General features: G+C 40.2%; 3 protein-coding genes across 3 annotated transcripts; 1 reads left to right on the top strand and 2 right to left on the bottom strand.

The window, feature by feature from the left end:
• Nucleotides 1–37,658: 37,658 nt before the first annotated feature.
• On the top strand, nt 37,659–56,941 carry LOC118566249 (stathmin-4-like). Its single transcript, XM_036147706.1, has 6 exons — nt 37,659–37,767; nt 44,547–44,609; nt 44,814–44,909; nt 45,016–45,221; nt 52,691–52,882; nt 55,628–56,941. Exons 2-6 carry the CDS (start codon nt 44,597–44,599, stop codon nt 55,685–55,687), a joined length of 567 nt encoding a protein of 188 aa, XP_036003599.1. The 5' UTR covers nt 37,659–37,767; nt 44,547–44,596; the 3' UTR covers nt 55,688–56,941.
• Nucleotides 47,632–49,317, bottom strand: LOC118566248. Its single transcript, XM_036147705.1, has 2 exons — nt 49,212–49,317; nt 47,632–49,127 (listed from the first exon to the last, which is right to left on the bottom strand). The coding sequence occupies exon 2, from the start codon at nt 49,119–49,121 to the stop codon at nt 47,778–47,780; it is 1,344 nt and encodes a 447-aa protein (XP_036003598.1). The 5' UTR covers nt 49,122–49,127; nt 49,212–49,317; the 3' UTR covers nt 47,632–47,777.
• Nucleotides 56,942–61,006: 4,065 nt separating the features above from the next.
• LOC118566247 (interleukin-17F-like) lies at nt 61,007–65,184 on the bottom strand. Its single transcript, XM_036147704.1, has 4 exons — nt 64,992–65,184; nt 64,461–64,666; nt 62,597–62,740; nt 61,007–61,464 (listed from the first exon to the last, which is right to left on the bottom strand). The coding sequence occupies exons 1-4, from the start codon at nt 64,998–65,000 to the stop codon at nt 61,335–61,337; spliced, it is 489 nt and encodes a 162-aa protein (XP_036003597.1). The 5' UTR covers nt 65,001–65,184; the 3' UTR covers nt 61,007–61,334.
• Between the last annotated feature and the right edge of the window lie 6,905 nt (nt 65,185–72,089).

The following is a 72,089-nucleotide window of genomic DNA, read 5'->3' as shown; positions in this document are numbered from 1 at the left end:
TTGGTAAATACTTGCTTCACGTTGTTTTTGTTGGCAGACCAACATCCAAGAGCATCATCTAACTCCAAAAGATACAATGCTTACAGATACAAGTTGCTCAGGATTGGATTTTGGAAGTTGGCCTGGACAAAAAGCTTTGGTTCTGTCTGGACATTGCTATGCCAAAGGTTTGAACAGACTTTGTGCTGTTGTCTACTAACAGCCAAGCTGGTGGTTGCTGTAGAAGAGGGTGTTGAGGAACCACCAGAGAGAGAAAAAAACACCAGACGGTGAGAACAGGAAGGAGAAGCACTGTGGAATGGCTGAAGGATAAAGTTGTTCCTTGAAGAAGCGTGATAGAGATGTGGTTAATGGATTAGCCACCTACTTCACAAGATGAGAGTTAGAGACCGCTTCCTTCAACCGTAACATCACGTCTTTGCTCAATGCAGAGAAAAGAAGCGGCAGAGGGCCGTTGGATTAAGAAAAAGGGACAATGCATGGGCTGTAACATGAAACCAGAGGGTATGAAGCACAAAGGGGGGATGTTCAGTGGATGTCAAGTATCACTGAGCCCTCTGGAGATGTTCTGGATTCATCAACGAGACATCAGTGAAACAGGGTTTAGTGACCAACCTGCCCTCCTGTACATCAATCTTGTTTACGAGGCTGATTTATTAAAGTGATTAAAACACCAAATCCACTCAAGGATCCTGCTGTTTTGCTAACTCAATGGACTTCAGCTGCTAAAACATCCCAGAACTGATTATCTGAGTCTAACACACACAAGAAAAACATGTTCTATCTCTCTAAAATATAGCACATATGGATATCATCTTCTTTCTCAGAAAAATATATGTTTCTGTCTTTTCTGAGGCGGGTGTGACTACGTGTGCTGAAGTTGACAGCATGTGCAGTTGTGGGTGGCACTGGCAGCCCAGATGATTGGTTATAAAAAGAGTCGCCAGATAAATATTTGTCTAACTAATGAAGTGTAAAATTAACAAAATAAAGTGTTCTCACAAACAGGCAGAAAATGTTGAGTTTAACTTGTTTGAAATGGAATAAATGTGCTTTTGAATTAGCAATGCTATTGGAATGCACAGTTAAGATGATACATCTACACAAAATACCACTCTGAAAATCTCAACCATTCCTTTTAGAGGAGAATTTTTCATTGCAGCACCGTGGGTCTGATGTTATGTTTCACCATAACATCAGATCCTAACGCTTTTCTGATGCTTGTGTTCGTATCACACAATCACCCAGGGATGAAGGCTGGGATAAAGACGGACCAATTAAAGCAACATTGATTCACACAGCCATCACTTCAGGAAAAACAGACAGCGTTCCAGACCGTCGGACAGTTGTTGAGCTTTCACTTGAACCCATCAAATGAGTTTATTTGAAATGGTACCAGTGTTTAGTGATTCGGGGGTGGGGTGATGTCATGGCACAGCATGAGAGCAGTCTTACGTTGAAGCTCTCCGTCTGCTAGCTCTCAGAGATAAAAGGAATCTTGTTCACAGATCCGTGAGCCCTCCCTTTCTCTGGTTTGTTGCTTGTGTCAAGGTGGCTGCTCTTCCCACGCAGCTGGCATCCACAGCCAAAGTTCCTGGCAAGTACATTAAAGACGATCCTGCTGGTGTTTTGATGCACAGATCTCAGGGCATACTGGCAGCAACGTTTGAGGGGAAGAATCATTTTGTAACCGTTGACATGCTGCAATATGTTGCCTCCATGAGAAAAGGCTACATATTGTTAAAACGATAGGTTCACTTCCATCAAGGAACGATTTAAAGGGGAAAGTATCTTTTAAGCTTGGGTTGTTTTATGAGGACCTCTCCCTGATTCTCCTAAATGACATCTCTCGGATCTCTGTATACTCAACGCTCATATCAATTAAAGTCTACAACAAACTAAAAAAGACCAAGCTAGTCTCTAGAATAATAAGACAGCCACCATTGTCCTGGCAGAGTAACAGCTAATGGACAATATGTCTTCAACTGAGATCCAAGTTTGTCAAACAGGAATGCATGGCAAAATGGCACCAAAGTGATTCAAACTCAAAGCAGATAAAAACTAAACAGTGAATGCAGGTTATAAGGCAGAGGTACAAATAAAAAGATTAAATCCCGCCTGCTTGTGCTACAGAACTGTTGCTTATCTTTGAAACCTTTGATCAAAGTCAAGTTAAAAACAAGGGGGAGCATAATTATGGTCAATTGTGTCAGATTTGTTTGGCACAGCGGTGCAGCGGCTAGTGCTGATCACCTTCAGCAAGGTGATCCTCGGTTACCATGTTCTTTTGTTTTTATTGCTTTAGTAAAAGAAAATTTAGATGTACTTGAGACTATTCTATGAATTTTGACCTTCATTTGATATATATTTTTTTTACTGGCCACTTCTTTATGAATTTAGAGGGGGTAGTGGTGCGGGATGATTAGTCAAACTTCTGTTTGCGACATAAGCCAATAGCAGTGTAGTTCTCTCTGTCTGATGCATTAAAATAGTAAAAGAGCATGCTTGCAACAAATAAAGGCTGTACTGAACTTTGTGTGGGATGGGTTTATGTGATACATTTGGGTCTGCACAATAGCAGTTTTATTATTGGAATTTTGTTGTTTAAGGGTGCAATAGCGATTTCAGTATTTAAAACCTACATTTCGCTCATTATTCTCTCTTTTTTCCATCATTAGAATTTTGCTGCCACTTTCCATAAGCTTAAAGATGTATAGCCATGTTATTTGACATTTTTTTAATTTATGCGTCAGCAACTAACTCTGGTTGCATTCAAAGTTTTTATGAAACATTATCCCATCCTGCTGGTACATTAGTTATTATTTTGGTGGTTTTGCTTTGTTTTTACTCAGTTTGTTAGTACATAAAGCCCTTCTTGTTTATTTATAATAAAAAACGGAAGTACAACATTGCGCGTGCACAGTAGGAGATAGACCAGGAAGCAGCTAACAGCTATTAGCATCTCCAAGCGAACAGTGGAAACTAAGAAGACTGGTCCAAGACCCGGGGGGGAGGGGGGGGGGGTCACAAAAAAATAAATTAATTTGATTCCAAGAATGAAAACACTGAAGCGGAAGGTAAAGCTGATTGAAGTGAGTAAATACTAGCAATAGCAATGCTCTTCTTAGCCTCTACAGTCTTAAGTACAAACAACAGTAATTGATTGATTGATTGATTGATTGATTGATTGATTGATTGATTGATTGGTTGGTTGGTTGGTTGGTTGGTTGATTGATTGATTGATTGATTGATTGCTGTGTCTCGGTTTCCGTTTATGAACGGGGAAGGAATTGTTCTGTCATGTTCTGATAATAAGCTCTTATGGTTGCTGTGCATTGGTTCATTTAATTTATAACGGTTGGTCTTCGATCACGCTGAGCCACGACTGTTTAAATCTGCTCATCTTGCCCAGTGCTGGGGTTCTATTTAGGGTCAAAAAAGACTATCAACACATTCAGGGCCGGATTTAGGAGGATGGGGGCCCCTGGGCTGGAGTCAGGATGGGGGCCCCTGGGCTAGAGTCTATATATATATATATATATATATATATATATATATATATATATATATATATATATATATATATATATATATGCCCTCTGAAGGATTTTTTACAGCCCCCGGTTCTCAATAAAAGCAGAGGTGGGTGCAAATAAACAATTTTCATCTTCTAGACCAAGGTTTTTACAGCGAACATCTTGAAAAATATGAAGAACAAAATACAGATTTCCATTTATTAATGACACTTTTGCATTCAACTTCTTTGTAGGAACTCGAACCACAAACACGACCTAAATTTACTCAAACGCAAACCAAATAAAAAAACAATACTCAACCCTGAAAAGTTTGAAACTTTGAGCCTGTCTTATAATGCAGACATGAACAATCTTTGTTTTGTATCTACACTCATTTAAATTTTTACTTTCATTTAGCCGATAAACTTTAAAAAAGACCAAGTTTGTTTCCAAAATTATTTTACAGCCCCAAAGTTGTTTTAACATAACATTAACCCTCATGTCAAAAAGTTTGGACACCACTGCCCTAACCAGTAACACCAAGCCCTTTCAGTAATGAGTGAAAGGGTTATCAGACATTTAAGCCTTAGTCTGATATGAAATTTGAAAAGTTGCCCACTTTTCTGGATTTTTTTGCTGGAGGTTTCCCTTGAAGCTCCTCCTTCCCTTGACGTTTGCCAGAACAAATGGCGTTCCGCGAGCGAGTTATTTTTAGAACGTGACGTCATATCACATACAGGGCAAATATGCGTTTTCCTCCACTCTTTCGCTGTACGTTACCCTTGGTTTTACTCAGTAAAACTACTGCTTTTTCTAAGTCTAAGACATCTCCTAACCATAGTTTTTAAACATTGTTGTTATGGAACGTGCAACAGCGACTCGAGGCACGCTGATAGGCCGCATATGAAGGATGTTAAAGCCGCAAGCGGCGTCGATCGGCCCTCGCAGCCAAGCGCCGCTGCGGTGCCGGCCGGTGGGCGGGGTTTGCGCACCGCCGGCCGACCGGCAAGGATCGCACACCGCCGGCCGGCACCGCAGCGGCGCTTGGCTGCTCAAAGCCCGCCCACCGGCCCGGCACTATCCATTCACAAAAATAGAAAACATCCTTCGGGGCCCCCGAAATGCCGGGGCCCCGGTCTGCAGCCCCGGTAAGCCCCTGCTAAAATCCGGCCCAGAACACATTATTTGGATGGACACTTGATGTATATAACCTTATTTTTATCATAATCAACTGGATTTTTTTTTTTTTTTATAAGCATATAATGTGGCTATACACCGTTAAGCTTTTCAGCCGGCAGTGTGAGTCAATCCAACTGTCACAAGCAATTATTTACATGCAGAGTGTTACTTGATGCTATGTTAAACAAATATTGCAGGATGCAGTTCTTGCAGCTGCAATATTGCACACACTGACAATGTGAAGAGGATAGTGATGAGCTTTGCCTCTCTAGATACAACCCGTCAATAGGACAAATAGACAGTTTATTTCAGCAAATGTCACAATGCTTTATATGTGCAGCGGCCATATTGAATCTGGATTTGGGGTTGATCGAGGATTTTTGGGTTTCCCAGGGAATTTGGACTTGTTCAACTAGATATTCCACAGCAGTAACTTGGACATCCCCCCTTCCCAGTAGACAGAACGTCAATTTTTACCAGCAATTTCTTTGACCACATCCACAGAACTGTAAGGTTTAAATGTATCCTGTATGATCAGTTTCCATACTGTATCAACTCAAGAGTTTCTGCCACTTTCAGATGATCCTCAGCACAGGTCTCACCAATGACTGACAATTACAAGTCTCTTTATTGCACAAGCCTCCAAACCTCCAAGAGCACACTAAAAGTCCTCCTCAGTGTAATGCAACAAAAAAAATATCTGAGAACCCGATATTGCGTTTTAAAATGTTTATTTAAACAATAATCAGTCCATGGTGCAGGCAGACAAAAACCTCAGCAGGAGTCTAGCAGGGTTGAGAGTGGACAGGCTGACAGGGCTGAGGCTTGAAACAGGTCCGCAGGTTTGTGGTCATTAAAACAGTCCAGGCTGTGTCCAGAAAACAGAGTGCCGATGAGGGGTCCAGTGAGAGCGAGGCGAGACAGAGAAATCCAGAACATTCAGTACTAGGGCAGGAACTAGGCAAGGCTGGCAAGGGACACTGGATGTTAGCTCCCACTTGGCTTTCAATCTTCTGGTAACTGCTGGAAGGAGAAACCTGGTATATAAAGGCAGAAGAACAGGTGAAAATAATGAGGCTGATTGTGTAACTACTGGAGGAGTGCAGGTCCCACTGATCATTCTGATAAACTGAAGCCCCTGTGGGCTTCTTCCATTTTCATTGCAAAATGTGCCACACAGCAATCCAAACCAGATCCATGTAGGATCATCCAGACAGCCCCATCCCCTTCCCTCCTTTATTCTGAAATAATACCAGATCCTCTTTACACTTCCTGCATCTGACATCCTGTCTGGCTCATTCGGCTTTCAGAAATTGATGCGTTTTGCTCGGTCGTCAGTCACAAATAGGCTCCATCCGTATTTCTGACTATGGAGGAGGGCTCCTGTGGGGAATTGACTAGAATGGCTTTTGTTTGTGGCGTAACGGAGAAGGGTCAGAGCAGAGACAACGCTTAGATTTAGGTGATGCTTCTGGCTGATTGATACCATGAGCCCAACTCACACCTCTATCAGTATCGAAAACCAATATTAAAATAGGCTGTGGAAACTTTAAAAAGTTTTTTTTAATTTTTTAAATATGTCTATGTACACCAAGCTGCCAAAACTCTAAACTACCCCTTTAAGTAGGTGCGGGCACAGAAAAGCAATCTGTCTCTGGGGGCTTTTCTAGCAACACCTTTCCTTGTGCGGGTAACTCTGTTATGTCTACGTTTCCTGCTTGTAACGTCTCTGCTGTTACAGCTGTGGACATTTTTTTTCTCTCTCAGCCAATGTGATCATTTGTTGTCATAGGGGTAATCTGAGAGTCTGCCTTCATCCCGACTCTGCAGGACTCATTTAGAAACTGAACGTGACGCTTAGTGCTACCGTCAGACTGGCTGTGTTTTTGTGGGAGCAGAGCCATCGGTTCCAGCTTAGTTTTGGGGGCTTTTTCACTGACTCACAGGATCAGGATCACAGGCAGGAAGTTATGGGGGAGGACAGCTGCAGATAGTGGATGGTCTCAGGTGATTGCTGAACTGAATAGAGAGAGATAGAATCGGTAAGGAAGACTAAATAAAATGGCGACAAGAGAAAAGGATGAAGGGCTCATTGAATGTTCTTTTGTGTTTCAGAGTTCAAAGAAAAATGAGTCTCTATCAAAGGTACAACAGGATTACAGAACTGAGGGCCTATTAGCCACCCTGTCGTCAAACTCTTTTCTCTCTATCAGATTTTAATGAGTTAGAGAACTTGATCCCTCTCTTCCATCAAAGTTCCACAATTTTCTTAAACCTTTAATATTGTACCCGACAGATTAAACACACATCGCAAACCAATGAAGAACTACCTAACAGCAATCTGTTCATCACATGTTTTAAAGTCCTTATTTGTCCTCTTCGTGTCTGTTTATGCAGGGTTTGAGAGCAGTTGTGCCGAAGTGACCCAGGTTACTAAATGCTCCACTGTGGACACAAATGCTAAGTCATATACAGACCACCCATGGTCTAGCTCCAGTAAATGCATCACTTGCACTCATGCTTTCTTCCTCCAATATAAGTTTTATTAATCATCCCCTCATTTTGGGCTTAAATGTCATATTATTTTGAGTTGTAAGGATGCATCTAAACCATTGTTTTATTCCAGAATTGAATGGGCATACAAAACAAAGTATGTTTAAAAAGACACAACATTGTTTACAGGTTTGAAATTGTGGATTTATCCAAAATATATAAATCCATCCTCCTGTAGAATTTCCTTAAACATCTCTTAGCAAGTTGCAAACTGTGCATTCACTTTTTGTAACCATCAACAGGCTTCTGGGATAATTTGGCCTGAATATTCGACCATTCTTTTTATTCTAATTGATCGAGTTCATTCAAACCACTTTTTGCCCATTTGATCCAAAGTGTTGAGGTGGTGTGGCCATCAGATTAGGATGCCTCCTGGGCATCTCCATCTTGGAGGTTCTGAGGGCACATCTCACTGGGAGGAGACCACAGAGGACTCACCGGAGGGAATGTGTAACCCGGCTAGCATGGGAACTGTTTGGAATCCGGCAGAGTGTAGATGATGGATGGATGGATGGATGGATGGATGGATGGATGGATGGATGGATGGATGGATGGATGGATGGATGGATGGATGGATGGATGGATGGATGGATGGAGACTGCTACAACACCAGCGTCACCTTCCACTGTGGCGCTGATTTAATGTCAACATGGACTGAAATGGTGCCAAACAAGACAGAAATGCCCTCTAAGCTCGACTGATACTGATATTGGTTGATTACCACATGGACAAGTCCAATGTCTTCTAGGGAAAAACAGTATGGTCAGAGGAGTCACTGAGGTGTTTGGTCAGAATGCTTGAAGGAGTCAAGGTGAGGCTTCCAAACCTGGCAACACTGTCCCAGAAGCCCAGCATCATGCTGCGGGTCTACACATTTTGCTGCAGATGGTACTTGTTCTTTGCATAAAGCTGAGTGGATAATGAAAAAGAATGATGAACTACCTCCAATGCTTCACCTCAAATCAAATACTGCGCCTGCAACTGGAAACAAACCAGTTTAAATGAAATCTGCTATATCTGCCAAGATGTCAAATATCCAGCCAGAACTTGACTATAACTTTTGTATGCGAATTTCCACAAAGAGAGTGACATTTCTCTCATAATACTTATCTTCTAAAAAAGCAAGTACTACGTAAGTTTAAGTGAACTATATTTGAGCCAGCATGTATAATTTTAACCATGTGTGGATCTGAGAAAATTTACAATAAATTCAAACTTTCGCGGCAAACTCTTGTTTTCAGATTTCATTCAAGTTATTTTGTTTTATAATAATCCCAACCTGGGGGAAGAAACCTCTTCAAATCCATAATGAAAATCCTCCAGTCATTGCGGCAGCTTTAGACTGCAGCCTTTTTCCAAGCAGTTATTGTGAAGTAGTTGGGAATAATTTGAATCCCTGTCAGAAAATCATAAGCGTCTGAAATGCTGAAAAGACTGGGTTGCAATAAACACCAATGCAGGTTAAATAAACACATCTTGCAACAGAGAAGCAGCCCCTCATTCTTTTTTTTACACTTACAGTACAGGTTGACATGAAAAAAGTAAGACCCAGCCGTTCAGTCATGAACTCACGAGAAGCTGAAAAACTCCATGTGGACAACAAAATTAGAGTAAAAGCATGAAGGCAGAGGTGAAATTACGCCCCCCCCCCCCCCCCCCCCCCACACACACACACACACACATACACATACAAACACTAACACACACTACCAGCAGCAGCAGTAGTCATTATAGAGTATTGTTTCCCCCTCAGCTGCAGTAATAGACCTTACAGACACCGTAACACACATCAAACACTCCCACACAGACCAGCACATTTCACGCTGGGCCCTCCCAGCTATCCCCCTCCCCCCCCCAAGCCTGAATCCCACTCCCTTCAGTGCAATATAACCATTCCCCACTTCCTCTAAGCTGCCGCTGTGACAGTTTGAAAAACAGCCGCTTTCCTGTTTGGGAGGGTAATGGTCACTGGATAGTTATGATCTCTGTCAGGTGAAAACCCTGAATCCTCAACATGGCAATTTGTCGGGGTGACGGACCAGTAGCAGTGGTCCAGATGGTGTAATGTGTGTTTCGAATTAACTTTACATAAAAATGTCATTCGTACTTTTGGTCGGCTGGTCTAATAATTTTCAGGTTTGTGCAGGTATGTTCTCTGTCTTAATGCCCAAACACATTCTTCCAGCCAAGTGATGACTTACTGATTGCAGCGTAGTTTGAGTTCTACACCAGACCAAAGCAGCTCAAACAGACTCTGTCCATCATTAGTACAATGCAAGTGGACCAGAATTCTACAGATTCTGATTGGCTGATTTCTGGGCCCATGTCCAGGTCAAAAGGGGCTGGTGTCTGTCAGTCCATCACCGAGCTGACACAGAGGCACACAAACAGTGCTCACAGTACATTATGAAAGTATTCACTCTCCCCTACTGGTCAACCTTTTGTCTTGTTCCAACTACAAACTTCAGATCAACATAATACTGCTTGTTTTTAAAGTGAATAGAAAACGACACTGTTTTCAGAACGTATACAAATGAAAATCTGAAAAAAAGATATGCCTTGCATATGCGTTCAGTGCCCTTGACCCTGAAAGCCCTAAGTAAACCCCTGTGCAATCACAAGACTTCAAAGGTCCCTTAATCAGTAAAATAAGCCCTCCTTTGTGTAATTTCAAAAGTTACGTTTTCAGTGCAGTGACAGCCACTGTATAAATCTTTTGGGGTAAGTCTTTACCAGCTTTGCACATCTAGACAGTGAAACGTTTACTTGTTGTTGTTTTTTTTGTAAAGCAACTCAAGCTCAGTAAGATTGAGTGGAAAACATCTGTGATCACACATATTCAAGTCTTGCTACTGATTTAATTGAGGTCAGGACTTTGAAATGAAGCTGAAGGCGCAAGTTCAATTGAAGAAACTCATCGCCTGCCTCCATTCAATCAGAGTCCGATCCGCCTCTGATGTGAGCCAATCAGCTACGAACCGCACCTCCATGAAGCCAATCAGCATCCCACGCTCATCTTAAAAGCAACTTCAAATCCACGTCTCAGCCTGCTAACCAGCAAGCGCAAACGGATTGCATGTCGGATTTCGAATCAGATGTCCGATTCAACCCACCCCCAACCCCTTCTCCTCCATTGTAGCTGAGTTCATCTAGCTTCCAAGACGTTCCTCCATCCTCAACCATCAGAGTGTTTTCTCCCTTCAGTCTTCATCACTCCCTATCGCCTGTTATTGGTCCGGCAGAAGACCACCATGTTGGGCCCGGTTCTGCCAGAGGTTTCTTCCCAAAGGGGAGTTTTTCCTCTCCACAGTCGCTTCAAGCTTGCTCATCATGGACAGTTCATGCAAACCTGTGTTTATCAAGTTGGACATCTATCTTAAACAGATCACCATATGGACTGAACAAACTTCTTCTATCTCCACTCCACCACCAGTTTCAGACCTGGGGGGAACATCCCTGTTCTCATACATCTACTTATGCATATTAAAGTATAATTCAGCATTAATGTTCCTGCCGAGGTCTGAGCGCCAAAGACTTAAAATATTGTATCAATAAAATCCTTCTAATTGCCATTTCTTTCTCTGTGAGTTTTTCAGATTGAATTGGCCTTTCAGATACATGAATATCCTTTGACCAAAACCTTTCCTTTGCTGCTCTAGCTGGTTGTTTGTGGCCGTCGTCCTGTTGGCGGGTGAACCTCCGCCCCAGTCTCATGTGTTTTAAAACTTGAAAAGTATGTTCTTCCAGGATTTTCCTGTATATTGCTCCATTCATCTTCCACTTAAGCCTGACCAGCTCCTCTGAATCTATTGAATAAAGACATCCCCACAGCATAGGGCCCCCACCACCATGTAACACAGCACAGGTTATGTGCTGTGTTAGAGCCCCCCACACTACCTATAAGAAACTGCAATCAGAACTTGTTATGGCAATCTCTCAACCATGTATCGTTCTTCCACTTTATTATGCACTACTTTGTGTTTGTCCAACTATACCACAGGAGTCAAACCCAAGGCCTCATGAGCTGCTGCAACTCTTAAGGTACGTTCACACCGAACGCGAACAAGACACATTTTTCCCGCTGATTGCCTGCCGTTGGACGCTTGACATTTTGCCTCTCTATCCCAAACACTATGAGATAACAACGCGCTGACAGTGCAGTCAATTTCCATCCAGCTCGCTTCACCGCGTCATCAAATAAGAGGAGCATCTATCCGCTTGCTGGTTTCTCCTGTCTGTTCAACTCCCCATGGCTGACATGGATTTCACTGAGCCAGTCACAGTGCTGTATATAATGTGGAAAGCAGAGCGTTGGTGCTCCTAGGTCCAACAGAGACGCACCCGGTTTAGTGAGTACCACCACCTGTTGCTGCGTCTGGATGACGGTCGCTTCCAGCGGCACTTCTGTCTTTCCAGGACCCAGCATGAGGAGCTGCTGGGATGGTTCAGCCTCCGGGACATGAACTACAGTAAATCCATCATTGTTCAATAGAAGTATAGCCTAATTGTACTGTCTAAACATATAACACATTAAAAAAATGTGTGCGTAAATAAATGGATGAGAACCACACTTGACGCAATATGAATTGAGAGAAAAGGTCAGATTCTTGAACTCCAGGGAAAACTCACTCTCTATATGCAGTTTTAATTTTTTCTATTTGCGCCACTCGCATCACTTGAAACGTATCGTAGACCTTTAATTTGCTCCTGAACGGGCCTTTACATAGGGATAAAACGTAAAGCACTTGCTGTATTCGCCTTGGTCACGATTGGTGTGAACGTACATTTAGACATGTCTCTGCATCAACACACCTGAATCACATAATTAGGTTCTCTAACAAATCCCTAAGTTCCCAAGTCTTTAAGGTTGGAAGGCCTCCTTGCCACCTCCCTAATCTTTCCCCGCCTCCACAGATTCTCGGTCAGATTCCAGCGTGGACTCTTTTTGAGTCGCTCTAAAATGTTGTCTCCAGTCCATACAAAGGTTTTGGTAAAATCTGCCAGAGGTATGAGTATATTTGGGCTGAACAGTATTTTTTATTTTATTGTTTTGTATTATGGGGCTTCAAAATTCAGTTGGTTTCACTGAATTTCATTTTGGTGTATCGGAATAAAGCGGGCGTAATGTAAATGGAGGCCACACTTTTCAGATTTTGATTTGTGAAAAGTTTTGCAAACCATGCACCATTTTTATTATGCACTACTTGATGTTGGATTATCACGTAAAATCCAAAAAAAAACTCATAGGGATTTGAGACAGTAACATAAAAACATGTATAAGTTTAAGATGAATAAAAACAGAAAACACACATGGAAACTACACCCATAAACCATATGGGATATAAACCAGTCCATAGTGCTGGAGGCGGGAGTCCAAACCACCACAAACATACACAGTTATCAAAATTCTTACTAAACGTCATCTGTACATTTTCTTTTAATTTGGTCACTTTTATGACTGTTTCATTCAGCTGTGAGACATGTGGTCTGCATTGTTCAAACACTTTGAAATGAGAAACACACGTGCAATTTTTTTTTACTTCCTACCTTTTATTCAGAATTCCTAGGGAGCGTTGTGCAAAGTTAGCTCAGGTCGATTACTGCAAGGCTTCAACTGTGAGTCAAGCTTAAAACAATAACAGACTACTAGAGACCATCATTCCACACTCTTCAAAGCTGTAAATCTGGCTGAGAATCTGCTTTTTTTCTTACTCTCTGTCAAGTTTTTCCTCGATTTTAACCGACATATACTGTATTTTGTGTCCACCAAGCCGCCATCTTATCCTAAAACTGAAATGATCAGTTTGTTTAAAGATCCAAACGAATTAAACATTGCCTTATCTGACTTAAAGCAACTGTCTGCCTGGTTAAAGGAGGTATCAAGTGGATAAATGAAATTCACTGCCTTTAAAAACCAACGCAGGAAGGTTTGACAGCGCGTAGGGGAGCCATTGTGGTGTGTTGTATTGTTTAACAGCTGTTTGAGGCAGACCTGCTCTTGGTTAGAGAGTGTTTCTCTGGATATCATCAAGAACCAGATGGTGTGGCCCAGAAGAGCAATCTGGATCTGATCACTTCAAACATTTATACACTTCAAATGTTTTTATAAGCTTGAATAAATTCCACCACCACTACTCGAAAATATTTGATTTCACATGAAAAATGTAAGATATTTGCTGAGCTTACATAGACCACTGTGTTAGTGAAAGGGAAAACTGCTACCCAGACCAACTTTATGAAAAGTAAATGGCAAAAAAGTGTTTTCGATGACTGGCAATGAGTGTTTTACATCACTGTGGAGGAAATTTGACCCACTGTTCTTTCTAATTCAGCCATACTGGATGGTTTCAGATCACGTTTTAAGTCATGTCACAGCATCGCCATTAGATTTTAGTCTGGACTTTGACTGGACCATTCCAAAACCTTTCATTCTGCATATCCCAATTGTGCTCAATACTTCAAGTCAAACTGATGGATATTTTCCTGCAGCATTTCCTGGTAGAGAGCAGAATTCATCAGGTACGGCAAGTATCAGCAGAGCAGCCCCAGATCATGACACTACCACCATAATGTTTGATTCTTTCTGTTTTTCTGAAATGATATGTTAGTTTTAGACCAGAAGTAACTTTTGAAAAAGTTTCACTGTTTTCCCCCCTAAAGGTTTTAGAGAACATCAAGATTTTTGAGGGGAAATTGACTGACTGACTATGGTTGAATCATGACCACTGACATCAGTTGAGGGAACTGAAGCCTGAAGCGCTTTAACTGTGTTTCTGGGTTATTTTGCAACATCGTACATGAGTCGTCATTTCACTGTAGCAATTCATTTTGATCGGCCGGCCCCTCCTGGGAAGGTTCACCACTTTCTATGCTTTTTTTTCCGTGTGGATAGTAACTCTCAGTGGTTCACTCCATAGTGTGTCTTTGCAACCCTTTTAGATAATCTATTTCTAATTTGTACTTAAATTTGTTTAGATCAGAGCCTACTATTCGTAACCAGACAGGCAGTAGTAACCCCGTGTGGCAAGTCAAATTTAACAAGTTTTTAAAAACCAAATGTGGTAAATCACATTTGATTATGTTGAATCAATTTATGATTCAACATAAACAGGGTTTACTTTTCAGGTTGGTTTAGATAGCTGTTTCCCCTGATAAAGTAAAAATGCATTTACTCAGGTTACTTTTATCAGACATTAAAATTTGTCAAATGATCTAAAACACCCAAGTGTGATAAAAAAAAAAGAAACTGAAGAAATCTATGTTCCCAAATAGTTTTTCACAGCACTCTTTCCCTCCAACTGTATCTGTGCTGAAACCTTACAGGTACTGTATATTTCAACCATTTAACCGTTAAAATTGTGTATTGATAAACAAATGGCTTCACATGTGAACCTTTACCCCAGCACGTGTCTAAGTCCACACGCTTGTATCCATTCATCCCTCACCTGTCTGTCCATCTAAAGCCCGTACTCCTGCCCCAGCGTCCCGCAGCACTCCTGCACCAAGCAGCAATGTCACGGTCTTTCATGCATGTCAGGGCTGCATATTTTATGTTCCCCTCTGCCCCCTGCAGGCCCGGCAGCTGTGATTTACAGAACAAGGAGAAAAGAGCCAACCGCAGGAGGCTCAGCTTCCTGCTTTTAAAGGCTGCCGCAGGGGGAGACCTGAAATATTTGGAAGCACACACAGTGGATTCTGAGCTGGATGAAGAAGGGTCCTCTTCAAAGAAATTATCTCATTCTAGGAATCTCACAAATAATATATGCAATATGATTATCTGCTCTCTGGCAGTTATTTCAGTCATGAATTATTATTACTTTTCATATGCCTGTTTTTTTTTATCATGCAAAACAGCTAAAGTATTTATCACATCCAAATGAATGCAGCTAGCCTACTTATACAATAAATGTTATTAATGTAATTCTAGTGTAGCATCAGACTGAGATTAATATTGGGTCACAGTACAACATCTAGGGCTTGCTCCTGTCCCAGTGATGGATATGTCTGGTATATGTTAAATCTCAACAATGTGAAGCTCATGCCACTGAACCTTTTGGCATGTCAAAAATCACTGAGGAAGATGGTTTGAGCTGGAGATGTCATAATTAAAAAGCTAAGGCCATCCACACGAGTGAACCAATGACTGTTGGACAGAATCCAAGCAGAACGCCGCATTGAGAGAGGGTTGTACGCCATTTTGCAGCAGTCTAGTTGGCCAGGTAGTTCTGTTGTGTTTGTCAAGAAGCAGACTCATCTGCTGGAAGCTATTCAGGACATAAATGTAAAGTTTGAAAGGTTTGTTGAACAAATGTACAAGTAGATGTTTTTTTCTGGATTAACAGTGAGATTATTTCAGAGTTGTAGCCTGAAGAAGGGAGGAATGTTGGAGGGTGGGAACCAAGGGACTAAGAATGGCATGGAAAAATGGTTTCTGTAGAAAGAAAGACGACATTTTAAACATCTGATTACCATCCATGAGAGCACAACAATCTGGCATCTGCCTCAGGGAATCCACTCCTCTTTATGCTCCTCCTGATTAGTCCTTACTGTCTACAGCTGTAAGGACACACCTGCAGGAGGTGAGGAGAAACAGACATGCTTACACCAACCTGCACACAGCTCTGTGGATATGACAAAACATATTAAGGCCTTAAAATACCCTTCCACGTCTGTGAACACAAGCCACTTTGTCCGTGCCAACATGAATATTTATCATATTTAAACTATTTTTTTAGCTTAGTTGAACCACAGCATTTCACGTAGAGATACAGTTTTCATTGCACCCTCTTAGTGAAGGTTTATATACCGTCCACTCTGAAGTGGACAAGAAGAAAATGACAAAAGGTGTTATCTCCAGGAAATCCATGCAGTTATGTTTTGTTGTTGTTGCCTGAGAGTTAAGTGGCTTAGTGTTTGTGCAAACAGTAGAGTGGACTGGGAAGTGTGGGTTTAGCCAACAGATGCATAGGAAGGTCAGGTTGGACTGTTATGCCTCTAAAGCAGTAAAAGAATCTGTGTTTCTGAAATATGCAATAGTGGGAGGGGCTGTGTCACTGTTTGATAAACTATTGGTTGTGCTCTGTAGGAGGGTAAAGACATCAGGAGTCAGAGCATTTCTGGCTGTGGCCCCAAGTGGAACCCCCTCCCCCTGGGTCTGAAAACTGAGCAGCTCAAAACGCATCGTTTTAAACTGGCCTGGAGTTTCTTTTTCTGGTTTGTAAAGCTGTATGTTTGTTTTTGTTTTTTTCGCATAACAGAACACATACATCTCTTACCCATTAAATGATTCATTTTAAACTATTTTTCTATAAAAAAAAAATTAAAAAAATTGTTTATTTTGTTTTTAATGTTTTATGTACATTTCTGCTCTATTTTCTGCTGTACAGTGAACCACTTTACACAGATGCTTTTATCTGCAAAAAGAGCTATATAAATAAAAATGATTTGCCATTTTACATGTTTCTGACCGTTAAAGCCTTTCAAACCATCTATTCAAAGCTCGCTTTAGTTGGTTCTTGTGTTTGTTTGGCATGAAAAACAAAAGCGCACCAACCCGTTGACACTAAAATTCTTCATGTGAAGCACTGGAAGAATGCGGCACATCATCAGATCTCAGAACTCCCTTTAAAAAAAAAAGAAGAAAAAAAAAAGCAGTGATAAATGGTCAGCTTCAAGATCTGAGGCGATCAAAGGCGTTGCAAAGGTCTGGCCTTGGTTTACAAGAGTGTGGCCAGCAGCCGTCGGGCCTGGAGATCAGAGGCAGAATTCACTTTTCCACATGCACGCACGTGTGCTCGCCCCCCCCCGACGGAGCAGAACTAATGTCAAAAGGTCTGTTCAGCCGTCCTACAGGTCCTTTGAAAGATGGTCGTCTGTGTTTCTCTTTTGGATTTCACTTATTACTGACGGCCTCAGTTTGTTACTGTGGATTCAAGAAATTCATGTTTGACCAGAACATTGACGGGTCAATTTCTCATTACAAAATGCATCATTTAGCACACGCTTTATTCCTCCTTCATACCATCTACCTTTTAAATCGAATGCCTGCACATATCACATTTCTTGAGTTTAATGTTGAGAAGAAATAAGTTCACACAGACTTTGAGAAACAAGGGTGCTATTAAACGACATCTGATATGTTATTTTACCCTGACATTATAGACTGACATAGTCTGTATTGCCACTGGCTACAGAACCATGATTCATTAGAACCACATGGCTGAAGTGATATAAAATACATTTGCCCTTAACGAAAAGGAGATCAAGTTGATCTAGTATCGCTTAAAGGTTTTTATTGTTATAAAACCAGTAAAACAGTGGCAATATGATCCCTTCAAAATAAGAAAGAATCTTGGTCGGCACAGTTTAGGAAGGCATGTGGTCCAAATTCCCAGCATTCCCAGCTGGACCACCCCAGAGAACAACAACAAATTCAGCAGACACTGAATGAATGGCTGAAGGCAGGAAACAAACACGTAGGAACTGTTGTCTGGTACACTGCAAGCAGAATCATATCAGAGCACACTGAGGAATGTTATGCCTTAAACATTTTCCAAGCTTACTTGCCATATTTGTTGCCACATATCTTCTCCATCTCAGCATGTCATTCACAAAGCAAATAGAGCTAATGGCATGCAGGTGCAACATTGGCATCTCAAGAAAATGTAAGCAAGTTGCAGTCATTTCCTGTTGGATCTCAATAGACCTTAATACATAATGTAAAAAAAGACTTTTGCAACACGCAGCTGGCACAAAAGTAACACAGAGAAAGAGAAACCACATTATTTTCTAAACCCTCTTCAGGTCCTTCCAAACTCCTAAATCCTGCAAAAACAAAGGAATTGCTTTTTGTAATCATGTTTCTAAATCATAAGCAGATGTAGATCTTTTAATGCACTGCTGAAAATGCATTCTTTGAACTGATTCCCTCTAAGGTAATAAAAAATGACTGTGTTTACAAAATTACTTCCACTGTACAATAAGTTTATGTAGTTTTTAAAATTATTATTGCAATAATCAATGTTGTTTCGTAAGAGTGAAAACAATCATTTGTGCTTTTATTTTGACAATCATTAGATCCAATCATTTCCCATTATTAAATTAAAACATTGTTCCTTGGTTCCTCCAAAGGCAGCTAAATGGTCTCTCTTTACTCACAGGAAGTATTGGGCCCACTTTATGCATTCAGCAGGATATCTGGCCTGTCCGGAGCTGTGCTGGACAGAAACGACAAAGCCAATATCTTTCAGTTATGTCTAATAACCTTTGAACGCGGAGTAATATCTGCTAAAACAGAACCAAAAACATTTTCAGTAATGTATTCAAGGGTGACATTTATTGAGCTTTTGTGTAAACACAGCATTGCAGCAAGTTGGACTTTTTCCTGTTTCTCATTATCAGCAGCTCACAGGACAAGCTAGACTGTGTCACCAACACCGCCATTTTAATTCTAGCAAAATTTATATAGATGTACCTAAATATCTTATTTACTTAAACATCTGAGGTGTAAATCTTGCTCTGCACGGATTTTGTGACGTGAAAAGACATGGTAACACTGGTTTGCACATGTTCTAGACTGTTTGAATCATACAGGGATTGAATTGTTCAGCCTTAAATAGGAAAAAGTTGCTATAGTGTGGAAACGTTTACCAAAACAGGGAATTTTATGAAATTTTACACAATAAGACCTATAAATTCATTTCATTTGTTTTTTATAGAGAATTTCTGTATCAGAGATTTGAAAATTATATACATATTTAAAAACATTAGATATGAGTAATATATAGGTAGTGATAAGGTTAAAAAACTGACAATGGTGATATTTACAACAGATATTTGTATTAGATTTTTGAGGACAAAGATAACAAAAAAGAAAGGCTCTTCATTTGTTCAGAAAATTTGGAAAATATTTTATAAATTACTCTGAAATCAGTTAAATATTCTTATTTTTTTATGGATCTGGAGGGATTTTGGAGAGCAGTGGGCAAAAATTCCACTTTAACATGAACGCCAGACACTATTATGTGTTGAAGTGAGAATGAATGTCCTGCATACTGGCTCATAAAGTCAGGCTGAGGAGTTAAAAGAATTAAAGAATTAAAACATATTACCCTTAATAGTATTTTTTCACAAAAACGTGTACCATGAAATAATTTTTTTTTTTTTTTTATCCCAGATTTCTCTCTCAGTTCAATGTTCATGTTAGGAGTAATGGCTGTCCTCTGTTACAGTCACCAGGCATGAGGTTAACAGTAGCCATATAAACTAAGGGTAAATTTTGTTCAATGGACTATGACAGTAGCCCCTAAAACACATGCTTGGCCTGACCCCGTGCATCCCCTGGAGGCTGCGCACAACTCATGTAGCGGAGAGGGTCAAAGGTCAAAGAGGCCCGAGGCTGAGCCTTTGTTTTTTCACCAGGTCACCACCTGGATCTGTTTCTAATTGTGGCTGTTTGCCTAAAATGCATCTTGGATACAGCAGAGAGGAGGCAGAAGTTTTTTTATCAAACAGGTGGGGGGGGGACAAGCTGACATCACTGTTTATTGGTTTGAATGTGACAAGAATACAATGAATATAAAACTGTGAAAATTTAAATACCACGTTTCTTTTTCCTCTCTGTCCTTGATTCCTCTTATATCCAGTCCTGCTGGTGTCTCTTTTTGTCCCTGTTATGAGAAGATGATGGGGATCGTCAGTTCTCCCTTTTCTCCTAATTTGTACTTTTATTGATTTGATACCTGAAAAAATATCCTAAAAAAGTGCAGAAACTTAAACTATTTACAGGTTTTTAGGGCTTTGTGGAGCTAAATTGACAACAAATCCAGACCAAAGCACTGCAGCAAATTAACGATTTAAATGTGAAAAGGAAGGATTTAGAAGTCTGATATGTCTCCTTTAAAACATCATGTGTGTTAATTTAGCATAAATCCAGATACTTTAGGCCAAAGCTAACAACTAGTCCTAAAAGAGCCAAAACCAAAGCAGACTTCTACTGTCTTGAAACTACAGAAGCCCAGATGGTTGACAGAAATACAAAAGCCACAACACAACAACAAAAGCTGCAACTAAGTCTGGACCAACGTACAGAAACAGCTCCAAACTCACACATGTAACAGTGGCTGATGTGAATCAGATCAGGGACGTTTAGACAGTCACACGTGATTTAGCTGGTTATATAATATTGATTATTTACTCAGAAAGGCTAGGTAGGAGGCAGTAAACCACCAATGAGCTTTCTGTGTGAAACATGCTGAATATGTAAAGAGTATCTACTCAAAAAACGTGTCTGAATTAGAAGTCAATGGGTGCAAATATTAATTTGCAGTTTATTTGAATGTTACTTCTTGATTTTTACACACCCTTACATTTAAACAATGTTCTCTGATAAGAACCAATTTTCAACATTAAATTTTCAATATGTATTTAACACACCAAGATCATTGTTAGAGCACCACTTCCTGCATAAACGTGACAGGAGATTCAAGGTTCATAAATAAGCGATCACACAAAGCAGCCAGAACGCTTTTGCCATTTATTTTCAATAGGTGAGCTGTTAGCTCCGTCCTCAACTAATGTGGATTTAAATTAAATGAGGACGCCAAAAGAGACATCTGCTGCTGGTAAGATAATAACTGCTCATAACCTTTTGTTAGAAGCTCACTGAAAAAACTTCTAAACAGTCCTTTTAAAGGTGATGAACAGCACAGAGTAAGCAGAGCATTGTAAACCACTGTTTGAGAATTTGTGTGTTTTCGAGTTTCCCCTTCTGTCCTTTGAACTTCTCACTTTGTGGGAATAGTTTTTACCTCATAAAACTGCCGTGTTTCCTTTAGAAAGTGTTGTAAACCTGCAGGCAACTACAAAAAGCCACATAGGTGGCCAGATTTACGTTTGAACATCAGGCTAAATTAATGCTACAAATAGATAGCCATAGAAGCACATAAATCTTGTGTTTGTTTACTGATTTTCATTTTAGATTCAGGTAATCACTTTCATATGATGCTCTTTAAACCCTTCAGGAATAGGGGGTACGTGTGTATCTTATACAGAAATTGCATAAGATAGGAATAAGTTCACCCATTTTAGCTCTCTTGTGTAACGACATTACATTTATTAGTTTGATTCATATGAAAAACTGCCTCCACATGGCATCCAGATGGATGTGATGATTAAAAGATTTGAGCGTGTTAGGTTTTTCACATTAAAGTTCCAGATCCGGTGGGATTTAAACTCTGAAAACAGTGCCGCAGCAGCGCTTCCTAATCGCTTCATGTTGTCTGGCAAGCCAGAATGTTTGGAGCTAATTCAGCTTATCACATTTGCATTTGGGACTTTTTCACATTTCAATTCTGACAGAGCACTAGCAGATAATCAGCGTCTTGGAAAATGTTGACAACACTTTATCACACGTCTTCTGTTTTCCTAAGTTTAAAACGCTGTAAAATTCAGTCCCTTTTCCAGAACAGATTGGATGTTAAGTGCTGATTTAGACCATTGGCACATGTTTTTGGCACACACGTGTTAGGAGGGTAATATTTCAGTGTGAGCTTCCATTTCGCAGAATTTAGAAACCACACGTGCTCCTCAGATGGATAGCTGATTTCTCCTGCCATTACGCTGCATTCCAGGGACAATAATTGGTACAGAAACATTTGAGCAGAGTTAATCTTCACAATGCACAGAGGGCAATAATTCACCATGTTCTTGGGGTTTGTTTTTATGTCTTTCTTGCATTATTCTGGGTTTGGATTTTATCATGGTCTCCTCGGCTCTCCACTGTGTTTCTAATTATGTGCCTTGCTTCCTCTCCCAGTATGTACACTGCTCTGCAAAGCTGTTCATTTTCCTCGAGCTTCAATATGTTGTAATGGGGTTTATGTGATGGAACAACACAGTGCATAAGGAAGTTTTATTTAGACCCATTTACTCTGATAGCCCCAAAATAAATCTTGTATAATCACCTACTTTTTAAACTGTGTGCGTTTAAATCTCAGTATGTCTCCAGCTGTTCTGTGAAGTATCATGAAGACCAAGGGACATAGCAGGCAGATCAGGTCATTTAATCAAAATCATTTATAACAGGCGCATCCAAGAGGTCCAATGCGACAGACTCTGATGACAGGACAACTTTTGCTGAACACATTTGTCTTTATGCAAAGGGGTAGGAAGGAACCTTGGAAGAAAGCAATAAGAAGTCAACGTTTTTTACAAGCAATGTAGGGGACAGAAAATACATGTGGAAGAAGGTGCTCTGTCAGGTGAGAATGAAGATGAACTTTGTTTCACGTTATTTGTGGTGTAAAAACAACACTGCACATCACTGATTACACCATCCTAACTGTAAAACATGGTGGTGGCGGCATCATGATGTGGGAATCCTGCAGGGAGAGCTTGATACTGGTACGGAGAGGCTGTGTCGCTTCAACTTTCCTTTCAGTCTGTACACATAAAAGCACGTAGAGACAGACTACAAAAGACTTGTAGCTGTAACTGCAGCGAAAAAGTGACCGAGGGGGGCTGAACACAAATGCACACCACACTTTTCAGATTTTTAGTCACAAAAGATTTGGAAAACCGTGCTTGATTTTGTTCCCCTTGACAAATATGGACTGCTTTTTGTCGGTTAGCGCAGAAAATCCCGACAAAACACATTAAAAATTGTGGCAGCGATGCCAGAAACCTTTTAGCTGGTATGAATATTTTCACAAGGCACTTCAAAGTTTGATGATTACCTGTCTCATCCTCCATTAGCTTGGTTCCTGGCTTTTCATACCACAATGTCATTTTGTATTGCAGAAATCCTAAGGGCTCAGGTTTGCTCCTTACCCTGCCTTCTTCTGCTTTATTCAGGCCTTTTCTACCATAATTTCATAACACAGATACCCTGCTTCCTAAATTATAAGTATGCCCAATGCATTCATATCCTTGTTTGTCTTGCTTTGGTTTAACATTGCAGGTGCATGTGGACGGGCCTGCTAACTGCATGCTGTAGCTTGTCTGGCTGCCTGTGATGTAAAATCGTTATGACCTTTACTGCCGAGCAGATGTTGGGGTAGAACTTGCGGTCACGTGTAACGGCTGAAGTTAGTCATTTTGGTTCTGCGGTGCTGAACCACATCTGTCGGAACTGTGTTTGTTGGTCTTTGCGCTCTGCCGTAATCTTTGCGACTTGTGAAGGTTTTCGCAGGAACAGCAGCGATGACCTACAGATACTGGTGTAATGCCTCATTGCTTACATTGGAAATGGCTTCCAGGCAGTGGATGCTTTCATCACAAAGAGGCGGTTGCAGCTCACTGGATTTCCCATGCAGTTCACTCTGGCTGGATAAAAGTGATGTCATCCTGGTTACAGGCAGCAGAGGGTGACAGCACTCCTAAAAAAAAAAAAAATCCTGATCAGCTCATGCTGTGAATTTATGACGTCAGAAATATTTACTGACAGTCTTTCTTTTTCAAATTAACAAGCTGGAAGGGATAAATCACCCTCCCAGATTTACCGGAATCACGAATGACTGAAGCTGACTCTCAAATAGCTTTGCATTATTGTCCCTTTGCTAATTCTTATCTAATCAATATAGTAGATTTATGTTTCAAGTTGTTGGACAAACATTATTTGGAGTTCTAATCGAAAGAGCTGCTTTGTATGTATGTAACTGCACAAACATATTTTCACATATCAAAACTCTAGGGTAATAATTGAAAAGATATTTCCAACTAGACATCCTTCACATTAAAAGCGCCTATTTTTGCTTCAAACACATCAGTTCCTGCTTATCTTTAGGTGTTCCTATCTGCATTTCCTTCACACTGTCCATATATTACATTACATTTATTTTAATTTAGCACATCTTCCATTAACAGCAGCACTCATTCATCTGCTTCTCTTAATGCAAACCAACCCAGATCCACCTTGGCACATCTACCCCCAGCTTTGTTATGCTTTGGATTATGGGTGTAAGTTTTGTCCACCTCTTCACTCTTCTGATTACTCGCATACATTCATTAATTTCATGGTCTAATTAAATCAAAGTGGGAAAAACAACCAAAAACAACATGGTGCTGGCAGCGTCATCCTGTGGGGTCACGTCTACCCAGATTGAACTAAGGTTTTAATCAAGGTGGAGGAAATTATGGAGAGGTCCAAATACCAAAAAAAAATTTTTACTCAAAAAGCTTTAAATCTCTAAATCTAGAACAAGAGTCTAGAACTTCGGCTGCAAAACACGATTCGTCATTTCTGGTCGGTCGTCCGCTACGGCACCGTCTAGCTTCCTATAAGTTAACAATTTGAGTCTTTGTTATTTCTTGGAGAAACAATCACATCAATAAAAATCCAGTGTCCTAAAGGTATTTATTTTCCTGAGCAAATCATTCTTTGAAATGTTATTTTCTCAAATAATGTTTGGTGTAACTCAGATTTGCTTATTGAATGGGTTAAGAACATATGAAATGATGTTCTAAATTAGTGTCCTTTTGATCTTTTTTTTGTATACATAGTTCCTTAATTTATAAGATAGACTTTAGACTTTATTGATCTCACAGTGGAGAAATTCTCGTGTCACATCGGCTCAATAATCAAAAGAAGGTGCCAAAAGGAGGAAAAGGTGCACGGGGTATATATAGTGTGTCCACATATATGGATCGAGAGAGAAAAAAGAGAAAAAGCAGAGATTTAAGATGACTTATGTACGTTCAAGGTGACTCATATACATATTGATTTGACGTTGTGCATGAAAGTGGTACCAGGTAAAGAACAACAGTGAGGTAGTGGGATAACTATAACAGCTGACAGTTATTAAACATTAAATAACTTAAAAGATGCGTAATGGAACAACAGTCTCCATAAAAGCATCGTAACTTGTAGTCTTCCTTCCACAAAACTTTTCCACAGAACTGAGAGACCCTGTTTGGAAGCACTTCATAACTTAAATAAAGGAAGCTTTTAAATGTCTGGATGAGGTCAGAGTTAAGTGGCTCAACAGTAGAAATGACTCAGATACTGGACTGAAAATAAGTGAAAAATGGGAACACAGACCAAAGTAAATCTGTAAAAATGAATTTAGAAAGCCTAAGGGCTGTTGATAATGTGATGATTTGAGCGATGGACAAGGACTCTTGACCATTGTTATTGTACGCAGCTCCCTGCAGAGTAGTCCAAACATCGCTGACGTGTATCATTGAAAGGAGCAGGAAGTCTCTAAGTTTGGTTTTGGCTGATGCACTTTGGAGTTTATCTTTATTTTCCCCAAATGTTGTTTTCAAAGTTAGATTGCCATTATGGACACTGGATTTTTCTATATAGATAGACGGTTTAAAGTATAGATGAAAACATAACTGGCTTGTGATTGTGCATTACAACAGTGGATGTGATTTATGATGATTTTAAAGCAATCTAAACTTGGCTCAATTTTTCACCTTTTGCACTCTTTCAGTTATTTTGGATGTCCTCAGATCATCAATTTGCTATTTTTTTGTAAAATAATGATTTACATTCTCCTAAAGGTTTAACCCTCCCCTTGTTCCTGTGTATTTTCCTGTGAATTGTTGACCTTTTTCCCATTTTCAGTTTAGGAAGGAACATGTGGAGCAAAACACTTTATTAACTGCTGCGTCTGTATTGGAAAGATCATAAATTATATGAAACAAAATTGAAATGAGGAAACAAACACTGCAAACAGGATAGAAAAATATTGCAGCCACACAAAAGCTAGCAAATGCACAGTTACTGTGACTCCAAACTGATAAATCGTTATGACATGGAGATAAGGTGGCTGCAGCCGTCTACATTACTCACTGTCTGTAGCAATTAATGAAAAATGTCATGACTGTTAGTAATCCTGCAGAGGAGCGAAAGATCTACCTTTGTTCCAGAGCCACCAGAAAATCAGCGTGAAATCAACATCTGTCTCTGCTTCCTCTCTGCATCGTTTACAAACCCAGCAGCAGCAGCAGCATCAGTGAGGCTCCAGTACAAACGCTGCCAAAGCCAGGAAACGTTTGTTAGCTTTCATTTAAATCACAATATCACTGTCACTGGTGCCAAGCTGTGGAGACACAAGAAAGGATGAACAAGGTCTTATGTGTGCCATGTTCAAAAGACAAAACCAGGATCTTTTGTTTTTTTTAACTGACCCTTTCTCCACACATCGGGATTCATGAAACATCTTTGATTTTTTTTAAGCTGAAACATGAATAATTCATGTCTTAAAAAATGCAACTAATGCACACTCAAAGATTGTGCCACATCCTGAAATAATTTGTTTTAATAAACAAGTACAGAGTGAAAATTCTTCAAGATGTCTGAATTGGTTAAATTAATCTGCAAGAAATAAAACAGAATTGTAGATTTTACTGCTCAATCCTTTTAAGCTAAGTCAGACTTGATTGAATATCTATCAGTTCAACACTTAGATTTGTCTAGTAGACATAGAGAAGGTGCTGCATTTGCTTCGTTGTGTTGTAGAAATGCTGTATGTCAGGTAGGGCAGGACCAAAAATAATATCTCGATATATTTAGGCTGAATGCCGGCATATGATATTTATCTCAATATGTTTTTCATTTCATAAAGTAGTTAATAAAGTAGTAGATATAAAAACATCTCTGAATCAAAGCTTTATACCGAATGTCTCACAGTCATATTTTTAGACAAATATAAGAAAGAGCTGAAAAACAACCGACTGCAATATCTAAAAGTATAAGTCAAAGGAAACATAGACCATCTCGATATAAAAACCTTACCTTAAAAGTCTTACCTTATATCTCTTTTTTTTAATCATGATATTTCCAAAAATCTAGATATATTGCCCAGCCCTAATGTCAGAGTGTGAGTCAGTGGCAAGTCAACTTTAAAAGCCGTGAAAGACTGCTAAGAAACACAGTTTGTGAATAAAATTTGTCTAAAAAATCCACAGAAAGTTTCATTCACCTAATGTTGATGAACATTTTCATATGATCAATATGGTAGTATGTACATTTTGGTGATTATTAAGATACAAATTAATCTGAAAATTCAAAGTAAGAGACCAACAAATGTTAAAGCAGCTCAATTTGCTTAGAATGCATATGTTATGACCTTAATAACAATAAAAATAAGGACTTACATGGCTTTTTGCATGTGTCTGAATGATCGTGCTTCTCACAATATTGCATCAACATTGGAGCTCAACCCATATGCTCATATGTCGTCTATTCGGCGTCTATTCAAATATATTTAACATAGGAAAATGTCCAGATTAGCTCCATAATGTATCGTCAGAAACTTGTTAAACATAGTTATTTTGTTCGTCTCACTGGTAAATTTTCAGTCTATACATAAAAAAATGGCCAGAAGATGGCACTAACACACAACCCCATAGCAGCTCTTCTGTAGCTGTCAAAGGGCAGGTTTTTTCCTCACACCTTTAGATCCACTTCGGAAATGTTTTATTCTGTTGTAGTCCATCTATAATTTGCTGTCCATACTCTCAAACTCCATGCTTTAAATGGGGCCTATCATACTTCCCTTTGAACAACTCAGGATAGGTCTATGGGCAATACAAAACATATTAATTACTTTATATATATATATATATGTATATATATATATATGTATATATATATATATGTATATATATATATATGTATATATATATATATATATATATATATATATATATATATATATATATATATATATATATATATGTGTGTGTGTGTGTGTGTGTGTGTGTGTGTGTGTGTGTGTGTGTGTGTGTGTGTGTGTATGTGTGAAAGGAAGCTTCTCAAACTTGTAACCTTAAATAAAGCATGTGAATTTAATGAACACTTCAGAGCAAAGCCAGGTGAAGAACGTTAAAAGCAGTTGTCAGATGTTGTCTGAGGCAGCACTGCCAAATTCCACTTAAGTTGCTTTTTAGATGGAAAGGAGAGCAGAATCAAATGAATGTCCAAGTTGTTTTTAAAAAGTTGAGTTTCTCTATAATGAGCGGTAAACAAAATGTCATCAATACACATTTGTGCCGATGTAATAATTGCCCAGTGTGATACATTTTAAATTCAATCAATGCTTTTAATCTTCAGTAATCAGTAAAAGGCTGAATCATTCAGCCGTCATTTACAATCTGTGGCTGTGCATTAAAAACATCTTCATCTTTTATTGATTTCAGAATGCCTCCCAACCTCAGTTCCTTCCTGATACAGTGAGATGCTGTGCTGCCAGGTCTGAGGAGTACTGAGGAGTTGGTACTAATGGAAAGGGGGAATATCTGTCAGGATGGAGAGCTCGCTATGAAGAAGCATCTTTTTCCTTCTCTGTGTCACTTATATACCTGCTGTGTTTGTGGTTTGTGATCATGTTTAAATTGTATGGGGAGGACTGGGATCTGAAGAGTGCAAATTTCTCACACTTGATGAACTTCACAGACATACTTGTATAATCATTTTCATCAATATACAAATTATTTGGATAATAATTTATCAGTCATTTTCAAAATAAGACTGAGCAAACAGAAACTTATCTGAATCTGTTTCTTGTCCTTTGTTGGATTAGAATAGTACAAAACTGCACAGATTTTAAAACAATCCAACAAATCCCGGTCACAATAACTTTAGGGGGCTTGGCTAACAGAAACAATTATATAGTAATATCATCTTTATTGCCATTGAAACATACATTACAATGAAATTTATTTTCTGCTTTTTAACCCATCACCCATGGGGAGCAGTGGGCTGCCATGTGCAGCGCCTGGGGAGCAATCTGGAGTTAAGGGTCTTGCTCAGGGACTCAGAGTGCCAGGACCGGGGATCGAACCAGGTACTTTCAACTTTCTCTGACTGCAAGCGTGCTGCTCTAACCACTCGGCCACAACCCCCAGATGGAGATTATGATGGAGACTTGAAATGGAAAATATTCTTTTCTGCTCTGGCCTAAAAGCTAATCAAATATTCAGTGCCTCACAAAGGTATTCATACCCCTTGAGCTATTTCACATATTGTCACTCTACAACGTTAGAATTCATTGCATCATATAAAATAACACAAACCTTTGTATACACTGGATTTTATTTAGGACTATCAGAGCAAAGGGGAAGAATACAAAAAGATTGTTTTGTTTCCAAAGATTGCAAAACGCTTGTGATGGGTACAAAATGTGAAAAAGTTAGCTTTGACAGCCAGCACCCCACCTATGCACATAGAGCATTTCTCTGGATTAACATGCATTTATTTCTCACGCTATCCGTCTGCTCCCTGTTGCTATGGTTACAGGGAGTTGAGGACAGCCTTTTTATCCCACAAGTAGAAGATGCCAAAAAATGATAACTGGACTGAATTTAGTTCAAGAAACCCCTGCAGGACTCCCTGCAGGAGTCCTCTGTGACAATGTCTCATCAATAATCTCAATGTTTTTAGCGCTAACTATGGTGATGATAGCTTATATTTGATCAATTCTGCGGATGCAGCTGTAATCTGTGCTCAAATCCTCCAACTTTCAGTCAAATACTTTTCACTCTGTAAGTGGGTGTGTGCTGTCTATACCCTCATGACATCAGCCACTGTCTGGTTAGATTCAATTCAGGTAAAAAGCTTGTCAGCCTCAATCACATCAGTGCAGAGCGTTTTACAGCTAATCTGATTGCCCCATATCGGACACATTGGTGAGCACACCAGGTTCATCCGCTCACATGTTCACACAACACGACTCGCAGTCTGTTTCACTCACACAGGGATGCACAACCACTCAGTAGAGTGGGTAAAGTTGGAGGAGGGTGATCTCATCCTGAGATGCAGCGAGGATGATGTCAGATTTTAGATCAGAGCTTGCGTGCTGCCGCCGAGCTCCTTTAATTGTTTATGTTTTTAAGGGCCACGAGGGCTCACGGGGCCCAGAGAGAGGAGAGGGCGTGGGCAGAGGTGGGCATGCAATGCAACTCTGCGAGTGCCGGCAGGGCATCAGAACTCAGGAAATGATGCTCCTGCACTTTTAATATCCTGTTTTTAAACTGAGTATCTGTACATCAGTAACCAGTGCAGGTCCCAGTCTGTGTGCAAGGATTTTCTCCTTTTTGTGGTGCAAGGGTAATTTATTTTGTTAATTTCCACATATCGGATTTTTTTTCTGTGACATTTAGTTTATGGATAATGTAGCATTCCATTTCTTATTTATCCTTTTCCATTTCTCACATGGGTGTTTCCACTATGTCCTCTGTCTTCCCTATCTCCCATCATCCAGAATCACTCAAATAATCTCTGTGATCTTTTTTTTTTGTCCTCTTCCTCCTCCTTTTTCTCCACCACTCCCCAATCCTCTTTGCATCTGTCTTTGTCTCCCCATTCCCCTTCCCTCTCTCCATCCAGTGATCTCATTTCCAGGATGTGTGCGATGTTTAATGCCACACGGGCATTTCCCATCAGAGGGGGGCGGTAGGAGAGGAAAGCAGACAGCGACAAAAGGACCCACCCTGGTGCGACCTCATGCATATTCGTGTCTCTCCTCCACCTCTTTCATCTCACTCGTTGCTGGACATCATGGTGACATCATGTAGGCTGTGCGAGCTGAATGCACGATCAGAGAGCAGCTACTGAACAGATGTTAACCAGATTTTTAGCTGTGTCTTGTTACCAAACTGATATTGCTCTCCTACAGCTTTAATGTCTTTTATGCAGATTTTGGATGGGTGGAAGACTCATTTGGTTACAAGTAGCATTAATGAAAACAGTAGGAGTGAAGGCGCCACCCCAGTCTCAAAGAAAAAGTGCGGTGCAGGCATTGGTCCAAATATTCAAATTATGGTTGCGCTAGGTATAGGAAGTCACACATCCCACAAACCAGAATGCCACAAACGCACATGACCCAGTCCCCGCCTTCCTTTGATGGCCTAGTTAGATTGCACCAACTTCAAGGTGTTCTGGTTAAGAAACCTCAGGGGCTCATCTCTTCCTTATTGCTCCGATGAGCGTATAGAGGTGAAAAGTGAAGTGACATCAAAAGATAGCCGCATTGGAGGCAGTTCCCACTTCCTCTGATGAAGTCAGAAAATGACTTTATTATGATGCAGACTTCAACAACAGGACCAATTTCACCCGAGGTCAGATTTGTACACTTCTGGATCTCTGGCTCTCCATCACTTATTTCAGATATAATGACATGTTTGTTTTTTTCAGATGGAAGCACGGTTGAGCTATGGGATTTCCAGTGACACAGGTTGTGGCCAAGCACTGAACTCCTTTGAGGGAACACCACCAAGCCGCTGGTTTAGGTATCTGGAGGAAACCTGGGTCAAAATCCAAGCAAAGGAAGTATAAACCTTCACCTGACCCATTAACTTTGTAGACAACAACATAATGTTCATCAGAGAGGATGCCATTTGCAACAAGCTGCATTTTTTTGGACTGTTTCTTGCACATGGAACCTATGCAGATGGGTTTACAGGAAACCAACCTACAGAGATCAGGACCTTCTGTTTGACTCTCACCACCATGTAGAACACAAACTTTCGGTCAACAGAACTCTACGCCATTGAGCCAAACACATCCCCATGAAGACAGAAGGGAAGGAAAAAGAACCAAACCAAATGAAGAAAAAAAAACTCTTCAAACCTCTGGATATCCAACCTGGGCTTTTGTCAAGGCAGTGAGAACAGCCAGAAAACACACCGTGGAACAAAAGAAGGGAAAAAAAACTGCAAAAACAGTTACATCTACAGTTACATCTACTCTGATGAACATTTGAGAAACGCAAAAAGATTTTCTGCAAACACAACATACTGGTACATTTCAGACCAAAACAAACTCTCAAACCTAAGGGCAAAATTCCCAAGTCCAAACCGAGAAGCTTGGTATATGCAGTTCAGTGCAGCAAAGAATGTCCAGACCTGTTGGAGAAATTAAACAACCTTTTCAAAGATGCATGGCTCAACACAGGAGAACCAGCTCTTCGGGTTCAGCTGTGTATGGAGGACCTAAATGTTCGTATTTTGGGTATAAAAGATAGATGACTTGAAAGAGGAGTGTATGAGGCACTTTAGCGAGAAAAGAAAGATCCATCTCTAAACAGAGGAGGAGACCTTCTTGTGACCATCTGGCAAAAGTATACAGTCCAGCATTAAGCCCAGCAATGGCTCTTCTTCCTCAGGAATTGAAACAAACTGGACTTTCCACTAAGCTGTTAAAAAAGTTTTACAGAGCTACCATAGAAAGCATTTTATGTCTTGGGATAACTGTGTGGGATGGGAGCTGCACAGTTCAGGAGAAGAAGGATTTGGCATGGGTGGTGAGGACAACACAGAGGATTGTGGGATGGCATCTAAAAGATGTGGACAGGGTCTATGCTGCGCGACTCCAGAGAAGGGCCAAACACATTGCCACTGATCCCAGCTACCTAGGGAATGACACACTTCCATCAGGTAAACTCTTCAGAAACATTAAATCAAAAACTAATAGACTCAAAAGCAGCTTCTTTCCAAAAGCTGTAAGGGCTATTGCCCGCTGCTGAGAAGTTTGCGGCCTGTTACATGTTATAATCACACCACCGGTAATGCCTATTTGCAAGCAGGAGTGGAAAAACCAGAGAAAAAGCCTAAAGCCTGGTTTATGCTTGACCAATCCCCAAGATCTGCACAGCCATATTATGTCCTTTTGGCTACCACGGTCTTCGCGTGGCCAAAGGTTTCTGCTCTGCACACCTGGGAAAATTCCTAACTACCGTACTTTTTGGACCATAAGGCACACTTAAAATCCTTACATTTTCTCAATAATTGATGGTGCGCCTTATAACCCGGTGCACGTTATATGGGATTACCGTTGTGCTCACTGACCAATTTTATGTAGTGCAATGCGCTTAAAAATCACACTGGTTATGGTCCTCGAAGGCTACTTGGTGCCTACGAGCACCATGTTGGACACCCCTGACGTAGATGAATAAGTGCTAAAAGCCGAGCTATAACAACCAGCTGGATTCAGATAAATTGCTATAAACAGGCAGTCCTAAACAAAATAACAACAGTCTCCAACTTGATGGTGTACATGCCGAGTGTTTACCCACAGCTGTAAGTAATACATATCATTGTGTGTTGTTGTTTTCAGCTGGTCAACTGTAAGCAGTTCCCAGTTTCCCTTTCCAAGCGCACCACATATTGTGCATTCTCCTTTGATTGGTTCCATAAGCCGTGTCACCCCTTCAGGAGTCAGCTATGCTTCTCTCAAAAGAGCAGTACATCATCCTCTATACTTCATCCAAGGTCCCCATAAAAATATTTTAAAAATTTCATAGGACCAAATTGTCATTCTCAAAAATGTGTCCCTATAATAGCCCTATGAATAAGTCATAGTTGTCTACTTGAAGGCACTGGCACAGTTGGTAGCACCGTTGCCTTGCACAAGGAGGTCCTTGTTTTGAACTACAGGTTCGACCTGGGGTCTTTCTGCATAGAGTTTGCATGTTCACCCTGTGCATGACGAAAACCTCTCTGGAGGTATTCAGCCTTCCTCCCACAGTCAAAAAACTTGACTGTTAGGTTACGCTAAATTGCCCTCAGGTGTGTGTATGTGCGTGCTTGGTTGTTTGCCCTGTGTGTCTCTGTGTTGCTCTGTGTTGTGCCATATTAAAGCCATGATGAAATAATTGATGTCAGATTGAATTCTGACCACTCAGCCACAAAGGAGAGTTTTAGCTGGGACGGCCTCTCTCTCAGCAGGATGCCCACTGTAAACCACACCCCACAGACAAAGGGTCAGAGCACTTCTGACCAGACTTCTCGCAGACTGCTCCTTCCTGGGTCAAAGGAGGAGACAGACTGGCTTGAGAACAGCAAGCACTATGTGGGCCTCAAGGCCCCAAAAGCCCACAAAGCGCACAGAACAGCTGTTCTGTGAAACTCATCTGCCTGCCTCAATGGAGTGACAAAAGGGGGGAGGAAATCCTCTGCGGAGAGGAGCACCTAACCGAATCTGAAGATTCATCACCCAGATCGAAGCTAAGTTGCACTCTGACTTTAGCGCAACCAGCCACGAAGTACAGAATGCCAAAAGAGCTTATTTTTGTCAGCTGTAGCAGGAAAGCCTAACCGAGACGACGCGGATCGGTCGCCTTCCTTCACCAGACAAGCTGAGAGATCAGGGACTGCAGAGCCTCCGACCAGACCGATCCCAACCGCGTGTCAGCTCATGGCCGGGTCTGCTGCTGCTAAGCCACTAGCCCGCTGCTGAAGGAACAATGGTTCCCCTTTTACTGCCTTCCTTGGATGACCAAAGTGGACTGAACTCACACGAGGCACCGACAGGTTGGACAGTCCACATGTCTTTAAACAAAGGGGCTAATGGAATTAGCCCATGCTAGCATCCAGTTCCATGGCATTGCTGATATGGGTCAAATGTGTTTTATGGTTATAACAAACGTTATCTCCACAGGGGTTTCATATGATGGGACATTAATGTTTGTTATCCGGCCCACTCATTATGACTAAAAATAAAGCTGAAGTCTATAAAGTTAATGCCGAAAATCCGCTTGCCAAAATGTTATTAGCTTCTGGTAATTTCCGGTTCCAGTTTTTCTACAAAAGCCTGTTCCAAGAATAAAGCTTGATCGTTCAATAGTGCTATGAGCCTTATTCCCGCATTAATATTGAATATTAATGTTGATTTAAAGGTGTTTTGGTAACTTTAAGAGTAACCGATTTTAGCAACGGATCGCTGCAGCGCCCCCGGAGGTAAAATTGCATTAATAAGATCGGCTGTTCCTAAAGTAATCATTTTACTGAGCAAATCAGTCTTTAGAATGTTTTTTACTCAAAATAATGTTGTGGTTAACTTGGGATTTGCATTGTGAATGGGTTGGAACATACCAAATGTTGTTCTGAATTAGTGAAGCTAATTTAACCTCAATTCACATTCTTTAAGATGAACTCCGGTTCTTAAACTCAAACAAAATGTTATTCCATCAAATAACGTTTCGTTTACTCAGGATTCGCAATGTGAATGGTTGGAAAACATGCCAAATGTTGTTTTAAATTAATTTAGGCTAATTTAACTCCATTCCATGCCCTTTGGATCAGATATGCAGGATATACGGGATTCACTGAATTATTCTGATTATGATCAACCACTTTGTTTTGTCTTTTATTTGTTTTTGCATGTAAATAGTTCCTTAGCTTAGTTTCTTTTTATCTTCATTTTGCTTAGTAGTTTAGTTAAGTTTCACTAGCCTAGTAGAGAGGATTTGTTAATCGAAATATAGTGCTAATTCAGATAAACAGCATTATATAGTGATGTTCTCTGGATGTTCATTCTATTTCTGTTATTAAATTCTTGAACTTGAAGAAGTTATCACTCCTTTATTCTATGTGTGTGCAGGTTTTGCTGTTAAAAGATCGCTAGTGCGATTTGTCCTGATACCAGCTTAAGAGCTGATCATCACCAAACAATACTTAACAGACAGAGAGTTATTTATGAAACAGTAAATAACTTCAAATAGTGTATAATCGCACAACATCTGTAAAAGACTAGCAACCCGACCAGGATGTACTCCGCCTCTCCCCATTGACTGCTTGAGATAGGCACCAGCTCTCGCAACCTAGTACAGATAACTGGGTATAGAAAGTGGATGAATGGATGGATTGTCTTCTTGAAAGTTCATACTCCACTCCATGTTGGGCTAAAAATCTACTTCAAAGGATTTGGTACTGGTACGCACGTTTGGTCAATCGTTTGGATGTTCTATATTTTGTGGCAGTTCTCCTTTTATTCATGGGACACTTTTGATCTGAAAATGTTCTATATACAGTGTTTTTGCAAAAGTTTTCACACAGCCTAAACTTTTCCACATTTCATCACATCGCAACCACAAACGTCAACGTATTTTGCAGGTATTACATGTGATCAACACAAGAGCTTAAATGAGAAGTGGAAGAAGAGGCCCATGTGGTTTTTACATTATTTTATAAATCATTTGAAAAGCATGGTGTGCATTGCAGTTCATCAACCTTTACTCTGATACCCCTAAATATAATTCAGTACAACAAAGGGGCTGGGGTCTAAACTGCATGGCTTGGCAAGAAGGGCATTAATTATAGTCACTACTAAGAGGCTGAAATTAGTTCTGCAGGAACTGCATTAATCTACAGCACAGGCAGGAGAGACTCTGTTGACAGGACAACTACCACAGAAGAAATCCCCAATTAAAAGAATTAAAAACCTAAAAGAAACTGAAGTCTAAAACATGCCAAAATGTGGGAGAACGGGCACTGGTCAAATGTGACCCCAATTAAACTTGCATCACACTATGTGTTAAAACCTCAGTCCCACATAACTCTGAAAAGGCCAGCATCATGCTATTGGGATTCTTGTTTTTTGTTCTTTAGCAGTGATACGAAAGCTGATTAGAATTGGCGGGATGATAATTTCATCCTAATACAGGACAATCCTGACAAAAATCCCATTGGAGGCTACAAAAGACTTGAGAATGGGAGTCAAGGTTGACCTTCCAGCTGGACGACTGTCATCATAGTGTCAGAGCTACAATGAAATGGTTTAATCCAAGCATTCTAATGAGTTAGAATTGTCTAGTCAAAGTCTAAACTAAAATACAATTAAGAATCTGTGGAGAGCCTTGAACAATGGTGCTCACAAATGCTCTCCATTTAACTGACTAAGTTTAGGGTCTGTTGCAAACACAAATGGGAGAAAATTTCCGTCTCTAGATCTGCAAAGCTGGCAGGCACACAAACCAAAGGACTTGCAGCTGTTATTACAGGGTAAGGAGGTTGCACAAAGTAATCTCTCAGAGACGCTGAATAAAAACATGCGGCACACTTTTCATTTGAGTTTTATTTGAAATGTATCAATGGTTTTAAACCATAAATAAAAAAAACTAAAGACAAAAGAAAATAAACAACCACGTTACCTGCTGTTGTTAAAGTACTTTATAATGAACTCAGATTTTGGTTATAGTTTCATTTGATTCAGTGTGAAAAAATTGTGTCTCATAAACATTTCAAAGGGATTTCCATTCTTTCCTTTATTTACCATCTGCACCTAAATAATTTATGTCTTCACATGCCTTCAACCTCAGTCTCCTGCTGAGACAGACACAAGCATGCGCCTACGAGCTAACACACGCACACACACACACACACACACACACACACACACACACACACACACACACACACACACACACACACACCGCTCCTTACTGATTCCTCACACTATCAATGTTCTGCTCAGCATACACACATGTGCACGCATGCACAGTCCCACCCTCCTGCACCATGCAATAAAACACTGACTCCAACACCCACCCTGCGGTACAACACAAAGAGCCGACGACCCTCCCTCCGCTAACTTCCTCCCTGCTCCCATTGGCCGAGAGGCCTGGATGCTGGCAGTATCGCCCACCAATGAGGCGTCTCTAAGGTGATGTCATGAAGGCAGCATTGCTGCTGTTGCTGATGCTGTTGCCCGGCGCCTGCATCCACAGAGCCATACGCGGGTAACCACAGTCAGTCATCCACCTCCAGCAGCAGAGACCGCAGGAACAGAAGGGGGGTAAGTCTGCGGCGCACAGCTGCATTCGTCTGTCTCAGCTGGATCAGGGTTCTTGTAGTTAAATTGGATATATAACTGAGAGTGCGCGTTTTTGAGTGTGATGCTGGGGTGTAGGGGGAAGAGATTCATGATGCGGTGGGAGTCAGGAGCGGAGAAGGTAAGAAAGGGAAAGAACACGACTAAATGCTGCCGCTTGTTGTTGATCCTGCAAAACGCAGCCTCCAATTCCAGGGAGGAGATTGGGGGTTGAAAGATGAGGGAGGGCCGTGTGTGCTGAGATGAAGTGTGCCAAAGACATAAAGGGGAGAGATGGTAGAAACAGTAAAAAGTTCAGAATTGTCCAGTACTTCATTCTCAGTAATAATCTGAAACGTGTGCAATAATCTTCATTATTATTATTTATCCAAAATACCTTAATGCAAGTAAAAAAGTAAGAAAAAGTCACATTTACTTAGTCACATTTAGTTTTATGAAAATGCATCATATTGTATTTGGATGAAAGTTTCTTGATACTAAGACCATGTGGATACTTCTCAAGTTAAGACGCCCAATAATATAATCAAAATCATAAAGAATTTGTTCTGCCAGGTCTTGGACAGTGTCTGGATTTGTCCTTACAGCAATATGATATCTTATCTAGTATTAGTTGGACGTAAAATAAAGTAAAAGAAAACAGACCAGTTTTTGAAGATGAAAGTTCAGGATTCACACGTAAGAAATGTAAGGGCTGAGTTGGAGACAAGCAATTGGAATATTTCTTCTCTTGTTTCTTTTTAAATTATTATTTTTTTTGTTCGAATAAAATCTCAGCAAGAATTATCAAAACAACTCTAAAGTTATTTTTTTTAGGATATTAAACATTTTCTGCCATCTCAAAGTCACAACTGAACATCCACAAAGATGGCCTGCAGAAAAATGTCAATGACCTCCATGCATGCGATACTATCAGCTGTGAGGCTGCAGTCCACATTTGGATGTGATGGGTGTGGTGTTGTCTTACAAGACACTTTCACGCAACAGATGAATGCTGATGTGTGTTACCATAGTTTCAGTCAGTGATGTTGGTTGAGGCACGTGTTTTTTTTGCTCAGGTGCTCTTATATTTTGGGTTAATGGAAAGCTTTTCAGAGTGGTAATGGCATAGTGAAAAACCCCGCCCGTCTTCTCCATTGTTTTAAACAGTTAACTGAATTTGTTATGTGATATGTTGAACTTTAACATGTCACATATTAAGACCATATTTGCTTTAGTTTTTATTTGAATGCATCTTTGGGTTGGAAAACCAGACATTTTGAAAATATGTGGATTGCATCCTGACACAAAAAATGTTCTTAATGTAATAATGTTACAACACAATTTACTGTGATAAAGCTGTACGGAAAACTCCCATTTGCATGGCCTCCAAGTTCCCCATTGTGTTTCTGTGTAAGCTACTCTCTTCCTCTGTGCCATCAGAACCACACAGAGCGCCTTCACTCCAGCCGGAAGCAGGGCATTGATCTGCAACCTGGGTGGTTTCACAGGATCGGATGCAGTTGTGTGTGTGTGTGTGTGTGTGTGTGTGTGTGTGTGTGTGTGTGTGTGTGTGTGTGTGTGTGTGTGTGTGTGTGTGTGTGTGTGTGTGTGTGTGTGTGTGTGTGTGTGTGTGCATTCCAATAGTGCTGCAAAGCTCCACATTTACTGCTTGATTAGTATGTGAACACGGGGCTGTCCTTGTGAATGTCCGTCCCTCTGGGAGCCATGACAGACAGGTCATGTAAGGGTGTGCCATGCAGCATTTCAGCTCTCCTTCTCGGCGGTGTGTTTCTAGAACGCGTCTCTTTCTTCTATTAAGCTTTTTTATTTTCAAGGTAATGTATCTTGTTCAGCATAAATGGCGGAGGCAGAACAAAATAGCTATAGCCTGACTTGATTAGCCCTTCTGGGTTAGCAAACAGAGATCAGGTAACTGAGAAGCATGCTAGTAGGTGTTGAAGTGAATAGTTTGGGTCAGAACTGTGAAGGATTTTCCACAATAGGTATGTTTTACTGACAGAGCCTGGCCAAGAGACTGATGTGTGGGCCTGCCTACAGCTGAGCCTGTCCCCACTTAACACCAAACTCTCTAACATTGTCGATACCTAATTGTTTGCACTTTTAACAGAAGTTGTTTTATTGTTACTTAATAAACCAATATTTGATTCATTAAAACTCAGCAACCTGTTCTTAACAGTTTTCATTGAATTAGTACTTTAGATCCCATGTTTTGGAAGTTGAGGGCTGTAGATTAATTGTGGATTTCAAGAATGTGGGCTTTTCCTATTTAGATTTTTTTTTTAAACGAGAATCAGTTCAATTGAAAAATACTTTATTAATACCAAATGGAAATTATATCAAGGTATTGAATAAAATACCTTTTGTTTAGATTTGATCCGTCCTTGTATTTTCCAGCTTTAGATTATCAAATGTAGTCCAGAAAACTGAAGTAACCCTTTAGTTTTGCACCATTCAAAAGCACCTTAGCGGATGCTAGTTGTAGCATCAGTGGTGGCTCACAGTTAGCCAGTTGCAGCTTTCTTATAGTAGTTACAAAGCCCTCATTCATTTCTTGAACCGAACACACAAAAGGCTGCCAGATTAATAATTTAAAAGTGATGGAGTCTGCTTGATATTTTTCGGGGAGCAGGAACAGACATGAATAAAAAGGGTTTCAAGCTCCGTCCCTGGGGCTCATAATAATAGCTTGCAAATTTCACCAGATGTGTCACATGCTGATATCCAAGGGTTAATACTAACAAGCTGCTCTTTGATTAAAAAATAATATGGCATCTTCATTTTGCTAGATCACATGGTATCTGTGAGCTATTTACATAAAGTTTCAGTGTGTGAAATGTGATCCACAGCACATACACAAGCTGCAGAAATTATCAAGCTTACAGAAATAGACAGTGGACATAACCATGAGGATTGTCCACAGCTTAATTGTCAATTATCCCGGATAATAAATAGATGTACATTTTTTTATATCATTTTCTTAATGAGTTTTATAATTCAACGAGTCAATGAAAACTAAGTATATGGCCATTCACAATGAAGTCTTAAAGGGGCCTAATCACTTATTTTGACAGTAAAAGAAAACACAAAACTATAAAATATAAATTTTCCAATCAAGCAATGTATGCCAAGCATTCATCCGGATAGTGTTTAGTCTGAAAAGAAATTTGCATCTGGTACGATCAGCAGACAAACGTTGTTGTGCCGGCAATATCATGGAACTAGAGGAATCTAAAAGGTTAGGGTTACATTTTTATTGCACCTCCGCTGGACATTGCTATCTCATTCACAGCGGTCAAATGGTCTTGTTTAAGTAAATATATAGAAAAGTGTTTAGGTTACAAACAAATAAAGCAAAACCGAAGTGTAAAACACAGAAATAAAATATAATAAGCCAACAGGGTGTGATCATTTAATCGAAAAACCTTTGCATGCAACTCGAGAGAGCTACTGGCATGGAAATTTATAATGTATAAGGTTCCAATCCGAAACTGCTCTAATTATAGCTCCTAGCTCCTGCCCCTAGTTCCTATTTTTTGACCTTTTAAGATATTTACTATAAAATCAACCTAAATCATTCTCATTTGTCACCTGGGATGGAAATAACATTCCCTATAAACAATCGGTCCTCTCCATCAATAATGTCTTAGTCTTGTTTTTCTCCTTTCAAACCCAGAGGTACAATCCGGAACTACTTCGGTTCACTGTAGCCCGTGTTTACTTCCGGGTTCGCGAGACAATCATATGAAAGTTCCCAGGGTTCCTAAAACAGTGTGGCATTCTGTATTTTTTTTAAAAGAGCAGCAGCCTAATAACATGGAAGCCAGTGAGAGACGCAGAACCAAATGCATCATATACCTATCCTGTGCAAGTAAAAATTCACAACAGCAACACTGTTTAAAAACGGCATATTGGATTTTTGTGATTGGCAAGCTGTTGTGCCAATCTGAGCCACAAGGAGTCAGGACAGCTCCTTTCTGTGAGGTGGGCTGTGCTTTTATGTCATAAAAGGAATCCCAAAGGATTGTGGGATTCCTTATAGCTCCTTAGCGCTGGTAAGGGACATCGCGACATTCCTACGCTAAAGTAGCTGTGTGGGCAAGAATACTGGCTGCTTTTCCCACCTCCTTCTTATTCGGGTGGTCCCATAGTACATGACTAGGCCCCTTTAAGTTCAATGTAAGGGATGAGAAATGCTCTTGTAGGCCCCCTGCTGGCCTGGAGTGTAGCAGCTTATTTTTCTTATACCTCACATCTGCTCTGTTTTTATCTGAAAACCGACAGGTTTAGCTTAGCATAAATGCTTCTACTGCTGCCCATCCTACTGTTGCAAAAAGGACCTTTAAAACACTTGATATTACGTCTGAACTTGCTCAAACAGGAAAGAAATGTACGGTGAAACTCAAGTTTACTTATTTAATTGGCACTTTCCATTAACCATAGTTCTAACACTGAACCATGTCTTTCATCAAACCTTGACTAAAAACTTTTACAACCCAACCATGATGTTGCCGGTTAAATGTGATTTCAAATTTTCTCTTGTTTTAGCCAATAATCCCCCTACTTGAACAACTTTCTTGGACCAGCTGGGCTCTTGGCGGACACAGCCCAGAGCAGGTGTTTGATGAGATTAGGCCCATATCAGAAAACGCCGGAGTGTCTACCTGTGGTGGAAAGAGTCAAATAAAGTTAATTATTTTCTGTGCTGAGATTCAGACTCTCCTGCATAACTGCAAAAAAGAAACGCTTCTGTGCAAATGATATTAGCTTCATAATTTCAAGCAAACTTCATTACTGTGTGCACTCACCCAAGAAAAGAGAAGGTATGAGGGAAATGGCTAGATTTTTCATATTATCAAGGCAGATTTTTATCTAATAATTCTTGTCTTTTTTTTAAATATTCAAAAAGAAACAAGAGAAAAAGCTTGAAAGACATAGATTTATATTTTCCATCAGATGTCCAAGTGTGGATGGCACCATCTGACATTTTCAACAACAGAGTAATAGGAGGCGGTTATGAAATCTGATCAGACAATTAGATGCTTTGCTGCCTCTTTGTCTTGCTGCACAATTGTTTTGTCCCCTTTTTGAAATTAATGAAAAATTGAATAGACTTAAAGTTTGTTTTTATTTCCTCTGGCTGCCTCTTGCCATCACAAAGAAGTATTCATGCCAGACTGCAGCACGGTTTAAGGCTTTGAGGTACTTTTTAAGCAGGTAGGGAAACAGTCTGATGGCATACATTGTTATTTATCCCATGCTCTTATATATGGGCATCTTCAGACCTACAGATTCATCTTCTACTTGTCTCATGACTGTGATTCATTGATTCAGAACGCAGCAGGCTGGGAAGACAACATGCCCCCCTTACTCCTCGAAATGTGTTTCACCTGCTGTTAGTTTAATGGGATGTTGGAGCTATACTGTGAAGACGGACGGGCGTGGAGCGTTCAGCACTGGATCAAAGGAAAGCGCAAAGCAAGATTAGTTAATACAAAATAATTTCCTTAAAACAAAATACTTGACACTCTTCCCAAAAAAATTGTCATCTTAAGACATTAACTACCGTAATTTTCCAAATTATTGACTATTAAATAAACTCCTGCACCCTCTTGTATCAGCTCCCAATCACTACACTGCCTTCCAAACAAATGTAGTATTTAGTTCAAAGTTATCATATTCCTCTCTTATGAAGCCTTGAAAAATCTGTCTCGTTGCTGGTTACCAGAATCAAAATGTACTGAGATTTTGGAAAAGTTGCAGTTTCAAATTCGCTTACATTTGCCATCATACTGTTCCTAAGGTTTAAAGTCTTTTTACTATGATGCCAGAGAAAGTGTGGGAGCGATCAGAGTTTTCTCCTGCTAAATAGAGCATTAAGTGGCTTGACACATTCCCCGTTCCCTACGAGTTGCTGCGTAATGCAAGCCAGCTGGTTGAAATGATGCTTGCACCTGTGGTGGAAAAATATATATATATTAGCTTTTAACGTTGAAAGCTTTTCAAGTAAAATCTCAGCTTTTAACTTTGAAAAATTGCTGCTTTTCTGTTTTTTAAAGGTTACTTCAGATTATGTTAAACATTTTGGTTGTGCAGGTACTGTAAAACTATGAAACTTTGATATTTCTACTAAAGCTTTTAATTACGTTGATAATCTCATACAGGCCAGTGACTAGTATAGAACATTTGTGTGAAGTTTTAATTCCTGCTTCTCCAGCCAACACCTTGGATCTTATGATGGTGTGTTGCAGACAGGACCCCTCTCATCCTTATTTCCTTTTCAGGCTATTTTACGAGTCCAAATGAGTCGTTGCTTTCAGAAATGCTAAAATAGTTTCTTTTAGCCTCTGTGACATATTTCTGGGGAGATTTATTTGTGTCACAGTGAGCGGGACCCACTCGTTAGCTTTTCGCTGATTAATTTCATCGCACTACTGCAGCATGGCTTTCAATGACATAAAAGATGTTCATTTCCATTCAGGTGTTTTCATAGTATTATCAGGTTGTAGAAAACTGTGGTATATGCTGTAACATGCAAAACCAACTGGTAGCTGTTTGAGGACAACCTAAAACCTAAAGCTAAAGAAAAGCACCAGAACAATGCGGACTGCAGAGTCTTTGCAGACCCTCAGTAGCTGATCTCATCCTGTCCTGAGTCGCTCCCTCTCAGCTTCATTGTGTGACCTTTTTGAAGTTGCTTCATTAAAGCCTCCCCGTGTCTCTGTGTCTGCATGTGTCCTCTGCAGAGTGAGAAGGAGCTTCGGTTTCCCTGGAGAGTTACATCCGCAGTGACAAGATGACTCTGGCAGGTAAATGCGGTCGCAGCAGGAACTCCTTTCACCTCACCGCTCCCCCACAGTCATTGTAGTCACTGCTCAGAGCTGGAGATATGCAGTCAGCGGCAATGACTAATCGGTGCCACTGCAAAGGAGCACCATGTCATCACTTCTTTAAATGCTTGCTCATGATCCAGTTCAATTAAGCCAATGTGGTGTGTGCATCTGTGTCCTCAGCCTATAAAGAGAAGGTCAAAGAGCTCCCCCTGGTGTCTCTGTTCTGCTCCTGCCTGAAACCACAGACTGCAGAAAACACCACTTACAAAGCAGAAGGTACGGGTCATGTGTTTCATGCTAATCTACAAAGAAATAGTGACATTTTATGTATCCAGAAATGTTTCTATCAATGATCCTAACACAATGTGATCAAACACCAAAGATGCCGTGGACCTGGGCTGGTGTGTCATGAAAGACGTGGAGGTGATAGAGCTGAACAAGCGGACATCGGGCCAGGCCTTTGAGGTCATCCTCAAGCCTCCATCCTTTGATGGCCTGCCAGAGCTCAACACCTCCATGCCGCAGCGCCGCGACCCGTCCCTGGAGGAGATCCAAAAGAAGCTGGAGGCTGCCGAGGAGAGACGAAAGGTGAGGGGCAGAGGGGATGCCATCATAGCTGTCTAAAACCATTCTGTTAGCAGGTTATGACCTTTGCGTGTCTAACCTGCAGTCAACAGATTGTTTTTTTTTTCCTCTTTATGTAACCATGTGGCCGAAACATTTTGAGGGAGTCAGCATAACACACTAGAAAGGGAAGGAAAACACTTTATGACAATATTTACCTTTTTAGGTAATGATACAAAGGGGTTACAAAGAATTTGTTTCAATGATGTTTGTGATTCCTAACATCCTCATTTTCTCAGTGATTATGAAAAGTAAAGTGTTATTTGACAAAGTATTTAATGGACATTAAAATACAATTATATTTGATTGTTTTCTAATAGAGGCTTGTAATTGAAGCCATGTGATGCTCACTGATTCAGACATGCAACAAACGTGATCCAGTTCATCACATCAGAACATTTTAACTGCTGAAGTTGAACTTTTGTTTTTCTTAAATTTCCACATGTAATGTGAAACATCACCCAGCAAACGTTTAAACTGCTGTGACATGACTTGACCTGTGTGGGGGAAATTTGGGGTCAGCCATCATTCTAACACAGTGAGTGCTTGAGGACCTTGTATCTAATATAGGCTCTTGTACTGAAGTAAGAAAGGAAGTTGTTTTTTATTGCCCTATGGTGTTTACTGAGTCCAATAAGACTGCTTGTCGGACGAGTTGAATATTCTTTTGCATATAAGCATAGAAGGAAAGATTGAAATGCCTTGACTGTTCAAACCTGAACTATATTAAATTTTATTTATATAGCGCCAATTCATGACACATGTCATCTCAAGGCACTTTCCAAAGTCAAATTTAATCAAATCATACAGATTGGTCAAAAGGTTTCCTATCTAAGGAAACCTAGCAAATTGCATTGAGTCTTGACAAGCAGCATTCACTCCTCCTGAAGAAGCGTAGAGCTACAGGGAGAGTCGTCTGCATTGTACATAGCTCTGCAGCAATCCCTCATACTGAACAAGCATGAAGCGACAGTGGAGAGAAAAACTCCCCTTTAACAGGGAGGAAAACCTCCAGCAGAACCAGGATCAGTATGAACGGTCATCTGCCTCGACCACCTGGGGGTTACAGAAGACAGAGCAGAGACACAACAAGAGAGACAAACAAGCACAAAAGCACACATTGATCCAGTAATCCTTTCTATGTTATATGGTAATAAACGCCAGACCAGGTGTACCTACTATGAAGAGAAAAAAATGACAGAGAACAAAAAGGTAAAAGATTAAATAACAACAAACAATGCAAATTGGAGAACAGTAGGAGAACTCAGCAGAGTGAGAGAAATAGATCCTGATGTCCTCCAGCAGCCTAAGCCTATAGCAGCATAACTATAGAGGTAGCTCAGGGTAAAATGAGCCACTCTGACTATAAGTTTTGTCAAAAAGGAAAGATTTAAGCCTTGTTCTCTGTTAGGAACTTACAGGTTGTTATAGCCTCCCAAAGAATAAATATTTGGAAGGCTCAGTAGCTGTGAAGAGTTAATCATTTGAATTTTTCTGAAATTATTGCAACATACCATAAATATGTTTCTAGCAGAATCCCTACAATTCTGTTAGAAATCTCACTGAACAGTCTAATTAAAATCTCCACTACTCTCTATCCTAGATACGTTCATACCTCCACAGGTATATCATCAGGACCAACTGCCTTTTCACTCTTCATCCTTTCCAAAGCCTTTCTGGCTACATTTTTATTATTCTTTTCTACTTTCTGGTTCACAATGGTCACTTCTTCTACTCTTCTACTCTTCATTCTCTCTCATTTTCTCAACCATCAACTCTTCCCCCTTACTCTCACACTTGTTGCACCTGTCAGTACATTTCCATGTCAATTCTTGATCATTCTAATCTGCTGAATATCCTTCCCCTCTCTGCTTCTTTACCTCACCAACCTGTAAAAATCTTCTAAATATGTTCTATTAATTAATCTTAAAAAATTAAGTCAATTCAAGTTTATTTGTATAGCACATTTCAGCAGCAAGGCAGTTCAAAGTGCTTTACATCATGGAAATATAAAAACATCATAAAAACATCGAAGCAGTCACAGTTTGTTAGATCAGTACCAAACATTCAGTTGTATCAAGTGAAAACATCAATACACATCAAATATGTTGGTCAATGGTCCCTTTATTACGGGCTGAAAACAGCTCTATTAGCAAAGGTTTTGTTCAGATGCTCTTCCTGACACAACCCTCTGCATTTATCCGGGCTTGGGACCGACCCAAAAAGGACACAGGACACTGTGGCCACCTTTGAGGCTGCATTAGTGTGTTGGTTAGCTAAACTAGTAATTATAAAAAGTACAAAATGTCATATAAAAGAATAAAACTAAATACAAAATCATTTGTTTTTCATTGTTATTTTTTTAGAGTTCTTCTTTTGTTTTTCTTGTTTTCTGTTTTCTAGATTTCCTTGTATTTGTTTTATTAACAGATTGTGACATATATTTACATATTTACATGAGAACACACTTGGAGTCAGGAATGTGATCCAGTGCTTCTGATAGCCTGGAGGCCTGTTTGCCTACTGGCCTCTATAAGGAGGACGTCTCCTATTTTCATGGGAGCCTCCGTTTTTATGGTAGCCTGCATGTGGGTACAGGCCTGGGTTTGCACTGAAGCCTCTGTTAGTATTCTGTCTCCTGTATTCATGATGGGGGTCTCTAACCTCATGAACAGCCCTGTTTCTCTGAGGCCCTGTTTGCCTGGGTGCCTCTGTTTGTTTGGAGACCTCAGTTTTCATGGAGGCTTTAGTTTGTGTGGCGGCCTCTGTTTGTGAGGAAACTTTAGGATGTTGGTTTTTCAAAGCAAGGTTCAACTCTACGGTCAGTTCTCCAACCTGACTCTTCAGAGATGTGATTGTTTCCTGCTGTTCTTTGAATCTGGAGGCTTCTTGATAGTTACTCCTCAGCTGATCCTCATATTTGGCTCTCAGCTGCTGTTCTGCTACCAAAGCCTCTGCTAGCCTCTCACTGTTCAAGGCATTTTTTTCTGCCTGCCTCCTAAAAAACTGAAGCTCATTCAGAACGCTCTCATGGACCGTAACTTTGGGAATGCGTGGAAATCTTGATGCACCTGCAGTCTGCGGTGCAACAAATGTTTCCTGCTTCTCCACTTTCTCTTCACATTTCAATCTCATGTGGCGTTCATGTTCTAAACTTTTTTCCAGTTCTTGGATCTGCTCCAGCTGTGCTTTGCAATCAACCTGAAACTTGATTCTTCGTTCTCTCTCCTCGTGAAGATCAAAGACCTTACCTTGCAGCTCCTGTTTAAGATCGTCCACCTGCTGCGTGAGATCACTGATACGTTTGATTGCCTGTTCAATGTCCAACGAGGGAGGGATCACCGTAACAGCTGAGGCGTGTTCAGGCATCTTGTCACTCTTAAAGTACTGGGGGTGACGAGCCTCAGAGCTTCCAGTGGCCTGGGAATGCCTTTGTTTTCTCTTGTGGGCTTGTGAGTTGGAAGCCACGTAGTAAACTGGGGCCTGGATGTGTGGCCGCTCTGCTTGTTGGCATCGGCCCTGGAAATGCTTAGATTGGTGGTATGAGTGAGGTGCCTGAGAGGAAGTAAAGGCACTGAGGTCTTTCCTTGGTTTTTCTGACCTTGGAGATGGCTGGATATCTTCTGAGTTGAGAGAGCCAGAGTCAGCAGAGGAAGATGAATCCTGCTGAAGCTCCACTGAAGGAGGAGTCTCAGATCCAGCAGAGGGACCAGATTCCCCTTGGATCTCTGTACCATCTTCTGGCTGGGTGGGATGCAGCTCACTGGTACCGTCACTGCCATCTTCCATAGGGAAGATGATTGCATCGTAGTCGACTTGGATGTCGAGGTCGACCATGTCTACCCATGAAAGCGTTTGCTCCATGTCTAACTTTCTGTAAATCAGATATAGTCGCTTCTCTGAAAGGCGTCTGATATCTGAGATCGAATTCTCGCTGTTTGGCTAAGATTCGAACGTGCTCTCTCAAAGGTGTACTGTCGCGATGAAGGTCGGGAACAGTGAAGAAAAACCAGCTTGGTGTTCAGTAGTAGTTAAGATTCTGTTGATGTCATAGTGATGTCATCAGCTGTGATGTCATAGAACACTGTGATGCTACACATTCTAATTGAACATTCTGTGTGCAAGATGACACAGAGCAGAATACAGAATAAACTTTATTATGGTTTAAACAATATATTTCTAGGTAATGTCAGTTTGGTTGTTTTTTATTTTACTGAGTAGAATAAACCTTTTAAAGAGGGAGTTGAGAACTTCCATTAACTCAGTCTTATATTTCTAAAGGTCTCTTCTTTTCAATATTTCGGCTATATAATTAAATCCCAGAGTTAATAGATGAAAGTTAAATTTATAAAACATTTTGTTCATGTACCTCATTACCCTGAAGTCTGGCTCGTGTTTTGACAACCGTTAGGCGGCAGAAGAGACACAGATCAGACACAGCCTAAGCCTATAGCAGCATAACTATAGAGGTAGCTCAGGGTAACATGAGCCACTCTAGTTATAAGCTTTGTCAAAAAGGAAAGTTTTAAGATTAGTCTTAAAAGTAGACAGGGTCTCTGCCTCACGGACCAAAACTGGGAGTTGGTTCCACAGGAGAGGAGCCTGATAGCTAAAGGATCTGCCTCCCATTCTACTTTTAGAGACTCTAGGAACCACCAGCAGACCTGCAGTCTGAGAGTGAAGTGCTCTGTTAGGAACATACGGGGTAATCAGAGCTCTGATATATGGTGGAGCATGATTATTAAGGGCTTTATACGTTAGAAGAATTTTAAATTCTATTCTTGATTTAACAGGAAGCCAATGAAGGGAAGCTAAAATTGGAGACATATGATCCCTTTTGTTGATTTTCATCAGAACTCTTGCTGCAGCATTTTGGATCAGCTGAAGACTTTGAACTGCATTTTGTGGACTTCCTGATAGTAAAGAATTACAATAGTCCAGCCTTGAAGTAACAAATGCATGGACCAGTTTTTCAGCATCGCTGCTGGACAGAATGTTTCTAATTTTGGCGATATTCCTGAGGTGAAAAAAGGAAACTCTGGAAATCTGTTTAATATGGGATTTAAATGACATGTCTTGGTCAAAAATAACACCAAGATGTTTTACTTTATTACCAGAAGTTTATTTTTTGAGGACTCTGGTCCAACGTCTTGTCAGAATTTAAAAGCATGAAATTTTAAGTCATCCAGCTTTTGATTACATCAAGACATGATTGCAGTCAAAGTAATTCATTGGAGAGTTTGAAGAAGATTTATTATTAACATGAACAAACTGGAATCTGTCAGACAGATAAGATTTAAACCAGCCTAATGCTTTCCCCTTAATCCCTACAGTATGTAATGAATGATGCTTGTGAACCCGATATTCAGCCGTACACAGAGTTGCGCTTTTAAAAGGTTTATTGTGAGGGATGAATAGTGGCGGGTGAGGCAAACAAGTGTAACCAGACTTTAAAACAGATGAGTTATGGCAGACGATGCAGGCAGGCAGGGATGAGCAGGGGACCAGAAGATGGAGGTAAAGACAGACCAGAACAGACGATGTGAACCGGGGAACCACCAGAACAGGCAGCTGGAGCTCACTGGTAAACAGGCAGAACTGCAGCATGCAGACAAAGGCAACATTTATCTGAAGAGTCCAGCTGGCTGAGCACATAAGAATGGGTACAGGAAGGCAACATCGAGATAAGCTGCGATCAGATCAGACGAGAAGAGAAGAAACATTCTGGCAGGGATTAGTTGGTTGAGGCAGGTATATGTAGGCAGGTGAACAGGTGAGCACAGTTGGATGTAATTACTGGCAGCAGGTGGAGTTGATGATGGGCTAATTGACTGGGCACTGAGCTGATTGGATAGTGGCTGTTGGCTGAAAGGTGACAGGCTGAAACAAAAAGTCCAGAAAAGTCCAAAGGCAAAAACAAACAAAAACCCAAATCATGACAATTCAAGTCTTTCTAGGGGAAAAGTGTGATCAACTGTATCAAACGCAGCACTGAGATCTATTCTGATCTATACTGAACAGAGATTGTTTAAACCAGTGTTTTTCAAAGTTGAGGCCACCAGGGGGCCCTAGGGGGAGCTAAGAAAATTGGAGGGAAACTGAAAAAAAATGCAAATATATAAAATCTAAATCTAACAATGTTATGTTTTGAATCATTATTAAAACATAACTTGTGAGTCTGGCTTTTCAACTTTAAAGGTACTCAAAACGAAACATAGACCACATTTAACTCTTGGACGATGATGTGGGTAAGGCACTGACATATGCCCATTCCTCCCACTACACACACACATTTGATTTCTTTTGTTCTGCTCTTATCAACAAGTTCTTGAAGTTGGTTATTTAGTGAGAATATTATACAGATGTAAAAACATGGTAGCTAAATTCTGAGTCTAAACAAATGTAAGGATTATTGAATAGTAAATGAAAGTATGAAAAACGTTCCAAAAGTAGATTTTTCTTTACATATTCTGCAGCACTGTTCTTAAAAGTCCCTGGCAATAATCTAATGCTGTTTATGGAACCATGGAAAAGTTTGGGAACCGTTGGTTTAAACCACAGCTTGATATTTATGAAATGTTCATGTTTTTTTTAACACAAAAAACAAATTCAATGCTATTATGCATTCTGATGACCCTAGATTAATACATGTATGAAATATTAGTAGTCTGACCTATTCTACACTGATAACAGACCCCTTGAAACACACAAACAGACAATGGGGACTTGCTGTTTCCTAAAAGTGTTGTTGATATCTCATCTTGTCTTGTTGTGTATCGTCTCTCCTCATTTTAAATAGGAGCGTCATTGTTAGACAGCAACCTACAATGGTTGCTGTGGTAAATAACTATCAAGTTATTGGTGGAAACCCCTCTAATGCAGAAATGGTGTTCATTTAAAGGTCTGCTGTGATATTTTGGAGTCAGAAGTTGTTCTTACAAGGTCTGATATTGTTTTGGCAAAGCTGTGATTTAGCTGGCAGCTCTGACACTAGTCTCTGTTTCATCCTAGTGGAGACACTGGGAGAATCATATGCTGCAAGCAAGAAGCGTATTAGTCACAACTTTTTAACAGAACCCCACCTAAAACGAAACTGAACTGTCCCTTTAACTGTGGCCAGTTGGATTTGAATCAGACAGCTGTGCGGGAGTAAACAGAGAGCAGAGAGAGAGCATGGGTGGGGTTCAGAAGAGGGGCACGAAAATACAGAGATAATAATGTAAGGACACAAACACAGTGCTTCATTCCCCCGAGAGGATGAAGAAGACATTCTTGTCTATCGACAGAACAATTTGGTTTGCAGGTTGCTTCAGGGCAAGACAAAAGAGCCATAACACGGATCTAATCAAAACCTTAAAAGAAATGCAGAAAGCAGAAGCAACAAACAAGGAAAAAAAAGAGAAATCTCTGTAAATTCCTCTGTCTCCTTTCAGATCCAGGAAGCTGAGCTGCTGAAGCACTTGGCAGAGAAGAGAGAGCACGAGCGTGAGGTGATCCAGAAGGCCTTTGAGGAGAACAACAACTTCATCAAGAATGCTAAGGAGAAGCTGGAGCAGAAGATGGAGGCGAACAAGGAGAACAGGGAGGCCCTTCTGGCGGCCATGTTGGAGAGGCTGCAGGAGAAGGTACGTCATCGCTGGCCTTGGCCTGAAACAGTAAAAATACTTCCAGAGTCGAGCCCCTAACTGACAATCTGCATCTCATTTATGAAGACATTTCTTCCTAGTGCAACAGAAAGAATCAGTTGGGAAGCATTCTTGGCAGATTGATCAAGAGAAAGGAAACAAGATCACTGCAGGGTCGGCTCAGTCATGATTGCCACCGATTGTTTCCAATAAAAATTGGGCTGTTGTTTAAATTTTACCAGGGTTATATGTTCTCTGAAGCTTCATCCAGAGCATTTTTTTCTTCCTTGTTAAAATATAAGCCGACATTTTACAATCACATATCCTCTGATGATAGCATTCCAGCAGCTGCTGCTCAGACTAACTGAGTTTCTAGTGAAAAGGCTGCTTAATATTTCCTAAATCGTTTTCTTCTCAAGCTTTTCAACCATAAGTTGGATCTTATCCCCACCCTCTAATTCTGAGAGTAGCTTATCTTAATCTCTGACACTTCAAAAAAGTTTCAAAATATGTCTGAAAAAAATTCAGACATATTTGTTCCTGGACCTAATCAACAAATCCAACTGACCACATAAAGAAAGTTTGACTTGAAGAAGGTTGTCCCTCGCCTTTTCCAGTCTTTTTGCTAAACTACATGTTTTTTATATTAATAACGTTAACATTAAACAAATACCCACAATTACGTCAAGGGCCCGCTCACCACTTGTTAACACCCACAGCCGTGTGGTTTTGAGAGCTGTGGGAAAGTGCTGAGTTGGCCTAAATGACTAAGCAGTCATCACAGATATCTAGCTGCAGCAGCTCTGATCAACACTGATTGTTACTCAAAGTCTGAACTCAGGGCCACAAAAGAGGCCCCTTATCCATTTTTCTTTTCTTTGGTCAGTTTGACGTCTGAGAAGCAGCCTTTACAGAGAAAAACTCCCCTCCAAATGAGACGAGACGCGAGGTCACGTTTCTGTAAACACGCTGACAGCTCACTTTCTGCCTGCAGACTTATGTTCCACCGCAGAGGTCCGAGTGCTTCAGTGCCACTTCACTGTGTTTTACTGAAATATAACAACGATACGTCAATAAAATATGTCATACAGATAAATACAATGTGGCATGTTTATGTATTCAGCCCCGCTTACTCCAGCTGCAAGTGTTTGGGGCAGGTTAGGATTGGACTGTACCACTTTAACACATGAATATGCACAGGATCCCAGCTCTGACTGAATGTTTAGAGTCACATTCCTTCTGAAATGTGACCTTCTGCCTGCGTTGCAGCTTGTTACAGCTTTCCTTCCAAAAGTACCCTTTGACAAGCTACTTTGGTCACTGCTTAAGAAGTGCATGATGCTTCCACTGCTGTGTTTCACTAAGGGGATGGCGAGTTCAGGGTTACGCAAATGTTGAGTTGCTTCTACACATGCCATCATCCCTGTAGGGGGAGTGGTGGCCTAGTGGTTAGAGAGCAGGGCGCTTGCTTCCGGGAGAGGATGCAAGGTTCCTGGTTTGACTGCCACTCTGGGTCCCTGAGTGAGACCCTTAGCCCCAGAATGTTCCCCAGGCCTGCCCAGTCACAGCTAAGGGATGGCTTAGATCCAGAGGATGAGTTTCATTAGAATTTATGTTGGAGTGACAATGACGATGATTATTATGTAGCACAGACGGGTCCAGTCATCTTCCAGATGTTTCCTGTGTCCTCTACATGGCTTGTGGAAAACTGCAAACACGGCGTCTTGTGGCTTTCAGTCAACAATGGCTTTGTGGAGTGTATGGCCAATAGTAGTTGTCCTGTGGACAGATTCACTCACCACAGCAGTGGATCTCTGCACCTCTTCCAGAGTAACCAGGGGCCTCGTGGCTTCTTCTCTGATTAACGTTCTCCTTACCCAGCCTGGCAGTTTAAGTGCTCTGTCATGTCTCGTTAGGTATGCAGCTATGTCTTACTTTTTTCCATTTTCAGAAGATGACTTCTTCTGTGAGATGTTCAAAGCTTGGGTGTGGTTTTAGAACCTGACCCTGCTTTAAAGTTCTCCACCTCCTCCTCCCTGACCTGCCTGCTGGGTTCCTTGGTCTTCATGATGCTGGTTATTCTTTAATGTGCTCTAACAGACCTCTGAGGCCAGAAACGGAAAAGCTGCATTTATACTGAGATTAAATCACACGCAGACAGACTATATTTACTAATTAAAGGGGCTGACTACAAATGATTGCTAAAGTTATTGAAATGCACACAGGGAGCCTTCTTTAACTATGGACCTCACTTCTGAGAGCAAATGTTTCTTTTTGGTTTTTTTGGTTAGGGTATTAGAGTAAAAGGGTGGTTGAATACAAATGTAAGGCACACTTTTTTTAGATTTTGTACTGTAAAACATTTGGAAAATGTTATATTATCCTTCTGCTTCCCAATTATCCACTACTTTGTGTTGGTCGATCACAGAGAATCACAATAAATTCCTTGAAGTTTTACTCTGTGACGTGACCATATGTGAAAAAGGTGAATCAGGAATAAATGTTTCTCCTTATACCATTAATTTTTTTAAATTATTCAGAGCCTTAATCCATAGTCATCAACGTTAGATGAGGTATTTAATAAAATGTTTTTCCTCAGGTGACTTTGGGGGCCCGTTTTTATCCTCACAGACGGCCGCCGTCTTCCCTCCCCCTGCCGCGCCCGGACTCGTTCATGCGAATGAATTCATGAATGTTAATGACTTTCATGTTTCCTCTCCCTCTGTGTCTGTGTTTGTCTGGCAGGATAAACACGCAGAGGAAGTGAGGAAGAACAAGGAAATGAAGGAGGAGGCGTGCCGATAGACCCGACAGAGCCAGAGGAGAGAGACAAAAGTGGAGGGAATCAAGGCAGCGGTGGGGGGGGAGAGAAGGAAAAAGACAAAAAAAAAGGACTTAACAGCGACTTGAATGAGCTTAAAAGAAAAGCTTTTAACTTTAACGTGTGCTGTGAGACTTAAATGCTGTACAAAGTTTAGCCAATGCTTGATGTAGATTTCTTTCGTTCTCTAAGGTAAACTGGATGATGGCAGGCTGGTGGGGTGGGCGACTGGACACAATCAAGTATTCAACACCTATGATGTCTTCTTTGTTGCAGGGCAAAAGAAACAACAAACTATAGCTCTTTCTTCTTCATTCTTTCTGTGAGAAAGCAGTGCATTTAAATACCTGAGTTAAACTTAAACGCCGGGTTTAAATTCTCTCATCACCGAATGTTAGTTTGGCAGCAACACAGACAGACTCAAATAGTTTCCAATAAGACTACAACTCTGGAACATGCAGCTTTAATTTCAACTGTTAGCTCGGTAAACATGAATAATGTTCTGCGAACAGGACTTGAAGGACGAAGAAGAAAAAAAAACACAGCCTTGTTCTACCACAATGAAAAGAGAGCCAAACGGCGTTTTGTGGTTAGGAGTCACCCAGAATTTCAAGAGTTTGTAATGAATGTTTTTGCTTTTGTTTCTTCCAACAGTGTTTGTGGAATAAGGGGTAAAAAAAAAAAAAAAGGATTAAAAAGTGAAAGGTTTGTCTGATGTGTTTTGCCATTTTCAGGCTTCTGAGAAACTTTAGTTGTAGTGTAGCACTGGACATTCATTTGAGATTTAGAGCACTGACTGCACTCTTTTGTCATCAAGCACAACTCAAAAGCACATATGCATACCAGAGTTATCACATACAGTGAAGTAAAACTGAACCAGGAAGACGCGAAGAGGCGGTCGGCCTCGGTTCACTATCTGTTCCGATTCTACGGGTTGGATGGCTGAGCAGCAGGCTCTGTCCGCTTGGCCTGTGCCGCTGTGCTCGGATTGTTTCTTTGTCATTTGGAAGGGAACTAAAACCAAAACGAATGTGCAGAAAGCTGAAATGTGCCCGAACATTTGAGTCATACTGACTTTATCCTGGCTTGATTTAAAACGTCTAAATGTTTGTACTGTAACTGGAGGAAACAGGGGGGAGGGGTTGGACTTGCTGTAACTGTGTGTTGCTGTGTATCTCAAAGGGTGGACTGATTGTATTTATTTGGCATGATTAGTAAAGAAAAACAGCTGAACTGAACTCCTAGTTTGGTCATTTCATTTCTCTATTAACTATAATCTTCTCGCTGATTAGTTTTAATTTATGACAGATGAACTCCAAAAATGTTACAAAATAACAAATATTATTTTTCATAGATCACTGCAAGAAATCTGAGATTACATCAAGCACAACCAGTATTCGCTACATTTAATAACTTCAGGTATTTCTTGAAATTAAGTGCATGTGGTGAAATGGTGCTTAGACAAACAACAAATTTTATCAGAAACGGCTGCAATGTCATAATAGGGAAAAAAAATAAATCAAGTAAGACTGCAGAGAAGTTTTTACTTCTACTATGAACAATGATGAATCTGTTCTGATATTGTCACCGAAATTACAATGAAATGAAATCGAACAAAATATAACAAAACATACACACATAAAATACACTGAAAAACATGCTGTCTTTATAACCTGTTATTACAAGTAGAGCATGGAGAACAACATAAAACATACGGCAAAAAAATAACAATATTAAAACATAAAATCCTAGTTCTACTGCTGGGCAAAACGAGAAAGACAATTTTGTGCTTTTTATATCCGTTACCTTATTAAGTGCTATCAGGGAACAGGAAATTCCTCGTAACATTTGAAAGCAGCAACATTTCATGAGCTGTTTCTATTTAAAGGCATACTATGCAACATTTTTTATTTAATTAATGTGTTCCATACCGTTTTGGATGATTAAATGAGTCATTTCAGGTCGAACAAAGGTTTTCTCAGCCGCCCTGGTGGTCTGTAGGGGAAATACCGTACTTGCAATAGCGTACCGCAAGCGAGCTATTTTTAGAAACTTAATGTCACGATGACGTCACATCATGTGGTACGCAGTAGGGCGAGCTTGCATAGTCCGCCGCTGTGTCGCTGTAAAAGAGACGTGCGTTACCCTAGGTTTTACTCAGTAAACGACTGCTTTTTCCAAATCTAAAACAATGGTTCTTAAACATTGTTGCTATGGAACGTGCAACAGCGACTCGAGGTACTCTGATCAGCCGCATATGAAGGATGTTTTCTTCAAGACTGCCAAGGAGAAATGTGTGCGCTGGGTACACCGGTGCGGTCGGCCTACACAACAGTTCAACCCGGAAAAAGTTACCAAATTCAAGTACATATGTAGCAAGCATTTTGTTGGAGGAAAGGGCCCAACCGAAGAACATCCTGACCCAATTCCAGCGACATCAAGTCAAGGTAAGAGTATTTTGGTGGCCGACATGTTAATAATGAAGCGCCTGCTACCATGATAGCATATAGGCTATCATGGTAGCAGGCGCTAACATGATACAGAGTCGGTCATGCTGCAAAGTCGGTCATATCGCTGTTTCTGTTGCGCGTGTAATGGCTGGTTGCTAAGGGCGTTCTCTACCTGTATGCCCTACCTAAGCGCCAAAAGGGGCGTTGCTCTTGAGATGGTGACGTCACGTGCGCGGTACGCAGGAGCCCTCAGCCCGCACCCACAGGCTCAGAAGTCTGGTGCATCGCGAGAGTCGGTCTTGCTTTACGGCGAGAACTGCAACACGCCCCCAGTGAAAGGTGTGCTCGTTGCTAGCGCAGTGGCGATATTTGTGCAGTTATCATGACGGAACCAGCGAGAAAACAGCGAAAGCCCATGTCGGAGCAGGCAAGAAAGAGGAAAAGGGCTCTGGACAGAGAGGGGAGTCGTACATGGGTGAACATCGGGCAAGCTTTTTCCGAATGGCGAGAGCTAAAAGAAAAAGAAGGCTGCAAGGCTGACGCGGACCTCGCGTTTCTGCTGATGCGATTGTAAGTAACATTGGAACGGTTTCTCTCTCTTTCTGTACATGTTCATACTTTCACTGTGTTAGTCATTGTTTGTACTGCCGTTTTTTTTTTTACTTTTCGTTGCGTTCGCCTGTCTGCTAAGCTCAAAACAACCGTGCCTGGCTTGACGGAGAAACCAGAACAGCTGAGCATCTTTACTACAGTGCACTTTTACTTTCGCCCTCTGGGGGGAGCCTCGCTGGAAAATCAACGCCGGTTGCATAGTATACCTTTAAATGTATGGTTTGCAGTGAGTTCTCACAAGGCTAGCTACCTTGCTGACCCGCTCTAAATCTTCAAACATCAAATATTGCCATAATGTCAAGGTGGCTTTAAAATTTGGCTGTGGTTCCTGAATATGGAACAAGTTCTTTATGAGCGGGCCTCAGGGGTATTAGCTAAAGGTATAACAACTGGAATAAACAAATTTAACAAAAAAATCTTAAGTTAGCATTTCACTTGCAGTGGATATTCCAACCTCACATTTGGATAAGATGGTTATTTACAAAGAAGCATATAGTCAATAAAAAGCACGACTGTGTTCACATTCCCCAACAACTGGGCTAAGGTCATATATACCAGAAAAGAAAACATTTAAACGTATCCAGCAAAACTATCTAAATAAAGCAAAACAAAGGGAATATCGAAGTTCCAGAAAAACTATTTTGTTGATCTTGTACTCCGCCACACTTTGTCATCAAAATGGTTGGACCTGTTTTGCAATATGCTTTTATATCAGAAGGCCAAGGGCAACAGACATTGGCGTCGCCAGGTGAAAAAAAAAAAACTACGTATTTTGACGCCTCTCAAAAACGATCCAAGGATGGAGTCCTTTAAGCAATTGTGGGCGATGCCACTCGTGCTAGTAAAAGGCGCTAACTGATGTATGGTAATATTTGTTGTAAGGAGTGTAGACGTCTATGTAAAAAAAACATTCCAGACTTGATACATGTACAGCCTTGTTTGCTGTGACGTATCCGCCTTGCCTTTTAATGACGTACATGACTGTCAAGTAAAAAGCTTCTGGTATTAAGCCGAGCTGCCACAGATTCTTTGAACATATTGAAGACTCCAGAGACACGAGCGTCACATGTTTAAGATGCCGTTTCGCTGATATGTGGCAGTGCAGAGGAACTTATGCGTGTTACATAATACAGTCAAGACCCGATTAAACTAATCTCATGCAATATTATGCAGACCCTCTGTCTGCACTAATGAACATTCCCTCACCTCAGCATGCGGAACGTTTGAAATGGCTCCCACAGCAAGGCAGTATGACCTATTTTTCTAAAAAGTTCTGTTAATGATTATTTAATTATTATTTCAGGCATGCAAACAGTATATAAAGCCTTGAACTTTCATCCTCAGATGGTCAGGTGATTAGGTATGGAAAAAGAAAAAAAAATTGTCCGTGTTATGGGAAAAGAAACTGTGGAGTAACACCCTGCAGATTTGTAACTCTTTATCCCAATACACAGAGGGGTGGATCATAAGCAACATACATGCTTCATAGAGACAGCGCTTCCATCATTTTTGTTTCATTTCTTAATGTTGAGTCCCATATAAAATTACAGATACATCAGCACATGTAGCAGGATAAGAAATGGTGTGAAAGCTAATTTGTTAGGGTTTGTAAACACGTTTCCATGGTTAGATTTATGCACTAAAAACACACTGCAAAGTTGAGAACATGAAGGCAATCTGGTTAAAATAAATTAAATAAATGAGCTAATCATCATTTAAATCTCTCAGCCTTATTTGTAAAAATCTCACAACAAGGACTACTTTCGGTGTTAAGTAAGCTTCAGCATCTTGATAAAATAGCAGTATATTACAATATATTAATGACACCGGGTATGTAGGCAAGTGAACATCACAAGTCCCACTTATCAAAAATAGTAATTTATACTGTATCTACAGCTATATTGAAACCAGCTATTTACATGAATTGTTAATAAAACACACCTAGACCTTTTTTTTCTCACTGTCTCAGGTTAAACCAGACTCATTGTTTTGGGTTAGCTAGGACTATGCCAGAAGAATAGGAACAATTTTTTTTTATTAGTTTCTTTAAAGCCATATTTTTGCATAAACTAAGATTGCAATGTCCCCAATTGGTTTACAGAAAGCCCAGATGGGATTCCATGGCTTTGTAAGCTTTTGATGGGTTTATTCACAACTTCTGAGTTTGTTGAATTTCCACCTGTGAATGTATTTGAAGGCAACACCTCAAAACCAAAGTTTCCTCATGTGACACCAAGGATCTTTTTTTTTTTTTTTTTTTTTTTATATAAAGGGTTCAGGAATCACAAAAAACAGCTGTGAACCTCAACAAGCCTGATTCATCTTTATGTTTTGGTAAGAAATGGGTGTAAAAAAATTCTCATTATTCTGGCATTTAGCAGATAGAAAAAAAATCAATCAAAAATTATCTAAAATAGCAAAAGTATAGTCTAATTGATTCATTGTTCTACTTTTTATGCAGTGAATGTAAATATCCCTTCTCAACTGCACCTGTGTCAGCTAAAAATGTACACCCAACAAATGCCAGGAATGACATCTGTACCCAGAGCATTTGGTGGATGCCTTGTTGTTACTGTTGGGGTACCACACTGGGTCTCACACAAGTACAGCCGACTGTGATCTCTTCAGTCCCCAGCAAAAAGACATACTTCTTCTTGGCCTTCTTCCCCGCTTTCTTGTTCTTTCTCTCCTTTCGGCTTCTGTAGAGGGACAGCAGAAACATGGGGGCAGAATGAAGTCCGTTACTGTTAACGTCTATTTAGAAATACACGTTCTGAAAGTGGGCTGCATGGTGGCGGTGGATAGCACCGTTAAATTCAAGAAGAAGGTCCCTGGTTTGAATCCCACACCTGGGGTCTTTCTGCATGGAGTGTGCATGCTCTCCCAATGCATGCGTGGTTCTCCTACAGTCTAAGATCATGACAGTTATGTGACGTAGTCACTTTACATCTCCCTTAGGACAGACAACCATGCACACACGCAATCATCTCCATGTGTCTTTGAGTCGCCCTGGCAACCTGTACAGGGTGTAGCCCCCTCTCACACAATGACTGCTTGAGATAGGCACCAGCCCCCTGATGACCCTGCATGGATAAGATGGATGGATGGATGGATGGATGGATGGATGGATGGATGGATGGGTCTGAAGGTGTGGGGACGGGTAAAGCAGAAAAATGACTCATCGAAACCAAATCTAAGCCGCGTGTTTCTCCAAAGCTTTGAGGTGAAACTGAGCCAAGCCTCATCAACAGCGTAGCAAGGATAAACGGGCATCTGTTTTTCTAATACAGCTGATGCAACAGTATAATTGAACTCAGTAGTTCAGACCAAATCACAAACCACCCCCATTAAAAAAAAATATATTACAGCTACTTTGTTACAATAACTGAGACCACCCACGATGCACTCTTATGCTGTTTAGATGCTAATCACACAGTGCAATCAGAAGGTTCTCTGTTACTTACAGAACTTTTAGCCAGAGGCTAAAATGTTTGAAACTTTTGAAATGACGCATACCAACAGTAATACTGGTACTGTTTTAACAGCATTTGTGTCCACTGTAAACATGTAAGGGTTGAGCTTTGTTCTATTTACTTTAATTTATCTGAAACTAGTTAGGGTGCTGTTTTAAAATTATCTTAACATCCGATGCTGCTAGATTAGAAAAACTGTTTATCGTTCTCAAATATTCCCAGCTGGTTTTCTCTACCTTACTTAAAACAGGAAATGTGTTAAACATGCCTAGAGTAATTCCTTTGAATGGCTTTGCTATAAACTAGACTGGTGGCAAAGCAGACGAATGGAGCGCCACTCGCCAGCACAGAGGCTCACCTGTACAGAACCAGAACCTGATATTTGATGGGCTTGGCCTCCAGAGTTAAATCCTCCCCTCCCCCGTGGATGTTCAGACAACCAGATGTGCTGCAGTTGGCCTGCGAGATCCTTTCGGGTAAACGGGAGGAGTTGAAAGAATCTCTAGAGGAAGAAAAAGGGGCAAACGATTAGTCATTCAATCGGTTTCATCGGTTTTCCTGCACGTAGTATGATTAATAGACGGGGGATCAAAAGCTAAAAAGTTCCAGTAATGAAAAACACAGAATGTCATAGCTTGGAAACTGTATAAATGCTATCCATCACTCTTGTTAAGATAGCAGTGTTTTCTGAGCTGCAGGCTAGCAACCCGAGCAAATAGCCTCAATAATTAACCAGCAAATATGCGCTTGGTTAGTAAAAAGCCGTGGAACCTTGGTACCGTTTTAGTCCAGGTTAGACTACGGTGAAGGTTGGACTATGGTACAAGATTTTCACTGTAGTCTAACTGTAGGCTAGACACCCAGTCCCACCAACCCCCCCCCCCCCCCCCCACCCCCTTCCCGCCTCCATAAATCACACCCCCTTAATAACTTTTGGCAGCGTTGCTTGTTTCATAACTGACTTTGTTTATTGCGAAATTCTGCCGTCTAACCACATCAATTTGCTCCGTGTCAGTGTGACTTTTCATACCCATTTTCACAACTGATCACTTCAAGTAACTTTCCATCTTCTATGCATGGGCTACTGTATATAAATGTGTTTAAATGACTGACGGAAAGGGAGCATCACACAACAACTTCAGACACTAAAACATATCAAATGAAGTTGTTTTTGAAACTCTTCTTACTATTTTTCCCCGTAATTAGTGAAAAACACCCAATTTCAAAAAAAAAAAAGAAAGTGATACACAATGCTTTCAATGCACGGATTCGAAGATGTTGGCGGGAAGGAGGGATAAAATGGCAGCACCTATCTTCAACAAACTGTCAAAGAGATTAATTTACTCAGAGCCCACGTCGATTTGCGCCTAGTTGCCCAAAACTACTATCAGAGTACCTAAGGAGCCATCTTTGTCAATACACATCCACTTTTGAGTCTTAAAATGTCAGACAAGGGTCACACAATAAAGCAAGCCTGAAGTAGTTTCTTTGTGTGACTCAGAGAGAAAAATCCACAATATAAAAAAATCTGATTCAGAAACAAAGAATGCAAGATCAGATGTGGCAAAAACCTCTTGGGTGTTTCTCTTCCAGTCTTTTTTTAAGCGTGAAAGATGCTTCTCGTCAAAAGGACATGGTTAAAATTCCTCTGGACTGTGGTTGTGGTGTCGTTTTGCTCGTATAACAACCAGAAAAAAGTCTAAAACACATTGACAGCCCTGTTCCTCTCGCAGCATGCATAAATCTTCTCTGAAATAAAACCTTAGTCAGCTGAACTTGTCATTTTGGAGCTTTTGGTTTTACTTGTTGAATCAACAACAAAAAAACACCAGGTCTTAAAAATAAAATTCAAATTAGTTAAATATTTTTGAAAGTGGCAGACTAGAAAGATTTAGCTGTCTTTGTTAAGTAATCAAACGGTCATCCTAGGATTTCAACAACGTCTAAAATTAACCAGAATACACTTTTGAAAAGTTAATATCAGCTCATGCTTGCACTCTTTCTACAACCCCAACAGTCAACATTACTGTTGTTATTGGAGAAACAACTGAATCAATGCAGCTCACGGTCCAACAGATGTGGAAAATGCATTCATGCAGCGCTCGGCCCCCGAGCAAGCAGCCCGCCATGGATTCCAGATTTCAGAAGTTTGAACTTAAGACTGAACGTTAAAGCGCCCTGGGATCTGGAGAGCAGTGCAGCGGCGTGTGGCGTTTCCTCACATGTATGTCCACGGCGACAGAGACAAGTCGGCGACGTTTGACGCAGATCTGAAGGAGAGGTAAGAGTTGACGGAGGGATCCAGAACCAGCTTCACAGTTTTTCCCCTCGGACTGATGTCCTGCCCCAGCTGCAGAGGGACCAAGCGTTTTTTGCCGGCGGCGGGAAGCACTGAGGCGAAACCCAGCAGTAGAAACACTCTCGTCACCTAAAAAAAGGGAATCGAGAGAAAAACAGGATAAGTATCGTCTATCACAAGGCATTAATTAAAAAAAACAACGATGCAGCTTCTGGCTAAAGCTAGTATTATGGTTGCTGAAAAATAAAAAATAAAAGCATTATATGTTGGATCCAAAGACTCAAACCCAATCAGTTTTAAGAACGTAGTCCTGCTAAAACTACTTCTCCAAACGACCTATGCAAAATTATACTATAAGTATATTATGTCACATAACCCTTTAATTCGTCCTGAGATAAAATCTCCTGGTGACAGACTGATGAGAGATGGAGATAAGTAAAGCAGTCTGACTCACCAGCAACATGACTGTGTCTTCTCTGCGTTTCAGCTTCAACTGTGGCGCAGCCCTGCTGTTTTTAATCTCAGCCAGTGTTTATATGCAGGCAGGCCGTGTCGGTGTGTGCGCTGCCAACATGTGCAGCCAAGCGTACTTCCGCCATGCCTTTTCACAGATTTTGCACATACTTGACTTTGTCTTTTGTATTCTTTCTCGCCTGCTGTCTGGGTTTTTTTCTTTTTTTTTTTTTCTTTTTTTTTATCCACATCCATGTGTTTCCCTTTCACCTCATCCTCTGAGTATGCATTAAAAACACAAAAGTTCCCCTGTGTGAAAGTTCAAAGGTGACACGTTCACGGCTCTGTTGAAAAGTGTGAAAACGTCTCCTCACCTACAGGCCTATTTCTTTTTTTCTTTCAAAAGTTCGTTTCCTCTTACCTGCATTACAGAGAACTGCTCTGTGTCAAGAAAAAAAAAAAAGCAAAGTATAATTAAGGCTTTAAAATAACTAATGAATTTAATTTTACAAACAGGTTTGCAAATGATTGCAAACACATTTATGCAACCAGAATGCCAGAAAAATGCAACTTTTTCGACCCATCTTCTGTCTTTGAAGCGATTTGCTGCCATCAGTACGGACTTTTAATCTAATTGAAATTAACTTATACAAGCATCAACTTCGAATTATTTTTTTTTTATTATCTTAGTGAGTCATTTATAACATTAAGCTTGTGGCTGCACCTACGCACTGCCAACACACACTAAACAATATAGGTCAAGGAAATGCTGACGGAGCTTCTTGTAATAACTCGACAGAACTCCAAAGGCAAACAACGTGATAAAATCTTCTCGCCTCGAGCGCCACATATGAGTAAGGACCCGACAAACTGGAGCACAGCTGTTCTGGAAAAAAAAGAGAGACATGTTTCTCAGCTACAGGCAGTCTGGCATCTTTTGCCCCAGCTACATCAAATAATCTACAGAATACAGTCACAAAGAAAATCAGATAAAAGCATGACTTTGTTGAACCAGAAAAAAAAAGAGTCCATGATCAGCCTCTCATTGAGTTTCCAGTAGCTTCCACATTCCAAATGAATACATTTTTACTTAACTCGTGCTTTACGTTGACTTCCAAATGTTTTTCTCATTTTGTCACATTACAACCACAAACCCCGACGTTTTTTTGTTGAGGTTGATGAACAAAACAGTTCATACATGTGAGGTGGAAGGAAAATTAAAGATGCTTCCCGTAACATTTCCATTAAAGATCTTAATTACAACTGCCAGTGTTTTGGGCTATGTGGAGCAGATTTTTACATCTGCTAAATTCTTTGGAAAGCAGCTGAGGGTCCATTAAAACAATAATTTTCACTTTCACTTTCTACTGTTTCTCTATTTTACTTAAGTCTGGGCTTTAACTGGCTCATAAAAATGTCTTCAAACTTCAGAAAAAAAGTCCAGTTGTTTTTGTTTTTTAACTTTTGTTGGAACTCATAAAAATGCTTTATACCATTAAACTGCAGCTCTGTCTGTGTTGTTTAGTATAAGATAAGATAAGAATTCCTTTAATATTCCTTGATGGGGAAATTCAGATGTGACAGTGGGAAACACACACAATTATTAGTGATGAGAAAAGAAAAAAAGAATACTAGGAAAGAAAAGTAAACTGTCTAATCTAAAGTTAGACCTAAAAAAAACATTAAGAGTAGAATATAAGGGTAAATAAATAAACTGACCAAAGGAAAAGTTATTTGATAGTGGAAAAATTACTCCAGCCTATAGACCTAACACACAGATTTCAGGTAACCCTCTATCTCATTCATTGCCACCTCCAATCCTGTTTTTCAGTGTTCTTGGTGCCTGGTGTAATATAGCCAATCTGTTTCCTTATTTAGGATGAATGACGTAACAAGTCAGAGTATTAATAGGTAAATGATGTATTATTGGCTGTATTATTCTAATTTCACTGGTTATTACACATTATTACACCTCTGATTGTGAATGCATTCTCAATGAACCCCTCAACAAATAGGTAGTGGGTATTTTATTGTATTTAACAATCAAGCACTGGCTGATATGCAAATCTCCTGGATATAAGTAATAAATACACAGTCTAGCGTTTAAATGTTTAAACGGCTTGGCATACTGATGCTCATAATTACTGAGTAGAACTTGAATGCATTATAATACAATTCAGTGCATCCTCTGAGTGGGAGAACTGTTCGACGGTGATATGTGTGAAACAGTCACTGTAGTAGCCCCAAAACGTTCAATCATAGCTACTTTAGGAACTGTTGCTCTACAGTTTCTTTTCTCTCGTTTATTTAATGAACTGGCAACTTGCCCAGAGTGTCACGCGGCCAGATGATAGATAATGTAGGCTCTAGTCTGTGCCCCGTCAAAGGTATTGTTCTAGACATAAAAGGAATGAACAAGTAGGCTAATTGTTTCAGCCGTCCTTTGTAGTTTTATTCTCATCATTTTGAGAAAAAAAAGTTTTTGATGTCCTGGGCCCCTGTTCTACTGCTTTTACTCCTAGCCTCCTAGCAAAATAGGTAAAAAGCCAAGGCGTGTTGCAGACTGTATTCTCTCTATTTCCCACATTCCAACTCAGCCACGAGGACTACAAATATGTAAATATCAGACGGTACCGTAATCTGAAAGCCATGAAAAATATGAGACTGTTGGACCTTCCTAAGGACTGCCCTCACAGAAGATTGCCTCCAGAGACTTACTGCCTGCTACAGCATCGGAGCGCCGCCCCTTACACTGGAACCATAGCTAAAGTGCAGTCTGCTTCCTGCAAAACCAGAGACTGAAGCAGGCAGACAACCACCACAGAAACCAGCTGCTTGTGATTTCGCTCAGTTTTTGATGGAAAGTTGGCTAGAACTGAGTGAAACTGTTTGCTGCAGCTGGAGGGAGCATCTCTGCAAGTGTAACTTAAAAGAAAGCTATCAAGCTAATGGCCATATGACCCAGAGGTGCTCCCGACATAACTTTTAAGTTTACCGCCACCATCAATCTAAATGTAATTTCTGCAGAAATAATTACATTCATTACAAATCAAGTCTCCTGAAGGTTATTGGTTTTTAATTCTGCAAACCATTCTTTAAAATATTTTCTCACTGTTTTCTCTGACTCTGAGTTGCATTTTGAATGAGTTGAAAAAGGGTTTCATCAATGGCTCTAAATTAGTTAAAGTAATTAGACCTCATTCTTTAAGATGAACTTTGGTTTACTAACTTAAAAGATCCTCAATGAACTCTAAACATGATATAATGGTTTCTATTATAATGGTTTTCAATCATTGTTATGTGTCCTTTTGTTCTTTTGTGTGCATAGTTCCTAAGTTTCTTTTATCTTAATCGTGCTCGGTAGTTTCAGTTATGTTTCACTAGCCTCGTAGAGAAGAGTTGTTGATTGAAATAAATTGTTAAGTCAGGTAAACAACATTAAATTGTTGTTCTCTGGAAATAAATGAATTTCTGCTGATAAATCATTATATTTCAAGAGAAGTTGTCACTTATTTATTCCATACGTGTGCTGAGTTTTCTGTTAGAGAATGCCAGGACATGAGGGCCTCTTTCACTTATTGTCCAAATATCAAAGCCATTTCTATGATGAAGAAAGTTAAGCAGCCAAAGGATTGACTCTCCATCGTCATTCAATTCTTCATGCAGCCTCCTTGCAAATATGTCAGGCTGGATAGTGTTAAATGCTGAGGAGAAATCAAAAAATTATAATTTAACATGGGGTTTTACAAGATTTGTAAAGGCAAGATGCACCAAAGTCTGATTAAACATTAAATAACTTAAAAGCATGTAATTGCACAACACCAAGATTCTATAACCAACATGATGGTACTAACCTAACTAGTAATTTAGCTTCTAACTTAATTATTGATTAAAAAGCTTCAAAAAATATAGAAATAGAAAAAAAATTGTGTGTCACACACATATCAGTTATTGCTTCAATCCTGCAGAGGGGTAGATGATGTTTAATCAGAATTTGGTGCATCTTGCCTTTACAAATCTTGTAAAACCCCATGTCACATTATAATGTTTTGATTTCTCATCAGAATGACAATGGAGAGTTAATCCTTTGGCTGCTTAACTTTCTTCATCATAAAGTTCAGCGACTGAAGGTGGGCATTTCCCTTTCTGATAAAATCATCATCAGCCCAAAGGCTGCATGTTATTGCTCTTGTTGTTTATTCTGTATGCAAACAGTTTTACCAGTGGACATCATGGCAGTTACCTTATTTAGTTTGGTGATGATACAGAAGTGGTCAGCGTTCTCCAGAACAGCAAGCAGGAACATGACCCTGTGTTGAATGAGTTTTTAAGTTGGTGTGAGAATTCCCACCTGCTGTTAAATACTTCAATAAAAAAGGAGATGTTGATCAGTTTTAGACCACATGTTATTTATCTGACAGATTCCAGTTTGTTCATGTAAATTATAAATCTTCTTTAAACTCCAGGGTTACTTCTGGAGTACCACGGGGTTCAGTCACTCCAATATGTATGCTTCCAATTGGCGAAATTATCAGATGGCATAGGTTTAATTTCCACTGTTATGCTGATGATACTCAGCTATATTTATCCATAAATCCTGATCAATCCAATCCATTAATTAGACTATGCAGGCATGTCTCGATAACATTTGCATTTGTTTCTACTCCTATTTGTTATTAAATCTTTTTTTTCTACAGATTTGCTCAGCTACTTCTTGTCATGGTGCAGTTTTGGGCCTGCCTGAATTTGAACAGTTTTCTAGATCTTTCCGTCTCTCACCCAGCCCAGTTGCCTCCAGTCTCCACTCCACTCCAGATCACCTGCCGCCTCTAGTTAAGGGAAACTCGATCCACCTATTAACACCCCTAAATAAACCCTCCTCAGTCTGATCATCCCCACTGGAACGTCATCTTCTGCTCCTACCTTTGTCCTTCTTCGATGTCCTCACATCTCCTTCGCCTCACGCCAGCCTCACTCACCCTCCTCGTGCCTGCCTGCAATCACCCAATCAAAAGCTCTCGCTGCTGAGTTCTGCAGAGACTGAATTCAGGTTCACTAGATCAGACCCTGACACTTCTAGCACACCATACTTCACATAACGTCAGTTGGTTGAAAAGCTAACTACAGGGACTGTAAATGTTAAACTTTTATAAAATATTTCTTTAGTCAGAGAAGAAAAAAATATATACTACTAAGAAAGCATAGACAAAAATGTTGTTGGCAGTGTGTTTACTTAATTACACGCTATCCTGGAATAAGGGCCAAGCTTGAATGTGCATGTAGTTAACTTGAGATTAACCTGAAGCCAGAGGCAGCATCAGAAAGTCATTTTCTGCAAACGAATGGGAGACATTTAAATAGCATAAAACACTGTGCAATGAAGAAATATCTGGATTGTATTCTTTTAATTGGTCCAGTCAAAATAAGATAGATAGGCTTTTATTGATCTCACGTTGGAGAAATTCACTTGTCAAATCGGCTCAATAGTCAGAAGAAGGTGCCAGAGTAGGAAAAGGTGCATCAGTTATATACAGTGTATCTTCATATATAATAAAAATGTATAATAAAGTAAATATAGAGTAGAGGATCTTAGATTTTTGTGGGTGGCTCTTAAAAGAGCTGTTTGTGGTCAGTCCTGTGGAGGACATGAGTAGTCCATGGCAATGCTCCCTCTCCACAGAAGTAGGTCAGGAATGTTTCTCTTTTTTTTTTTTTTTTTTAAATAACATTTTTATTGAGTGCATTTGAAAGATTTTATACATCCATCACATCCATTTCCGACATAGACTTAACATAGCCAAATTAAATTCACAACAGTCCAAGCATACGCTAGGTGACAATTATACTCTTGGTAATCTTACCATTTTATCTTAACTCACGTACCTTCATGTGAAAAAAAACCTTCCCCTCCTCCTTATTCATGGATATATCTACAAATGTCCAATTCAATAGAAATACACTTTTTTTCTTAAAAAACACTATAAAATAAACTATAGAACAACAATACCTGTATAGCACTAAGAGGTTCTCAACCCTAATTTTGTCACATGACAAAATCTGATCTCACTGGTGATATGAATTTAACCAGGTTTTCCCAATGTTTCTTAAACTTGCCAGATTCTAATCTAAAGGAAAAAGTTAGCTCTTCCATTATATAAATATTGTGCATCACTTCAACCCAATCTTTCCTTGTTGGAGCCTCTGTTTTCAGCCAATTCCTAGTTATAGCTTTATGTAACCAATGTTAGAGGAAGTTTCACTTTCAGGATTTTCTCCATACATTCCTTCAAGTCCTGCCGGTATGTATCAACACTAACACAACCCCAAAACATATGAAAATGATTGGCTCTTTCTTCTCCACAGCCTCTCCAACATCTAGTATCTTGGTATTTCTTTTGCTCTGGAGAAAAGAAATACCTTACAAAGCACTTCCAGCCAAATTCTCTCCACGAGGGGGAACTTGATGTTTTCCAGTGTTGCCTAAATATCTCCTCCCATGTCTCCGCCGTCCAACTCCCTCCCGTCTCTTTTTCCCATCGTTCTTTTATATATAACGTGTTTGTTCCTTTCAGGTTCTCCACTCCTGAATATAATTTTGATATTACTTTTTTGCCTGAATTTGATTCATTTGCTCTGATAAACATCTGAATTATCCCTGTTTCTAATTCTTCAAAATTTATCTTTTTTTTTTTAAGTTCCTCAATAACATGCCTTACTTGCAAATACCTAAAGAGGTTTCTATTTTCAAGGCCAAATTTTTTTCTTTATATCTTCAAAGCTTATTACTTTCCCTTTTTTTAATCAGTTCCCAATATGTCTTCGGACCCCTCGCCCACTCACCAAATGTTTTGTCCATTGTGTTCGGTTTAAAATTCTTGGGCTATCCATCTTAATAGTTTAGTATGCTCTGTCAGGCCGTGCTTTGATATAATTTCATGCCATATACTAAGTGACAGTCCAATCCATGGATTCAGACCCTTCTCTAATTGTAGTTTCAATTTATACTAGTCATTAATTATGGCTTATAAAGGTATTTCGGGTGACATGGCGCATTCTATGTCTTTCCACTTTGATTTATATTGAGGATATGAATGCTTCT

This window comes from Fundulus heteroclitus, chromosome 15 (genome assembly GCF_011125445.2).
Source record: "Fundulus heteroclitus isolate FHET01 chromosome 15, MU-UCD_Fhet_4.1, whole genome shotgun sequence".
Lineage (NCBI taxonomy): Eukaryota > Metazoa > Chordata > Actinopteri > Cyprinodontiformes > Fundulidae > Fundulus > Fundulus heteroclitus.
This window is presented reverse-complemented; position numbering and strand designations above follow the sequence as displayed.

Coding starts and splice junctions, on each gene's coding strand:
- LOC118566249 (XM_036147706.1), top strand. Junction 44,910..45,015: donor CACCACTTACAAAGCAGAAG/GTACGGGTCATG, acceptor CAAACACCAAAG/ATGCCGTGGACCTGGGCTGG. Junction 45,222..52,690: donor CTGCCGAGGAGAGACGAAAG/GTGAGGGGCAGA, acceptor GTCTCCTTTCAG/ATCCAGGAAGCTGAGCTGCT.
- LOC118566248 (XM_036147705.1), bottom strand. CDS start 49,121: ATGGAGCAAACGCTTTCATGGGTAGACATGGTCGACCTCGACATCCAA.
- LOC118566247 (XM_036147704.1), bottom strand. Junction 62,741..64,460: donor CTGTCGCCGTGGACATACAT/GTGAGGAAACGC, acceptor TTCTTCCTCTAG/AGATTCTTTCAACTCCTCCC. Junction 61,465..62,596: donor CAGGTTCTGGTTCTGTACAG/GTGAGCCTCTGT, acceptor GTCCCTCTACAG/AAGCCGAAAGGAGAGAAAGA.